The sequence below is a fragment of the Filicampus tigris genome, chromosome 3 (assembly GCF_054856515.1).
Source record: "Filicampus tigris isolate MCC_2025a chromosome 3, RoL_Ftig_1.0, whole genome shotgun sequence".
NCBI lineage: Eukaryota > Metazoa > Chordata > Actinopteri > Syngnathiformes > Syngnathidae > Filicampus > Filicampus tigris.
In genome coordinates, this window is record NC_141219.1 from 27174033 (window position 1) to 27246121 (window position 72089).

Consider the following 72089-nt stretch of genomic DNA (forward strand, 5'->3'; position numbering starts at 1 on the left):
AACTTGAACTTGTACAAACAGTTGACGGCCTATTAAAGACGGGGTTCCTACACGTCCTGGAAAATAAGAAAAAAGTCAAATGTCCGTAAAATGTCCTGGAAAAGCTTGAGTTGTCCTGGAGAAATATTTTTCCTCCTTCTGCTTCTCCTTGCCTTGTTGGTGAACGCAAACGGGTTAAACAGACATGCATGCCTGTTTTCAGCTGCCTTCAATGGGCGACATTGAGCAGCTGCAGCACTTTTCTGCTTCATCTCTGCTTCTAGCCAGCACAGTGCCCTACGTGACCAACCAATTCAATTGCCTATTCCCTTCGAACAGTTCTGCTGCCCAATGTTTCCATAGGACTTTGTTGCTAGATTTACTTTTCAGACCAAAGTAAGCATTTATTTTCTCCAAGGAAGCTCCAAAACTGTAGACTTGGAAGTTCAAGAGTGTTTTGTTGTGCTGTGTATCGGGTGTAGTGGGCATGCTCTCACTTTTGGCTGTGCGCTCTGATATAAAATATGTCTGTGGTATCAGTAGAGCCGCAGCGACAATGATGCCTGGCTTTGACGGGTACTAACAGGTGGTCTTACTGGGCTCCATTTAAAATACTGTGCATAGAACAGAGAATAGAGCTCTGACTTTTCATGCGGTTTTTAGCTACCGGGTAGTTTTACACCCCTGGGCTAGTCAACCTGGCTGTGGCGCTGCCATGCGCGCTAGCATCGCATTTGACCTCTCTCCTACCAATCAACAGTTGATTTGCAGCTGAGAGAGCCGTTCCTTTTTTGAGCCTATTTAGATGGTATTTGGCAACACTGAAGCAGTCCGGTTAAATGTACAATTGTAGAAAATAACATTTTTTCCAAAGCTATGGGGTGGAATTTATGTTGTGATAAATTATATTGTAGCAGATGAAAAAGTCCTGGGAAATAATTTCAAGAAAGAGACTGGCTCAACATCTCCCCAAAACCTATTGGTGACTATAGAACCACCCTCTTAAACCTGAGGTTCTTCCCACCTACAAATTAATTGATATCTAAGCACCTGTAGTAGATAGAAACATTATTCCAAAAGAATTTGAGAGCTGTAGACGTGGCTTTCACACATGCCAGAGTTTATTTTTTACTGTTTCAATCGAAGATGTAAAAATAAAGTATCAGTGCAAGACAAGCACCATTTTAATTAAAAAAAAAAAAAAAATCAAGTGGTAATTACCGTCCTCTATTCTGTTATAAAGACGTAGATATCGTCATTGTCTAGAAGCATATATCTTAACCGTATATCACGTTCGACTGATTCAAAGTCCACAAGCGCATTGTCGTTTTCACTGCCGTCGCTTATTTATGAGCTCCCGCGATCGTCTACGTTGACTGCCCTGAAAAAATCCGGGACGTCCTTCGCGGTCTCACAACACCGTCACGTGTTTATTCTGATGCATATCATATCAAGCTGTTTCAGCATTTATTCCAATATCCATTTAAAGGTTTTATTCCCAGCGTAATTTTATCCTCCTAATTTGATGCATTAGTAGGATAAATATTCAATATCCTACTACTGCGGTGACTTGTTTTACCAGTGAGGACAAATACATTGGTGCCTTGAGATACGAGAATAACTTGTTCCATTACTGTGGTCTTAACTCAAAGCACTCATATCTCAAATCATCTTACTCCACTGAAATGAATGGAAATGCCAAGAATCTGTTGCAGTCACGCCCTCCCCCCAAAAAGAAAATGTCTTAGATTTTGATTTAAGAAAAATAACACACTATAATGTACTTGACACATAGTGATGACATAATTAAATTGAATAAAGAAATTAAACTGGCTTTGCTGCATTTTTTTCCTTCAATTCAATAGATATTGTGCAGCTCTTTTTGTGTGCACCATGGCCATGTGGCAGCAGTATAATTCATACACATAGAAGCGATACACAGTCGTCAGTAAGCCACAGTAATATTAGCCGTGAGCGGCGCTGGTCATTTTACTAAAAACGGAACGTCCGTTATTCGTCACCCGTCTGCAGCGTGGGCCGTCCTTCATCCGCGATTTGCCTTTTTTTCCAGAGCGAAAAAAATAGTACCCGTCTATAGGCCGATCCGCCTCTAATTTTAAATAGCCGTCCGTCGGCAAGTCAGACTAAATTTCCACTAACCCTCCCATTAGGGCCGACTATCTGTATGTGTCCACCTCACTTTAGAACAAGTAGAGGGATGATCTTGTTCTTCCATTACATGCACCTTGAAGAGAACTTCCATTCTTTCGCACACCACCATTTTTAATAGATCCTCATCACAGTTTTCAGGAAGTAGTTTCTGTCAGCAATTATACAGAGATAAAATGCTCAGTCTTGATCGGTGTTAGGTATTTTTTGGTTTTTAGCAACATAGTCCAATGTGGTTATGTTGCGAGTGTACATAAACCGATTTTATGTCACGCTTTACGACTTGTAGCATTTAAAAAAAAAAGCTCTTAGTAAAGATAGCAGTATCTGCAAATCTTGCTTCTCCTTCAGGCGCTTCACTTGAAGTACTGCAGATACGTGATTTTGAATCAGGAAATTAAGTGACAATTGAGTTGAACATTGTCAGTCAACAATTTCCATTTGGAAAATGGAATATTTGATGTGATGTAATCTGCACCCTCCGAGGACATCGCATTAAATTGTGTATTCCCGTTTTATTTAGCAGTGTGGTTGTTTTACAATTGTTGCCTTGCACTCTACCAGGCGTGTTACCGCGGCGGCTAAAACCTTTCCTGCTGTTATTGCACAACAAGAGGTAGATCTCCCCCCCCCCCAAGTTGAAAATAAAGACGAACACGAAGGAAGGAACTCAAACAAATTGGATAATCACTGCTCGTGCTTAAATTTGGTTTTAAAATCATTTTGATGTCCGTGTGACTCACAGGTTCTAAGGATAAAGACAAATATATATTGAAAAAAAAAAACGGAATGCAAATATAGCAGTTATTGTGAGATTTTCTCTTGCTGTACATATGTCAATTTCATAAAAATGTCAGCACATTTTAAAACGTTGCTTGACTATGCCTTTTTTTTACATTTTATTTTAAAGAAAAGATCATGCTCCAGTGGAAATAGCGTAGAAAGAACTTTATTGTTGCTTTTCACAACTTGATGCGCTGTACAGATTACACACTGAGGGAGAGGACTCCAAAATAGGTGCAGACGCTTCTAAGGTGTCAAGACTCCAGTTGTTTGGTTAATGCAGTGAAATTACATCAATTGTCAAACTTGCAAAACGCCTAAACGCAGTCCTGAACGGAAACATTAACAAGTGTGCTTTGTGTTACCTTTATGGCGATTTTCACCACACCCAAAGTTTGACACTTAAAATCAGCAGAAATCAGATGAAGACTATTCCCTAACGTAACTAAATTCAAGAAAACTAGAACTGACCGTAAAAAAACAAAACACAAAAAAACACTACCAGCCTCACATGCATAACCCGAATCAGCTGATGTTACACGCAGCTCTCAGACAGAAAAGGTAAAGTGAATGCAGTGTCACAATCAACAAAAATGCGCCGTAGGTTAATTAAGCGTGAAGCTAAAAAGGGGAGCGGAGGGTGGCAGTCCGAATCAATGAATTCATGTCACAAACATCCTCCGTAAACTGCTCCATGACGGTGTGTTCTTGAGCACACCGTCACTCGGCGGGTGATGTAATCCCTCAATCAGACAGGAGGGAACAAAACCAAAAGTAAAGCAAAGCTAAAGCTTAACTCATAAACGTCACCTAAAATACTCCTTTGGTTTGAAACATATATTTGACTTTTAAATATAAACTTTCTGTTGTACGATATCTCATTGGATTCTAGTGTTGAAAAATGATGATTGCAAAGTTCTTGAGGCCTTTCATCAAGGGATGCCACTCATATGTTGCCACAGGTTAGCTTAGCTTATTTTAACTTCCAACCTGGCTCGCTTTTTGCAACGTCATGGCAGTCCAGCTAACGTGCGTAGCGTCCTGCTGACTTTATCTCGACGTCAGACTATATTGAGACAATATATATAAACGTATGATGAAGTTAGGTGGCCGCTCCTTCCGTATGAAGGATTTCTTCTTGAGTGAAATGCGGATGTAAACCGATAACTCGTGACAACATGTAAATCCGAGCTTCACAGTTCGGAACCAAACCGTTTCGAACTCTCTTGGCGATTCTTTCCACGTGTCGTTCTCAACAGAAATATAAAGAAGAAAAAAAAAACAACAACTCGGTGAAGAGTTTTACATGTGAATTCGGAATTGTCCAAATGTGTCGCAATGACAGCACTGATCTGTTTCGGGATTGGTCCTGGCATCTTGAGTGGAGTTGTACCATTGGCCATGAGAAGAAGTGAGGGCGGGTCATCAGGAAGCGCCCAGCTGGACATAGTTGGCGGGATAGAGACCCACTTGTCCGCTGCTCAGCTGTCCTTTACACCAGCCCTGCTCATCTTCCTCGCCCAGCTTCAGCAGCTCCTCGCCTGCAAGGACGGACACAAAACAGTCGCTTCCAAGCACGACATTTCATTCTACGTACACGCACCGACCCACCGCCATCTCATTTCAAACCTACCACTTGCCCTGATGGTCATATCCGATTTTTATTTATTTATTTTTTTTAATTGCGGGGAAATGCGTCTCCGCTGTTCACAGGGAATGTACCTTCTGGAGAAGCTCTTTTTCGCCTTGTGTCCCACCATTTAGGAAAGAATATGACAAACCTGCACAGGCTCCCTTCGAGAAGTGTTTACATGGTGAAGAACGACGTTGGCGTCTTCCAAAACTTCGCATTGTTACAATAGTTTTAAATCCTTTTTTTTTTTTTTTTTTTAAATAGCCACGTGTCCTATCCTCCAAATCCCGAAAACTGATTGAAGTTTGTTTTCTGACTAGCCTGGCACTCGCCGGAGTGTCATTATAAGCTGCAACTGCAATATTACACCAAAGGTTCGGCGGTATCGGAACCAGTTAAAAGTTGCACCTTATTGTTTATGGCGGCATTACAAGGTAGTCAGAAAGATTTCATTCATGTTACTGATCAGATGGGGTCAGATGAGGGTTCAGGATTCGACATGGAGCCTAACATTGTATTAGCCAAAACAATCCGCAGAAGCTGGACGAATCAATCACGTTATAGGAAAGTAGTAAGCTTTGACAACTAGTCATAAGTCAGCAATAGAAAAACGTATAAATGATGGGAGCACATGAAAAAAAACAAAAATGAATGGTTTTTTAAAGAAATAATCATTGTTTTTACTAAAATCCGCGTATGTCGGATTTCACCGTTAAAAGTCGAAATTTACATGAAAATGCTTGGCATAAAAAACGAAAATACATTAAAATAGATTTTTCAGAATTTCAGAATGTTTCCGAAATCAGAATTTTGACTTTAACCCGAAGATTGACAGCATATAAACGTAGTCGAGACGTCGTAGGTCGCCTGCGTCCTAATATGAGGACTGCCTGTATTATATAATTGAAGAAAAAGAAACAATAAAAGTGAGCAGATATGCAACCCCCGCTCCCTCAATTTGAGCCAGGAAAAACCCCGATGCGTACTTAAAAAAAAAAAAAATACACCATATGTAGTGAAAAATGAATACATACAGTACTTGTTAACTTTTGTCAAGTTAACTTTACCAAACCAATATGATTGAGCGGAAAGTCACATCACATGATTCTGTCAAGTAACAGAACAACGGTACATGACATGCATGTCATCAGCAAGATGGTGTTTTGCACATTTCGATGTGTCTCAATTGTGAGTTCGGGTTAGGAAGACTTGATTTTATGTTTTGTGATATGACCTCTTCAAATCCCCAATTAAAAAAAAAGTCTTGCAAGCATTAGTGAGGGTTAATACCTGCTTTGAAGCTGAGTTCGTCGGCCTCCTGGCCCGAGTAATCATAGAGCGCTCGGACTCGCACGCCCTCTTCCTGCTGCTCCATTTTGTCCCCCGCTTCTCCAACACCGTTCAAAGCCAACTTCTTTGGGTTCTCCTCGTCCGACCAGTCGGAAGAATCATCTTTTACAACCCTGAATGAGCAGATGTGAAAAAAAAAAAAAGTCATTATCAACAACAACAACGCCAGCTTCTTTTGGGACCGAGCTCATCTGAGATGGACTGATTGCAAAGTGGAATAATGTGCTGTGGTCTGACGAGTCCATATTTCTAATTGTTTTTGTAAATGATTGATGTCATATATTTTTTTCTCTTCACATTTTTCTTTTAAACAAAAGTTTAGTCTTCCATGGGTTTCTACAGTATGCTTACTCCAATTCCCTCACAGGTTAGACAGTCAGTTGTTCATACACTTTTCAGGTGTTAACTGAACAGCTCGAGAACAGAAAAAAACAAAACACACGGATCAGTCACACAGGAGCTGATGTCAGCCACTCTTCACACTCAGGCACTCACGCGCAGAATTGCCATCACGGGCAACCCCGCAAGGCCCCGCCTCTGAAAGGCACATGATGGTACACAGATGTTGCAATACATCTATACATTTATGCTCTCAATTTTGTCTTCGAATACATTTACAATGTGTTTGAAAAGTGAGTTCAGGTGTGTAACAAATTTAAAAACAAGTGAGCGTTTAATGTTTTTTTTTTTTTTTAGTTACAAAGAACTTGGATACAAGGTCATGAGAGTCCAATTTCCTAGCGATATTTACTTTGACTGCTAATAAGCTCACTCGGCATGAAATGACAAACAGCAGCAGCAGCAGACAAGTGCGCAAACGTCAAAACAGGATTTGTCTCATAGCTGAGCCTGTTGTAATGAAGGCTCAGAGGAATCCACAAGCTGCCTCTTTCCATCGCAATTGTAGCAAGCCACAAACCCTCAAAGGGCGCACAGGCCTCCGTCTGCTGCTGAAGCACTTTTCATGCGGCACTGTGCCTGTTTTAGCCGAGGGAGTGAGCAGGGATGTGCTGCGTTTGACTCGTTTCGACTCAAATATTTTTGCTCGAGGACAAACTGCAAGGGCAGGGTGAACATAGGCTAATAATGTCTCTCTTGCACACACGCACGCACATTTCAACTACAGTAACTAGACAATGTTAATTAAACTCCTTAAGGGAAGGACCAATATTAACAATTCCACTGTGGATGAGAAAACAGACTTACAAAAAGTTGCTGTTATCTGACTTGAGACATTTGTCCAAATATATAATGTAGTGGCCTCGTTTACTCAACTACAAGTGTACCAGATGTCCATTAGGGGCTAAGCTATTTTATGAGGCGGCTTATATTTGTGCAAATGCACTTGATTGATATTCGTAAAATAATTCCACATCCTTAATGAATATGAAAATATTTTTAAATATTTAAAAATAAGACTCTGAAAATCCAGGAATAATGATAAATACAGAGACAACCGTTGAAATATATGTGTTGGAATAAATATAACATACAATAATCGCAGAATGACACAGTATAATATTAGGCCTAAAATCATTCACATGCTGGCTAAATCTTTAGTTTGAGTGATTTTTAAAAAAAATTTGTTGAGTGGGGTCTCTTCCGGCTGGAAATGACCTGGAAATATTAATGAAAATATATGATAGACATATTTGAGAACAGTTAATATTCCAGATATTTATAAGACATTTTTGAGAACCCAAAATATTTTGCATCATTCAAAAGGATTCTAACCATACATTGAGAACACTGAAATACAACATTGTATTGAGTCTGAATTATTTTTATTTTTTGAAGTAATTTTTAGTCAAAATGTATGAAATAATAAAACACTCACGCTAATATATGCACATATTTTTAAATCATTACTTATGACAATTGGCTTGCGCATAACGGCGTCCGTCTGAGTAATTGTATTTATTTATTATTTTTAAATAACCTGCATGGACTAGATCCACCCTGAAAGTTTGAGTCTTTATGAACTTTCTTTCCCCTCCTCCAATGAGGCATAGTAGACATTTGGTTGCCATAATTTTTGGCTGGTCCCATCAGGGCGCCGTCACAGCAAGTCACGCCCATGATTTTCGGGGGCAGAGCTTTTAGCCCGGATGCCCTTCCTCACACGACCCAATTTTTGATTTATTTATTTTTGATAAGTGGCAGTGGCTGGATATGGGGACACTGCCTGAAAATCGAACTAGCAGCATCGTGTAGCCACTGCAATACCAACCAGCACCAAGTAATACAGTGTTATACTTCACATTTGATTTTCAAGTTCATTGCCTCAACCATCATTTGCTGTACTGAAGCTGTACCTGAGTGCATTCTGGGTGATGGGACTAGGCGGGATGTCATTTCCCCCCGAGGAGACGATGTTGGTGAGGGTAACTACGCTGTCGTCAGAGTGTATACCTCGCTCCTTCCTGCTGATGCTCCGACTTGTCTCTGGAGTCCACTCCTGTGTGCGCACACATGCAATTTAAGCCATTTCTACATACACCTTTATAATGCAGTAAAATAAATCTCATCTGTGAAACCTGGACCTCTTTGTGATTTTCTCGTTTTTTGTTTTTTTTTTCAAATCAAGTCAGTTTTGCTCAGTGTTCTCATAAATTCACTAGCTATTCGGTGAGTAAGTATGTGGTTTGATGCTGTTCAAATGTACCCTATTAAAGGATTTTTCTGAAAAAAAAATATACATAAAAGTCAGTCAAACAAAAGCTGAAAGTTACCACAGCCCTCACTTGATCAGACGGGGCTGTTATTTTTTATAATATGCTTACTGTTCTCATTGGATTGTTTTTATTTCATACCTCAAAGGTAGTTTTTTTTTTTTTTCATATAAATGTTTGTATGTTAGCAAACAATTTTTGGTGCATCACTGCCACCTTCTGGAATGGAGTGTGGGCCGGCAAAATACCGTTTCATAACCTCCTAATCTCAATCTTTCCAAAAATAAAACAGAAATGTAAAACTTAACTTAGCAAGAAGTTCTCTTCAAAACTGTCTCTGTACTGAAAGCTACTTTATTACGTCTGACTGTTCTTGGTCACCCTGAATAAGTTCTGATTCTCTCTTTGGTGCATACCGCCACCTGCTGTACATATAGTGTCAATGCAGTCTGGGTCACATTTCCATCTCTCATCAGCAAAATGGGCGTGTGTCAATGATGGACCGTTCGAACTTGACGTAGTTATTATTACACAAACAAATCCACTTCCGTCTGTGCTTGGGCAGTCTTTTTTTTTTTTTAAGCAGGTGTCTGTCTGTCACCTCTGTGCATTAGCATAGGTTAGAGATGGATTATGGCGTGTTCCAACTTCTAAATTCGGTTTGCCACCGTAGGAATGTAATTCTGTCGCAGGGGCGCAGCCATGTGCACACCCAAGCCCACCCAGATTGACAGACTGCCCACCCAGTGATTCATGAAACAAAAATATATATTTTTAAATTATTCTTACATCATTATTAAAATTTTTTTTGAATGTGCATTTTGTTGTGTTTTTTTTATTTGATTGAATATTAAGAATGTCATAATTGTGGCTGTGTGTAGACAGACAGGTAAGATAGATATGTGATAGATATTATTTACGTGAATTAGAAACGAGGAAAAGAAAAAAAAGGAGGAAATCTGGGGTTTTTTGTCCATACAAACAAAGCAAGAGATAATAGAAAAGTATGAAAGGGGGATGCGTTTGGTTGATCTCGCCAAAGAATATGACCGTAATGTATCGACAGTCGCCACGTTATTAAATCAGTTCTTGAGAAAACGCCAGGCAAAAACCACTTCTGAGAGAGAACATGAACCAAAGAGGGCAAAAAGCGATGAGGACAGCAATTAAAAGGTAAATGACCATCATTTTTATTCTTTACTCCATTCTTTATTTTTTTTACATTATGCACAACTCATTTATTGTGCAATAATCTAATTGTAAAATGTATTTGTTAGGGATGTCCAGATCAGGTTTTATGACACTGATACCGATCATGCATGAGTGAGATCGGCCGATACCGATACCTATTCCGATCACATGGAATATCTGTATATTTTTCCATTTATTTATGGTGACTGATATTATCTTTAAAAAAACAGCCATATTATTGCTGTAATTTTGACAAAAATCTATATATATTTTCAAAAGCATGAAGAAATACAAAACCGTTGCTGGCACAATACAACAATTACTCACAAAGATAACTGAAAATTAAATTTACCAGCTTTTAGTAACAGTTTTTAACAGATCAAAATAATCAGCAGTCTCAAAAGACTTAATTATGCAAAAAGTCAAATGAATAACAATGCCACCTAAACATTGCATGGTTCAGAATATAATCCAAGTAGAAAAAATAACACATGCAGGCTTCACTTCAATAAACTATTCAATGAGTTCCTTAATTGAAACGACTCAGGAACTTTATTGTCTTGTGCATAGACAAACTTTCTTGTGCATTTATTTGTCAACGAGAAAAAAAAGTCACTGCTAATCGTTTTGTGAATTATTATATCATTATTAATTATTATAGTGTTGCCCTCAAGTGTCCTACAATGCGTCTCCCTGTGGCAATACACTAATGCCACTTATACTGCGCTGTGTCCGCCTTGACTTTATTCAATGCAGTGAGCCTCGTAAACTCACCATAGTCTCCCAATTGCTTGTTCTTCTTAATGTCGGATTAAGTTGGTTGTGTTGAAACTTTTGGCCATGCGAGGTACTTGCTATTGTCAGGATCTATGGAGACTACCGGGATTCGCTGACGTGGCAACAGGAGAGACCAGAGTGGATTGGCCACAAGCTAACAGCGGCAGGTTTAAAGACGCTCCGCGGATTGACAGACGGAGGCGATGCATCTGACAGCAGCAGCCCGTTGCTCTCGCGGCCTTCAACACCGCGGTGTAACTTCGTGGTCTGTGTTTAGTAGTGCTATTAGGTTGTAGATAGCTAGTGGTTTTGTATTAGTTTTGGGTATAACCTTAGTTTGTGAGTCAGCTTGTGCGACCTTTTACTTTTGACCCATTTGTGGCTATTTTGTGTTACTGCGAGCCTTGTGCCTCTTGTTGTAATAAACCTTGCGTATTAACGCAGCATTTTTGTTCCGTGTATGACCCGTTTGAGACCGAGAGCAATCACCTTCATTTATGCTACGCATCTAACCCTAGTGCGTAACAGCTATGTTCAGACCAACTGCGGTGGGAGCATTTCATCTAGCGGCAGCCAATCAGCATCGGGCATACTACGTCAACACAGCCAAACAGCGTCCTGTTCACTCTGCGTTTTTTTTGTTTGTTTTTTTTTAACAGTTTTTAGAGTGGCTCTGTTTGGCTGTGTGTGACACACCGCAGTGTGCGGAGGGACCTTTGAGCTTTTTTTTTTTTTTTTAATAATATCTTTAATTAGTAAATGTCAAACATAACAAGAAATTGAACACAATTTACATTTTAACACAAACACACAAAAAACAAACATAACGCTAGGGGGGTAAACAAAACAACATACGAGAAGAAAAATAGTTACGACATTCTAGCATAGAGAGAAAGAGAGACAAAAAAAATAATCATTCAAAAAAATATAAATAAAAAAAAACATTAGATTCAACACAAGCAGAAATAGTTGTAATTGCTTTCTGTTTTAGAGAGTACCTAATTGTAAAGATATAATGTTTGAATTCGTTAATTAAAAACAGTAAAGCTAGGAATCCTTCCCATGACCTTACATTTATGAATATGAAATTTTGCCATTATTAAAAGTCAGTTAATGAAATGCCAAACCAAAAAGCACATTCTTCCAAAATAACCCAAAACTTTTTTCAATATAACTTGTTATAAAAATACTTCGGTTACACCAAAAAGATTGTACTAATGAACATTGCCAAAACAAGTGAATTGGAGGGACCTTTGAACTCTGGCTTTGTTTGGCTGTGTGTGACATAGTATGCGCGATGCCGATTGGCTGCCGCGAGGCGGAATGGCCAAAAAGTTGATTTGTTTTATACGCGACGAATGGACAGATTTTCGGTGCTTCACTTCGCGTCCCACAGCTGCAAACGCATCAATCGCCCCGCCCGCGCCAAATACATTGACTCCAATTGAAACGCGCCGCCAGAAATGCTCCCACCGCAGTTGGTGTGAACGTAGCAGCCGCGCCTCCGCAGCGAGCAGAGGGGGAGGGACGCAACACGGCTCTAGGCTGCGAAGCATGAGCTGCGGTGATCGGATGTTTTGATCGGCAATAAAAGGCTTTGATCGAATATTCCGATCATGTAATTTTTCACAAAGATCGACCGATCATGATCGGTGTCCGATCGATCGGAGCGTCCCTAGTATTTGTTACACGTTTTAATGCATTTTTATGCTTTGTAAAAGATTTATGACTGAATTCTGGGGTGCTTGGAACGGATTAGGGCATTTACATGGAAAACACGTCCCTACTTACACAATTTTCTAGTTAAGACATTTCTTCCAGAAACAATTAATTTCGTAAGTAGCGGTACCACTATATTCAGTTTGTAATTTTATTTGAATATACGATGTGTGGGACAGGAGGATTGTGCTCAGAGAGAGAAATATTCAGGCCCACCCATTAGCCACGTTCTGTTTTGTCTGTCGTAAGGACCCCAAGTATTGCTGTAGTTGAGTCATTTCCTTGGTGCGTGTCTGACTTGTTCCAGCTCAGGTCTATATCCAGAGGCATGTAGTCAAATATTAATTTGTCATTCAAGCAGCCAGTCGTCACGGCAGGTTTATGCCAATTTCTCCCAAATCGGCCTATGGGGGACAACTGATCCTGCTCTGCAAATTTGCTTGGCCACAAGTAGCCGGCAAAACACGTCATGACCACAAAGAAAAACATCCAAGCAATGTTAACATACTGTATATTGCTGTCAAGTCAAGTTTTATTGAATTGAATAACACCAGATTTTTGTTGTCTGTGCTTTTACAACATTGCTGGTTGGAGATAAATTGCCGTTTCTAAAAAAGCACTTCAGACAGTAAGAGAATGCTCAAGTTTTCCTGGGCTGCAGACTACAGTACAAAGCAACCCCACTACAGTAATTATTTTTCCATACAAACATATCACTGGATGTGACAGCGAAATAATCAGAAAAACAATAGTTGCCACATTATATGCTGTATACTTAATGTGCAATAAAATCCAAAAAGACTGCAAAATAAAGAGGTCCTGAGTAGGGGGGTTGCCAGAAATGTTCCAGTGGGGTGGCCAGGGTGATGCAACACCTCAATGAAGGGTGCATGTTCGCGTCATTCTTTGTCATAACGTCCACAGTCAAGAATTTCATGAAGGAAAATTCACCCATATCCGAAACTATGCCCACCACACTCATAATCAAGCAGGAATACGTCTAAAATCAGGAATAAATCAATAAAAAAGCAACACTTTGCTGATCTTAATTTACTAGATAATGCAGTTTTCTTTGTTGCTTTGCCCTACCTCATAATCTCTTCATCGACTTCTATCTCACTGATTTGCTCGCTAACAGCCAGCCTGAGTCATCAATTGTTACTGACGGACAGTAACAGCCGTTTTACAAACTGCGATCAATGGCTTATTCGTTCAAATCATATATATGTGGCAGTTGGAGTGTTTGTCAAATTTATTATGCAATGGGTGAAGTTAGGAACGATCAAAACATATACCCGACAACGCCACCTTGGGAATTTACCCAAGTAAAGTCAAGCTACTCCGTAAGGCACTCAGGTTCGTTTTACTGAGAGAGCGAGAGCATGAGGCGTACTTCAAAATAAATATACAACTGGTTTTATTTAAATAGAATCAACAACTTAGAAATGAAATAGTAAACAAAACATGCACACAGCAGGGCACGAAAAGTAGAATTCCCCCGAGTCAGAAACACCCCCACGTAGTCTACACAATGATCTAATAACACACACACCAGTCCACACAACACAGCAAAACGAGCATCCCGAATCCGGCCGCCACCGCAAGCCTCCAGTCCTGCAACCAACAAAGAAAAACAAAAAACCCACACAAGAGCTGCACAACGGCCAGGTGAGACACTTAGTCTGTATTGGCACTGCAGAGGGACACACGCAAAAGAGGCACCCCAAAAGTGGGCGGACCTTAGAACCAGAGATCAAGCGGAGGGCACAACAGTCCTGCTCCACTTTATAGGGAAACCTCAATTGCTGATTGGCTAATTGATTAGGGCAGGGCTGTGCACCTACCACCAGAGGGCAAATGCATCTCGTCCTGCCCCATATAAAAAGCACAATGACAAGAATCTCTTCATTCGTCACAATTCTAAACGGCAAAATTGGAAACACGACAAAAAGTTCCGTTTGTTTTATAGCTTTTGAAGTGACGAAAACGGAAAATTCCACTGACCTGAACTCTAATGCGGTTCAAACAGAACTACAGTGCATCCAGAAAGTATTCAGAGTTTCACTTTTTCCACTTTTTATGTTACAGCCTCATTCCAAAATGGAATAATCACCCCATAATGGCAACGTGAAAAATGCTTTTTATTTTTGCAAATTATCACCCACCCCAAAAAGTCAGCACTTGTACAGAGGTATCCACAGCCTTTGTGCAATACTTTGTTGATGCACCTTTAGCAGTAATCCCAGCCTCAATTCTTTTTGAATATGGTGCCACAAGCTTGGCACTTTGGGTAGTTTTGCACATTCCTCTTTGCAGCTCGTCCCTCTCAAGTTCCATCAGGTTGGGAATGGTGTGGTGTCCCATTTGTAGACTAAACAGGGGTGGAAATAAAGGCCTGAGTGTAGAAATGTAATGTTTGCGCATGGAGCATGCCAACGCCACCGTGTGCCGAGAGGTTGAGAGCAGTGCGCAATTGCTCACGCAGCTTAGAGGGAATGTTGGTTACAACTGTCTAGGATCGATAAGGCAAAGTGGTTCTTAAGATGAAAGGTATCATAAGGACAGGCTTTATATGCAAGCACAATCACTTCAGTTTACATTACCGCATCTGACAACTGCTTATCGTCTGTTATGATTTGTTACGTTCTTCTCCCATCATAGTATAAAAATAGGACAAGAGGTTTTCCAATAATTTCCTCACTTGTGAATCAGTATCCATCCATAGTTGAACTGTGTATGGGTGGACAGTTGCGAGGAAAACACCAAACTGCTGAACAGGTGAGTGACTGCATGTGACCTCTTAGGATAGTCATAAATCAATAGTCAACTGTAGATTTGTTATTTCGGGCCTTTCCAAACTCTGAAGACAATGGCTTTATCTTCACAGAGTAAATGCAGCGAATTGAATCTTTAACTGGATGAGCCTGCAATTTTCTTTTTTCCTTTAATCTTAATAAATGCTTTTTTTTTAAGGGGTGGGGGGCGCAGTGTGTAAATATTTGCGACATTACAAGACTAGTAGCAGTTCCTGCAGGAGCTTTCCACTGAAAGTCTGAGAAAAACTGTCTGCGTTTGCGTGTGGCAACATTCCACTCACCCACTCAGGACTTAGTAACACAACAGGGCTTTCACAAAAACCCTATTTAGTATTCAGTTTTTCTGACGTGGACACACACAAAATAATACTGACGGGCAAGTGCAAATGGAAAGTTTAAAGACGAATGAGTGTTTTGGTCAATGCATGATCTTATCTAATTCCTAATTTTCAAAGTTTCATTGACTGTATGTTAAACTTATATTCATGTTTTCTTCACGTCTATTCGAGTGGTGCATTTTGTGCGTCCCCACCTCATACTGTGGCCAGTTCATGCTCATGCCAGGTCCGTGGGTGTTTCTCCACCATCGCAGATCTTCCGTCTCGTTAGCTGCTCGGATGGTCTGACCCAGGTCCCGGAACAGCTCTCGGAAACTGTCAGAGAGGGTGAAATGTCAACACTCACATTCACACAATCTCTGCCCTTAATGCATTTTATTATCAGTGCATTTTAGGCGGTCTGACCATTTTCCATTGAACAAAAAGATACTTTTGGACAAAACCACTAAAATCATGACAACATGTTTGATGAGTTCCTGAGCTGGTGGCACAGCCCGTTTGTTTGCATTTATTGCAAAAAAAAAAAAAAAAAGAGTTTGGTGTGGGGTCTCGACAAAAACAGGAACAGCACAGGTGGAATTTAGTTGCAAATCTGAATCTTTGAAATGACTTCCTCATGGTCACATGGGGGCAACGGGCAGCAAGGTCAACCCTCTTAGTGAACATGCTGCTGCGGCTGCTTAAGTTCAAAAGGCTGAAGATATTTTGGAATTGTAAAGACATTTTCTAAGAATACTGCTGACTTGCAAAGCCTAACATGCAGCGTTGCTTATTCATGCCAGCACAGTGGCCAATTTTTCCACGACAGGTAAATGCGACAGCACCCAATGTACAAAGCAGATGTTGCTCGGCTGAAAATAGCCTGTTATTTCTCATACTTCTTAGAATGTGTTGACGCTTGCAGTTTGGTACTCTTGTCCAGATTCCAGCACTTGGAGTCTGATTTACTAAGATTCCAAATAGCAAGTTCACTCTCAGATTGGGCACGCTGTTGGCAACAGTGGTAAACTTGGTGGAGACCGCTGAAGAGGGTAGTGTGTTTTTTGTCGCTGATGGTTTTCAGCATTGGAACATTTGGAACAGCGTCGGCAGCACAAAACGAAGGTTTATGTGATGCAAGTGTTGGTGGAAAAGAAACTAACAAGTTACAGAAAAGAAATCTATCGCTCCAATAATTTTGGTGAACCAGCATTTGCATAAAAGCCATATTTTGTTTGATTTAACTAATCCTGAGTGCTCATCCTGCATAAACACTGCATTTCAAACTTGAGACAGCCCACCAAAAACTGCTATATGGCTGGCGTTTTGGCATAACTTTGAACAACAAAATACTCACGGTACCATGAAATTTATTTATATATATATATATATATATATATATATATATACATACATATATACATATATATATATATATATATATATATATATATATATATATATATATATATATACATATATATATATATATACATACATATATACATATATACATATATATATATATATATATACATATATACATACATATATACATATATACATATATATATATATACATACATATATACATATATATATATATATATATATATATATATATATACATATATACATATATATATATATATATATATATATACATATATACATACATATATATATATATATATATATATATATATATATATATATATATATATATATATATGTATATATATATATATATATATATGTATATATATATATATATATATATATATATATATGTATGTATATATATATATATATATATATATATATATATATATATATATATATATATATGTATATATATATATATATATATATATATATATATATATATATATATATATATATATATATATATATATATATATATATGTATGTATATATATATATATATATATATATATATATATATATATATATATATATATATATATATATATATATATATATATATATATATATATATATATATATATATATATATATATATATATATACATATACATACAGATATTTCATCGTTGCATCACATTTGAAAATGTAATATGGCTTTTGGAGGCCTTCATAAAAAAACGTAGAGCCCAGATTGGAAAACCCTTTTTAAATATGAGCATCCACATTTGGAAGATTGCTTGTTTTGATATGCATTATGAGATCATATCATTATTGATATTATAATATTATTGAGCCAACCAATCTATTAGGTTGAGCTTTAAACATGCGTGAAACCATTTATTTTAATGACAGCCTTGGCAACAACGGTTTGTGACAGCAGAAGCCAAAGTGCTCCAACAGGAACCGGGGGTCACAGAAAGAGGACAAGGGTCTTTCGTTGGTCTGCTTGCCACACAGTGATGTCGACTCGCACAATCAAAGCTCTCCGCTGCCATCAAATCAACTAAGACTTGACCCAAACATGAAATGCAAACAAGGCAAGTCCTTGTTTGACTCCACCCCCTGTAGCATCTCCATCATAAGGATTCAATCAAAAGAATGCATTTGGTGTTAAGAGCTTGCTGGCTTTTCCTAACCATGGTTGTTATGGTAAAGGTGGACTGTTTAAACAGATTGTGAGACCAATAGTTAATGGACAACGGCAGGAGTTTTCCATTAACTTCTGTGTACACAAACTTAGCACATACACACACAAAGCTTCCAATAACTGCATTCCTTTAATTTGAGTCATGAATCATATATAAATGCATTTTAAATTCAGCGCAAGAGAAAAATCTGTAAAGTTTAGATGAAGAATATGAAGGGGGAAAAAAAGCGTGGCAGTAGACACACCTACATATACTGTGGCTGTCTCCAAAATAATTAAAAAGAAAAATAGTAATGAAAACACAGGAAACAAGTCCGGTCGGGTTTCAATGTCACAAAAAAAAGTGTTTTTGGTCCAACACTGACATTAAAGGATGTGATGTTCTTGAAAAAAAAAAAAAAGAGATGAAGTCCAGAAGAATACTGGTCAACAAGGACAAGATACAATAACATTTTTATAAAGGAGTTTAAGGAATTGAAAGCAACACAAAAGCATCACTCTCTCAAATTCACATTAAATTTCGAATTGCCAGTGTTACAGATTGACAAGACCAACCATGAACTTTCTGGACCTAATTCGAAGAGGTATTTTATAGTGAATAAAATAAAAACTGCATGTGGCCGCAGTACAACAAACCCTGTGAAGCCATGAGACGGTAACAAACCTTCAAGTGTTTTGTACTAAACTAAAATGAAGATTTTTATCTTTCAACATTCCAGCGACCCAAAGCATCCATTTCGAATCATCACAAAATGGTTTCAGGTAAAGATATACATCTTGGAACAGCCCAGACAGAGCTCAGACCTAAATCCAGGAGAAAGTGGGGTTGCTAAAGCGGGATTGGAGACATTTTCCGCCATATTTTTCACAATTCAAAACAGTTCCCAGGTCTTTATTAGATTAACGTAGCATGCTTTTATGGAAATAACACAAGGATGAAGAATTACATCAACGGTATATTGTATATTTCATGTGTCTGAGTCCTACCCTTCTTTGCTGGACAAGTCGAGGTGTGTGTGGATATCCAGCAGGACCTCTTTAAAGAAGCACAGCCTTTTGCGCTCAGCTTCCTGGGTGATGTCAAACACCTGCTCCATGTCCTCCATGTAGCGAGGGTTACAGCGGTTCAGCTCTTCCAAGGCCTTCTCGTAACGCTCTTTAGCCTGCAAAACACGCAACCTTTATCAAGTGGCATTGAGCGTCATTGCCGCACATACTAATCGGTGGAAAAACACTCACACATTTTTTTTAAAACAAAAGGTGCTCATCAACACACACCCAAAATAAAAAACATTCAGCATCATAAAGACTCTTTCAATTGCAGTGTGCTCTCAACCACCACTCCAAATACGAATGTGGAATTTCAAAATGAAATTATCTATTTATTGTCAAAGTGCTGAGCATGCTCACTGCTTTCTCAGTCAGAAGTTTAGAACTTTCAAACACAAATCGACTTTTGGGTGGGGCGTTCTAGAAAGCAAGTAAATAACTAGTACCGGTATGTTGGCATCTTAGCCCATTAAGGACTGGCGTGCATAATTGCGTTTCTACCACTAAAGCCAGGAGCACTGTTACGTCTTTCTACCTTTAAAGCTGGGAGAGCGGATATGTCTTTTTGTTTTTTTAATACAATTCTCAGTCTCTTATCCAATTTAAGGCATCAGAATGTACACGTGACGGTGTCGCGAGACCCCGGAGGATGTCCCGGAATTTTTTTCGAGCCGTAATGGCTGATCACAGGAGCGCTGAAATAAGTAACGGCAGTGATAGAGACGAGGCGCTTGTGGACTTTGAACTAGTGCAGCCAGTGGAACCAGTCGAACGTGATATAAGGTTAATATATGTTTGTAAACAATGATGATATCGTATTTGTAACAGAATAGAGGATGGTAATTCCTACCACTCGATGTATTTGTATTTTTATTAAAAATAGTGCTTCTCTTGCACTGGCATTTTATTTTTACATCTTCGATTGAAACCATAGATAATAATAAAATCTGGCCTGTGTGAAAGCCATATGTCTAAGCTCTCAAATTCTTTTGGAGTTTTGCTTCTATCTGCTACAAGGGGCTGAGATATAAATGATTTTGTAGGTGCTGAATTTCTGGGAGAACTTCAGGTTTAAGAGGGCGATTCTACAGTTGCCATTATGTTGTTGAGAGATTTTTCGCCAGGCGTTTTAGGCCTTAATGGGTTAATCAGGCAAAAAGAATGTGTGTTATATTATTTAGTAAGACAGTAAATTTACAGTAAGATATTTTTACTTTATTTGTATTATTGTATTAGCTGTTATGAAATGCGGTATATGAATAAAACTGTACAGTATTATAAATGTAATTTCAGTTAATGTGGAAGTCAACCCCCCAAACATTATTTGCAATAATATCAATGCACCTTCATTAGTCTAAACATGGCATTCGGATTAATGTTGTGTTTGTGGAATATGAATTAAGAAGCAAACTCCACCCCTTTTCATCCATTTTAGGGGTCGGCCATTTTGTCACTTCTGTTGACAGAAAATTACATCACAGTTGCTCTGGGCTCAGGTAATGACCAATCATGGCTCAGCTTCAGAAAACAGGTGCGTCGTGATTGGTCGTTACCTGAGCCCTGAGCAACTGCCATGTCATTTTCAGTCGACCGCAAGTGGCAAAATGGCCACCGCCTGAGATGGACAAAAACGGGTGGATTTTACTGCTTAACTCATATTCCATAAATGCAATATTAATCAGAATGCCATGTTTAGACTAGTGGGGATGCATAGAACATATTATAGGAAAGAAAAAGCTTAAAGACCTTACATACTGGTGACTTAACCATTACAAAAACTGTAAAAGAATTTGGCACTTACTAATGCTGTTAATTAAGAGCAACTTTTGTTCAGTACTATTTAAATAATAGATCCACATAGAGCTGTTGCAGGAAGCATAAAGTACATCACCACTTTAATGATGTCATACCAGACACGGATTGTTATCCTGCACTCTGACAAAGTAGAGTATTAAATATAGACTATTTTCCACCATTTTTGATGTTATCTCACTCTTCGTGGAATCATCATGCAGGTTTCTTGTTAAAGACCTCTTGGCTGCCTCACACTCTGCGTACTGACTGATCTAGAATTTGTCAAAGGATTTCCCTCTGTTTGGTTGATCATTTCCCTCTTCATGAACTGGAGCTTTCTGCCATTGCAGAATAGAAAACACAGGAAACAAGTCTGGTCAGGTTTCAAAGTCACAAAACACACATGGAGGCTTTTTCGGACTCCCTGACACACCCATATTGAAGCAAGGGCTCCACATGTACGCGTGTGCATGTGCACGTGTGTGTGTCGGCTATTCAAATGTCCAACAGTGCCACCAAAGACACGCAGTAGTTGAAGGTGAAGATGGATATCCAGATAATCACTGCAAGTGTGTGTGTGTGGGGGTCATACTTTTTCAGCCTCTTGGTTGCAGCGCTCCACACGGGCCGAATATTTGCGGACTTCCTCTTGCGACTTGGACGGGTCGGCCTTAGCGTGCGTTTCCCTGTTCACGGCTGACCACTCCTCCTTCCTGGCCTGATGGTAGCTCTTCTTACTTGAATCCAACTAGACATAAAAACAAAGGCACATAAGTGCCTTCCTCGTCAATCATACACCCTTGAAGTCACCCTGTGAAGGGTATAAAAGACTGATGCATCGAACCTCTTTTAATTTGCGGACCCAGGGTTTCTGAGCTTTGCGGAAGCCATCGTCAGCCTCCTTTGTCTCCCTGAAGCCTCCAATCATCTGCTTGTGGAAAGCTTCTTTCTGCCAATTTCGGACCTTGTCGCTGTCTTCTGCTACAAGCCGGTCACGAAGCTCCTGATGGAGCTCGCTGAGCCGATCGGCTGCCTGCATGAACGCGTGCCACGCCTTCTCCAGTGTACCGTATTGAGGCCCTGAGTAATAAGCACAAGCAAAGAGAGAAAGGAGTCCCATCGCTCAATTTGATTAGAGAGAAATTATGACCTGGCAAAATATTTGATTACAGGGCTTACAACGGAGTTCTCAATGTCTTAACAAGTTTGGATGCAAAAATGACGTTGGAGTAGTAAAGTCATCATTACGATACATTTGTATGGAAACCACTTCTAGGCCAGGAATGTAAAAGAAACAGTAAAAAAACAGTAAGTACGGTGGTCACTTCGGATGCCTCTTGTGCCTCCTGACCATGCTGCTAAGTCTTGTTCATTGCATGCCATTTTTAACCTCTAAATGTTAAATATTTTTATGTAAAAACCTTGTCAGCCATAATCATGATGATGACGATTCTAGTTTCAATCAGGGATGCTCCGATCGATCGGGCGCCGATCACGATCGGCCGATTTTCGTGAAAGACTACGTGATGGGAATATTCAATCAAAGCCTTTTATTGCCGATCAAAACATCCGATCACCCGCATGCTCATGCTTGGCTGCCGCGAGACGAAATGGCCAAAAAGTTGATTCGTTTAATACGCGACGACGTCCCTCCGTCCAAAAGCATCACTCGCGCCGCCCTGCACGCAACCGCGCGAGCAACATTGACTCCAATTGAAACGCGCCGCCAGAAAGGCTCCCTAACGCAGCCGCGCCTCCGCTGCGAGCAGAGGGGAGGGAGGCAACACAAGGCTGCGAGGCACGAGCTGCGGGTGATCGGATGTTTTCATCGGCAATAAAAGGCTTTGATCGAATATTCCGACCACCGCAGTTGCCGTGAACGTAGCATTGTCTGCTGTGTGTGTGGAGTTTGCGTCTTGTAATACTGTATATGCCATGAAAAGGTACCTCGCATGGCCAAAAGTTTCAACACAACCAACTTAATCCGACATTTGAAGAACAAGCACTTGGGAGACTATGGTTAGTCACTGCATTGAATACAGTCAAGGCGGACACAGCGCAGTATAAGTGGCATTATTGCCACAGGGAGATTAAAAGATTAACTGACTTTTTTTCTCGTTGACAAATAAATGCACAAGATAGTTTGTCTATGCACAAGACAATAAAGTTCCTGAGTCGTTTCAATTTAGGAACTCATTGAATAGTTTATTCAAGTGAAGCCTGCATGTGACTATTTTTTCTACTTCTATATATTATATTCTATATATATTCTGAACCATGCAATGTTTAGATGGCATTGTTATTCATTTGACCTTTTGCATAATTAAGTCTTTTGAGACTGCTGATTATTTTGATCTATTAAAAATTGTGTTACTAAAAGCTGGTAAATTTAATTTTCAGATAAATTTCAGTTATCTTTGTGAGTAATTGTTGTAGTGCGCCAGCAACAGTTTTGTATTTCTTCATGCTTTTGAAAATATATATAGATTTTTGTCAAGATTACGGCAATAATATGGCTGGGGGTTTTTTCACCATAAATAAATGGAAAAATATACAGATATTCCATGTGATCGGAATCGGTATCGGCCGATGTCACTCATGCATGATCGGTATCGGTGTCATAAAACCTGATCGGAACATCCCTAGTTTCAATTTATATACATAGTGCCTTTCAAAGGACCCCAGGACACAGGGGCGAACTGTTCAACGTAAGGTACAGTAAGTGCCGAACTAAAGGTAGAGTTGTTTGCTAATAATGTATTAATAAAAATAACAGTATATGTATAACTAAGTTAAAAACATAACCGAATGGCTAATAGAAAAGTAGTTAATTGGTATTTTTACAGGTTGGAAAACAGCTAGAGTGCATACATGCCAGTACTTGCATGCATTTTTCAAAAGAACGTGATCAGGATTTTTGGGGTCGATCAGCGAGTTACAATTGACCCCCATCATAGCAAAAACGTATTGGGAAAGAAAGAATAATTTAAACCCCCCCAAACGTTTTTAAAAAATGCTGCTAAACATTAAACATAACATGCAATGTTTACATGTTTACAACATCTCCTTCTCTGACATTGACAAAAAGAAATGCATGAACATCACCAGGCATTCAGGTGGCCGAGGCTTTTCCTCAAACTATTGCTATCTTGGTTCAACAGCTGGAAACAAGCCCATACACTTACTTCGCCGCTACGCCAAGTGGCAAAGTACAAATGACAAAAGTTCATAGCATGCCGTTGGGCACCTTGAAACGTCACCATCTGTGTAAAAAGAGGACCTCCTGCACTAATAATGCACCAGAAGGGAAACGCTGAAAAGTACAATCAGCGCTTGTCAGCAAATCATTTTCCAGGGATGATTTTGTTTCACCACATGACAAATGAAAGTGGTACAGACCACTTGTTTTGAAGCCCTTAAATTTGGATGGTTCTTGTGGCCTTTTTTTCTTCTTAAGGTCTATACACTCACTCTATGGTATATATGGATGCACCTGGTCTGATCCAACTAACCTTTCTCAACAACACCTCTCCACCTCTTGGCCCAGTCACTGAGCTGAAGGGCATAGCTCTTCTCGATCTTAGCCCGCTCCTGGAAACAGCTGACCAACTCATTACACAGTCGGTGGCCATCGTCGACCCGCCTCACCGTCCTCTTGTAGTTTCCCGGCTTCATGGGACGAAAAAGCAAATCATTAAGCACACAATAAAAATGACACTTCAAATGTATTTTCTATTGGTTCAGCATTTTCACAGCGTTATTGTTGACTGACCTAGCCAGGTCATGTCCATGTCTCATGCTACGCAGAGACAGACATGAAAGATGCGATGGCGTTTTGGTGGTTGGCCACATTTACGGAATGTACATCAACAGATATTTTCAGGAGACTGCTGAGAAATCCAGACTTTAAAGCAGCGGAGCAATGCTGTCATTTGCAGGCATGGGATGCCTTTCAAAACTGCTCCAAATGAAAGTTCTACAATGTAAGGTCTAAAAACACAATGTGTTTTGGCCTTTGCTATCACCACATCTATTTAAACATCCACAGTGGTGAACCGTGCTGGGACCACAATGAGCCGAGGCCTCGGCTCGGGTGGAACTGGCACGGGGGATTTGTTGTAAAAACAACGCTTTTGAACAGTTGGTGTCTTGTAGCTACCGTACCTCCCAGAAGCTATCGCAGCTCCCGAGGTCACTGAGGTCTCCATTGGAAGACATTTTACTGTCAGCCTTACAGCACAGAATGATGGCGGCTCCAGACGAAACTGGGAGAAACAGATTAAGAAGATATCATTTATATGAACACACAATACAAAAAGATAAAAAAGAATAAAGTATTTTAATAAATGACATACACCAGCAGATGTGTATATTTAAACTTCATTTCTCTAATCAAGACTAAACTATACGGATTGATAAGATTTTCCAAAATACATTTATGTTGACGAGTTGAGTGCAATTGCATTGCAGAAACAGAAATTAAATACACTTGCATACATCTATAGTCACTCTATAACAAAACAACACTAAGCTTGAATTACACTGGTCAACACAGTTTTACTAAATGCTTTTAATCATGCAAAATCCTTTGATTTTCTTTTAGTGCTTATTCCAAATCTGGCCTTTGTTTTTTCTCTATCACAGTGTTTCATGATAATAAATTATTACAAATAACAATACTAATAAAATAACGAGCGATTATCGGCCGGGCCGATTATCAGAGCCGATATTCTGCGTTTTGACAATATTGGCATCGGCCTTTTTAAAACATCAGATGGCCGATAAGAAATCAATTTAAAACTGTGTTGGAATCAGGACAAAGATATGTGAAAGTTTAATTTTCTGTCATTTTGAAATTTTGGAGAACTTAATTTACTGTCATAAACTATATGGAGTTATTTTTCTTAAGTGTTTTCATTTCACTTTATAAGACATGCTGACGACCCTGGGTGCTCCCTGAACTTTTTGTTAGAATTTGGTAACAAAGATGTATATTGTCACATTTTTTTAGTAATAATAATACCCCCCCAAAAAATGTACATTTTACAAATCTCAAAAATTGTTTAAATTGTCTTTTTTACGAAAAATTAATATTGGCTCCAAATATCGGTTATCGATTGCCTTGACTACTTATAATCGGTATCGGCCCTGAGAAAAGACACATTGGTCTATCTCTATATGTAATATAGTAATATATTTAGAAATATTTATGAATTAAGGGTTAGGTTTAGCAAGGGCTGGATGATATCACGATTTGGTCGATATCGCTATATATTGAAATTATTTTTCTTTTTTTATCTATTGAAAATAGTGACCCAGAGAAAAATGAACTTATATTATTATATTTTAACTAACTATGAAAGAGTGAAAAAAATGGTGAATATAAAGATTAAATAAACTCTGTTTTAAACATAATATGCTTAGTAGGGCTGGGCGATATGTCTGAAAAACTGTTACAATCTAAGTATTTCCTATCAGTCAATAGTGATCATTGTTGATTTGGTTTTAAACCTATTTTAAAAAACTGTTACCTGTTTTTGTGTACATCGTTATGTAGCGTAATGTGCAGTTTCTCCTTCACCAGTGCATTGTAAATACTTATTTGCATTCGGTGCTACCCTAAAGCAGTATTGTTGATTCACATACATTAGCCTTCATTCACTGTTCATACAATGTAAGTGAACTAATACTCTCTTGCAGTGCATGCATTATCGTTGAACAACTGTCTTAGGACTACTTGATCTTTTTAGCAGACTCACTATTGCCATAGTTCATTCGTATTTTACTTGCTTGATTTTAACTTGAGTGCATGCCAAGGGTCAGATTTGGCTAACCGGCGCGAGCATGTCAAAGACAGGGAACTCCTTTACTTGTACACCACATCTTCATCCGGAGGTGTTTAATCGAGTTATCATGCATAATATCATTTGATTGTAAGAGTTGTACTGAGTCGATTGGTCATTTATTCGAACGAAGTTACGCTGCTCACTCGCCGCGAGTATGGCGCATGGCCACCAGGCCGCACACATTCCCCATTGGGCTTCTTCGGTGGTTTAACTACTTCTTCGTATTTGGAGGCGGATGCACGTTGCCTACACCACGCACCATGCCGCAATCAGGTTCGTTTTCTATTGAACGTTATATCAAAGGCATTTTCTATTCATATCAATCACGTGTCAATCGCGATACATATTTATATCGAATTCGGTCCAGCAAGAAAATATTTCAAAAACTGAATGTGCTCGAAAAATTAAAGACATTTTTTTTTTTTAAATCAGCGTCAACATTTCATTTAGGGTCACATAAAGCCATCTTTAATTACATTTTAATGTTGACCTGTGTAATCGGAGAGATGAACCCCACATAATATATTTGCACAGGTATCAACAAAAGTAATCTCAAACTGAGTCTTGGAACAATAGCAACACAGAAACCTCTTTGTGAGAATCGGGATTCCAGAATAAACAATGACGACATTATTGCAAACCAGGTTGTAAGTTTACTATTCCGAAATATTTTTCAGATGTGAAACACTGGCGGAAATCTGATGACAAACTCTGCCCATAGTTCATTGTGACCTGACTTCTCTATACATCCACTTCCTGCTGTTTGGTCATTGGACAGAACCGTCTTTCAAGGCTGGACAACTTCCTGCAGCAGACACAACAACCTGAGATGAAAACAACCGTTGCTCAAGGCCTCAAATCTCGACTCTATTATCTTTCTTGGGCTTCATGGATGAATGACATTACAATTCATGTGCAGTATTTATTGTACAGTATAATGTAACTGTATGGGCTGTATACAGTAATCCGTTTGCATAACTCATGCATGTAGTCCTATAGATGTTAAGGCTAGGTTGGCATAATGAGACATACCCTTAAGTCAGAGAAAAATACACTAAATATATTTTTAGACCTACAAGCATTTTTCTGCTGGTTCTTCTTTTTTGTCACGATTCAATCCAAAACAATACAACATAGACCAGAAACAAATGTTGAAATACTAAACACATTTCATTAAGTTTGGTTTGGTTTTAACTAAGCGCCGATTATTGGCACAGATATTCTGCCTTTAAAAAAAAAAAAAAAAATCAGACAGCTGATAAAAGATCAATTTAAAACTAACTTAATAGGGAACAATTGATTAAAATTTTCAGTTAACAGTTAACAGATGCTGCTGACCCTGGAAACACTCTGTAGCTTTTGTTTTTGTTTGAAATTAAAACAAATATGTTATTTTAAAATGTTGGAAAGCTTTATTTACTACAGAAAAATTAAAAGAGCTATTTACATGTTTAAGTTTCCATTTAACTATTCAAGACATGCTGAGCTGAGCTCCCTGAACCCTTTGTTATAATTTTAAAACAGTGTCGCTCGTCTAAGATTTAAAAAAAATAAATCTATAAAACATTGTTCAAATCTGAAAAGTAAGGCTGAATGACTAATTGCATTTGCGATATAAACACGAAGGCTACGGTTTAAATTGTCATTACGGTACTTTATTGACAGCGGACGGTAGAGAGGGATTCATCGAACGCTAAGCTAACGCTGCCGCGCTAGCTTACAGCTTGATCTTTTTTACCTCGCATGGTTTAAAACTTCCCACGTGTGGAAAAAAACCCTCACCGTTTACGTCTGTTGTCCATTTTACAATGTTTTGGCTGCCGTCGTATGTCCGAGTGCGTGTGTGAGGAAGTGTCTTTATGTCTTCATGACTGTCGGGTATGTGCCGCCGTTGTAAGAGTTGACTTTGATATATGTGTCTTCGAAGTTTGACCACACATACACAGACGTTAGTGTGCAGCTTAAGCCAAGACAAATAAAAAAGCGTCCGTGCAAAGTTGTCAAGCGGTCAATCATTAAGAGGATGAATTCGGCCGTATGTTTTAAACCAAAAACTCCAAGTTAAAAGTTGAAGTTTTTGTTCTTTAAAATTTGGATGCCAATATTTTCCTTTTTACAAAAATTTACTATCCGCTCCAAATATTGGTTATTGGCCTCCTTGACTACTCATCGGTAATGTGTCGGCCCTGAAAAACATTGGATTATCTGTACTTTTAACCAAGTTACACACACAAAAAAAAAAATGCACCAGATACTGCTGTATATTAAATATATTTTTCCCCATCCAAATTGACAGGTAAATGCAGTTACTTCTTTCCGTTAGATATTACAAGATGTTTATAATAGAGTACACACACAAAGAACCTACAAAGCCTACAGAGCCTCCAAAATGTGAAATTCAGATCACCAAGTTCAGCTCACAGTTTCAGGAGGCCCTGTAGGCTTTGTCGGACCTAAATCACCTTGATTGCTAGTGAGCTTTATACATATGTGTGGATGAGTAACATTCCAAAGATTTGAAGAGACACGTTGCACGTCTCAGACATAAGCTAGTCCCGTTTAGACATTTACACAGGAACTGAAAGATGACGTGGGGCATGTGTGTGTGTGTGTGTGTGTGTGTGTGTGTGTGTGTCTCAGAGGCGAATGGAAGGCATGTGAACAGCAGAGGAATCTGCCAGAAGCATGTTAGCACATGTGGGTGCATGAGAAACCTGACTTTACTGAGGGCTGCTAATTGCTGCCCGTGCCTCCTACAGGACAACACAACGTGTGTCCACACAACTTTTAGGGTTGTGTGGATTTCGTTGCCATTGTTAATTAAGGAAGGTTCAACAGAAGTGACTGGGCTTCCCATACTACAGCATATAAGAATGCCAGGGTGTGGTTTTTTGACAAGAGGTTCAAATGCTCCTGCTGAAAGTGCAAGTTACACGACAGAATGTGTTCATAAGTAAATGACTGCACGGATGTATGTTAAATGTACTGTGATGCCCACATCAAAAGCAAACGGACAAAGGACGAAGCCAGTCAATAGATGAGTAGTGATACTAGGTTCTCATTTACTTTCTTACTTTTTTTTTTTTTTTAATGTTGCGTAAATTAAAAAGAATATGTGCATGCGTACTTGAACGCTGATCCCCAATTGTTGACTTGAGGTTAGCCCCTGAATTTAAACAATTTGGAGAAAGACAGTTTCAGGATTTACCCTGAAGCACAGAAGAGTTTAATGCACGCTCCATAGCAGACGTGCATGTGCATGAGTTGAGCGTGACCACACCAGAGGACGACGCCCACTTGTCTCTGGCGGTTCGGCTTGACTGTGCCTCTGTACTTTCCTACTTGCCTCTAATTGGAAACGGGAGAACTATGAAAAGATGTTCCAGCTCCTGTCACACCCATGAATGTGCACGTTAAGAAAGTCAACTTTCCTGACATAAAAACCTGTACAATTAATTTGAAAAAGAGAAATCTATAAAAGGTCCTATTCTTTTTGTGATGGCCAGTGTTATTTCTGTGTCCAATCTGCCTTTTGATATTGTGGTCAAAAGTGCCAACCTTTATTTTATGAGCGCATCGCACGGTTACAGAAAGTCAAATTTTGGCCTTAAACCATCAGGTTAACTGCAAGCTAGGAAGCTGAAACTGAAGAGACAATGCTGCCTAGCATACAGTAAAATATAGCCAAATAAACTAAAGACAAGCTTCACCATGAGAATATTAAAGTTTTGGAATGGTGCAGTCATAACCCATCCTAAATATTTGGTGCACTTTTGCATAGAATGTTGCTCAAACACATGCCACTATAATGACTGACACTAGGGCTGAACGATTTGTCGTTTTGGGACCGAAATCGCGATCTCTGACAACGCGATTTCAAGATCGTCAGACTTGCGTTTTTTTTCCAAAGGGCTGTTACCCCCCGCGCTCATCAATCAGTGGCATGCTAGTGTGGACCAGTCACAATTTTTCCCCAAAATCATTCAGCCCTAACTGACACTGAACTGAAGTGGAAAATATACATAAAAAGGTTGGCATCCTAACAGACTAATCTATGCCAGTTTTTGTCTATTTCTAAACTCTGTCAAGTTTCTATCACTTATTGTTTTTATAATATCAACATTGTGGCTCAGAACTGACAAATATATAAATTATATCATTGAAAACACAATCCCAACAGATTTGCTGCTGCTAGTAGACTATGACTGTTGGTTTATACCAAAGTGGGTCAATGGGACGGAGGGAGGGACGGCTAGAGAGGCCAGTCCAGACCTCATAAGCCCCCAGTGGAAACCTCGCTGTCATTAATCTGATTATTGTACTCCTTTACTATATACTTCAACACTTAGTACAAGCACGGCTCCACCAGCATACTTTTAAGGTTTCTTTCTACATTCCAGCAACATTTGGGATGGTTTCTAAGGTGCCTATTATGGACTGGAGGCTTCCAAAATTCTATAAACAGAAGCACTTTTGACCTTTTTTTTTTGTGCTTCAGCTGCTAGAACTCTGCCCACATCTAGCTACAGTATGTATCAGCGCTCAAGAACAAGTTTTCCTCACCACTTGTTTCAATCAGGCTATCCTGAATTCTTACAAAGACAGAAAAGTATTTAAAAATGTCAATGGGAAACCTGGGAGAATGTAGCTTTCATGATGATCTTAGAAGAATATACATTCATGTTTTATGTTGTTTAAGTCCCTTATATTACACTTTTCATATATGTATCTTAAACTGCAAATATTACATGAGGACACTACATTACAGTAGTTTTGACTGGTTTACAAGCCCCAAAAAATACTTTCAAACTAGGGCTGCATGATATTGGAAAAACATGCAATATAGATGTTGACTGTAGCGATAGCAACATTAGTGCGATATTTAACATGTACCAAAAGAAATTAAATTTTTATTATCCAATGAAAGAATTACTGTATTTTCCAGACTATAAGCCGCATCTTTATATAAGCCGCGCCAATCTATTTTGAAAAATTTGACATTAACTGCATTTACAGAACGATTTTGAACTGTAAATGTATGAAACTGAACAGATTCTTTCCTAACAGTGCTTTTCAACACGGCAGCCACTTTGCTGATTAAAAAGGAACAGAACCAAGAGAAAATAAAGTCCTTGATTTCACTGTCCGCTGCCACTCCAGCTAATGTCCACCTTCTATTGCTCTACCTCCGCTTGCCACCTAATTCATAACCTAGTGCATAGCGCCCTCACCCATTGAACTCCTCCACTTGCAGTCACTTCCCATTAATGGCAATTGTATTGTATTGTAATTCAGGTTAGACCGCCCCTAGCAGCGCAAGAAAAATTCACAGAATAGCCGCACGTTTATATAAGCCGCATGGTTCAAAACCTAGGAAAAAAGTATAGTTCGGAAAATATGGTAGATTCTTTTTCATGCAGCAAAATAAGCAATCTCAATGTGTTCTTAGCTAATTAATTGTAATTCCCTTAGACAATGTCTCACTATTGGGTGGCAATGCCAATTTAAGTTAGCATCTGACTGGTCGAATTCAGATAAAAGCACATAATTCGAAAATTATTGTATGTCTTTGCGATATGCATATTGCACACAGCCATTATCGTGATATCAATATTTGTTTTTATATATTGTGGAGCACTATTTTATACTGTATTTTGCTACATGAGAGATTTTCTGGCCAAGTATTTAATTCAACTGTCTATGATTGAACTGACTGCAAGCCAAGGTTAGCTTTGCACAGCAAGCAGAGGTTGCAAGTATGGTTTGGTTCCAAAATTTCCACAGTAACTACGAAGGATCAGGTGACCGTTGAAAATTTGTTACAGAATGAAAATGAATTGAAAAAACCCTAGGTGCTGCAGGGTGAAAAATTGTTTGAAGAACCTCCACCAGTTTGTACTGTTAAATGACCTAAGGAGTCCAGTGCTAAGTTAAAATAACCAGCTGAGAACCATGTGGCTCACAGCAATCTGGTAAAACATAAGAGGTATCTTCTTGATCCAAGATCAATTGAATGAAGAAAGTAAGCACAGTACGGTACCGGTTACACGCACACACTCATCAAGAACTACCTTTCATTTGAACTGACTGGACAAAATTCGATTGCAAGTCTTCACAATGATTTCATTTAAAAAACAAAGGTTTTATAATTATTGATGAATCAGCCACAGTGTCTGCCAACACTCACTAACCACAATAATTCACAAAATCTCAAAATTGAAAAGATGCTGCTAGCAAAGCAGGCAACAAAGCAGAGAGTCCATGATTTTACAGGACGAAAGGAACAAAATTAAGAATGCCTTGAGGTCAGTGAGCCGACAGCACTTACCTTACCAGAGATGAAAACAGAGGTGGACAGATGTCCCAAAGGATGTCTCCTCAGGCCTGGGAGACAGAGGAGAAAATAAAGCCTGCAGAGGCAAAAGATGAGACAGCAGAAAGGAAGATGAAAAATGGTTGAACAGAGTAGCAGCATGTAGTTAGAGAGATGCCCCTGCAGAATGACACTCGTTACACCCAAGGCTTCTGCCCATTATAAAGCTCGGAAGAGGTTAGAAGGTGGCACATTTTGGGAGTCACAGTGAAATGCCACACATAGAGCCTGTCGGCCAAGTTTAATGAAAGGGCAAGGGACGCCCCAAGCCCTTGTAGGAAGGAGGTCAAAGCTGTTGACTCACGCCGCGAAAATAACCTGCTTTGGCAAGGCGTTGTAAAAGGACCGCAGCAGGCATTCTGTATTTGTAATTGACCACATTGCAGGTCAATCATGTCAAAAGACCAATTGTTTCACGTTATTCAGTTGTTGTCTCACAAGCGAATGTGTGTGGACAGTGTCTCATGTCTTTTAACTTTATTTTAAAATGTATTGAAATAATTAGGGATGGGCAAGTACCAATACTCAATATCAGTATCGGGCTGATAACGGCCTTATCTCAAGGTATCGGGTGCTCACCTTGATACCGGCCACCGATACCTCAGGAAAAATAAATAAATAGATAAATAAAATTGACATTGAATAAGTCTTCCTTGACAGTAGTTGGTGCTACACTACGGCCATTTGACACGAGTGAATCATCATGTGCGCCAGTAAGACAGAAAGGTCTTAGTGCACATTGACAGTATCTTTCATTGTGTTAGTTGAAACTGTATGTATCAAAAACCATAGTGGTATTGGTACTTGGTATCGATATTGGTGTGCACTCAAAAAGAATACTCGTATTGGTATCGGTGTGAAAAAAAAGTGACATTGAACATTTACCCTTAGAACAGTGTTTTTCAAACTGCGTGCACACTGGTGTGCCGTGAGATATTGTCAGATATTGCCTAAGTTGTGTGCCTATGCGGTCTAGCGCCTGGCAGCGTAATCATGTCTTTACTACATTGTAGTACTCTTTTAAACCAGCAGGTAGCAGCAGCAGCAGCAGGTAGCTAATTGTCTTTGTTTAGAGACAAGCGAATTAGTGACGCATGTTTATCCAAAGAGGCCCATGTTTCGCACTAAGTATCAATATGGAACATTATAAAATACTTTTTTCTTTGTGTTTATTTAATTCCTGTTCAAAACATTATAATATAATGTCATTCTTCATGAAAAAATGCTTAAATAAACAATATAAGACTTATATTGTTAAAATAAGCTTGGAAATTGCAACACCTCATTATTGAATAAAATAAACTGTAAAATTACTATTTTTGATAAACCTAACTAATGCGTCGAAAGTGACATTCAATATGCTGTCCAAGGTTCAAACCCACACATCTGCGGTCCGCCTGGTTGAAAGTTATGGGCTCATTGTCAACCCTGCTGATAATGCAGCCACAGCCTTTTTCGTAAGGATTCCCAGGAGTTTAATGTGCGTACATTTGCACAGCGCCAGGTGAGGCTCTCTCCCTTCACTGTCCAAACCACCTATGTCAAAGTCAAGAAGGTTTTCTAAGGCCCCTGTCACTGGGATAATATTGCTTTATTATTAGATCCTGCCCGCAGCCCGCCGGTGTGGGTAGCAGATGTGATCGGGTTCATCGCGCCTGCCGATGACGTCACGCTTTAAAATATATTGTAGCGTCTTACAAGAACACAGACGTAGTTTAATTATCATGTTTTTATTAGTCCAACCGGTTAATAAGGGCCGCAGCCCATGCCAATACAGTACGACAACCGTTCAGTTAAATAAGAGCAACGGCTCTCCTCTTCGTCCTCCGCTACTCTGGCTCGCATGCCCTCCCATCCAGCAAGCCGCACGATGCATTCATTAACCTCGAAAACAAAACAACTTGGCAAGACACAAATTCGACCACAACACAAATAACCCAATTCGTCACACTATTTCTGTAATATATTTCTTTGCGTCAATGTTTGCCACCCCATGGTTGTTCTACGTGTTGACTGAAGACTTCACGTCACCTTTCGTGGCTTTCAGAATCGGATTGTGGTTCGACCACAACACAGATAACCCAATTCGTTACACTATTTCTGTAATATATTTCTTTCTATGTTTGCCACCCCCAGGCTGCTGTTATAACGAACATTACCTGCTACTTTTGCGAGGATCGTCCTTTGGTCGTCTACGTGCCGAATGAGGACTTCTTGTCACTGTTTCGTGGCTTTCAGAATCGGATTGTGGTGAAAAGTTATTCGGAGTAAAACACGCTTTATTAAGAAATACTTCATGTAAGAAATCTCACGTTTTATTATGAGTAATTGTTGGCATTTGATAAATTCATTGAGTTTCGACGAAGTGCTGAGATGTCCCCACACTGTGAGCAGGCAATGAGTGTTGATAGCGAGAGACGTGGTTTCTTTTCTTTTTCCTCCTTCGACACAGCTAGCTAGTAGTTTGTTTCTGCCAGCAAACTCAGATTTCCCGTGTTTCACCACGTTTGTTGTTGTGTGTAAATGTTAAAAGGTGAGTTTAATAATTTAGGTTTGTGTCATGTAACTGCTGTACATAATAGCGTGATGTCACGTTGATGAACACTTGTTAAAAACATAAAAACACAACAGCCGGGGGGGGTGACAAACATAGAGGCAAAGAAATATATTACAGAAATATAAAGCGTGACATCATCAGCAAGCGCGAAGGACCCGATCCAATCTGGACATTTAAAAAAATTTCAATGAATATTCTATCAGTCCGGCCCTCGGCTTATCGCAATTTTTTTTATTTGGCCCTCCGTCCATTTGACTTTGACACGTCTAGTCTAAAGTATCTCAAAATAAATTAAGCGCTACTACATCACTTCCCAAACTGTAGTTTACAAATTACAATATCTACCAAATGATGAGCTGGTCGTGACAATCAAAAAAAATTTTAACAACATGCACATTTTGAATGGAGTCACTGCCTGAGGGCTTTATATTTCTGTCAAACCTCATGGAACAACCTGAAGCATTTCCCAAAGTTGTCATTTGGTACAACAGTTTGCAAAAGGCGCGCAATTACGCCGCAACATTATTCTAGGGTTTTGTGCCCAATTGTGTTTTATACATGGCTTTAATCCATTTGAACCCTCGAGAAAACATCAATATTACAGTACTGAATAATGGAGTTGTTAGCATTGACAGCCTGAGGCTCTGTGCCTCTCTGACACACAAAAAAAAGCTTGTAACAGTTCGGTGTTAGATCTGAGGTTGGAAATAAACAAGCGGCAGTAGAGAGTGGCAAATGCAGCAGGAGAGTCAGAGAAAGGGATAGCTCAGCCTTGTTCCCACATATCCAGCTGTTCTCCCAGCACATTTCATTCCATCAGCACTACATTGAGTGGCCCAGGGCTGCCTCTGCGCCATCCACACTCAGAAAGACTCTGGCTGAGGGTGGCTTGGCATAATCCGCTACATGTCGCATGCAACACTAGCAAAGATTAACCCAGAATCTGATTGTCCTGCTGTTCACCCAAGAAAACACTTTGCACTTCTGTGTACAACATTGGCAAACGATTCTTGCTTTTTTTTTTTTCTTTTTCTTTTATGTGCTGCGAAAGTGAGACACTTTGCGAAGAAACTGGGAGACAAGACATGGCTGACATGTGGACTAACTGAGCCAACCAGAGGCTTGATAGACTGGGTGGGAATAAACTCAAGCATTGACATGTTTCCACAAAATTCTACTGGCTTGAAGCTGGAGGAGGATTTTACCTAACCCCCTTGTACAGATCCAGCTTTTATACCAGGGATTGTCAGGGCTTCCCAATCTCTCCCACATGGATTCCAATCAGACTACAGACCACTGGCTCAAAAAAGGCCAAGCTGACGAAATCTGTTGGTAGCAGATATTTAACGGAAGCTTGTGTCCTTGCATTTGCACACTGACATGTCTGGCAATGATTGCACTCTCTTCCTGATATCAGACTATCTAGTACATGTTTTGAGGACACCAAAACCTATGACATTGACTAAATGCCTTTCTGAGCAGAGTTTTAGAGGTCATGTACTTAATAAACATAATTGTACTGTACACACACACAGTTAAGGTTTTTTTTGTGCCACACCCACTTCACCTGCAGTTATTTTGACTACCACTGAATGCCATTGACATCTCGTCGCTACGTTCTTTGTAATCTCTTGTTGTAAGCATTGCACGTAAGTTTTAAACCTGATATCAATCAAGTAGTACAACTCTCTAATCCTGCATCAAAACTAATAGCCATATGAAAACATGATTTGCCGGAAATGGCAAAAAAATGTAGCTGGCTCAATTTGTACAAGACTTTCTGCAACAATTGCTGGCAATGAGGTGATGCTGCCACTCGCCACGGTGATACACTTTACAATAACGTTCTTAAAATGAAGTTATTTTCTTGTGAGACCAAAGAAACCAAAGAAACCAAAAGCCGTTACCTAGAGTGGAGTTCCACTTGTACTTTTCCAACTGGTTGATAGGGAAAAGACAAAATTTGAAAATTAAATGAAAACGTCACACTGCCCGCGGCATCTTAATATGTTAATAAGCCAGGGCAGCTCGTGGTCGATTAAATATGCTACCTGCATGATCATCATGCATGTTGTCATTTATAATTATAGTTTAGTTACCCCCCAAAAAACACTAAAGCACACATTACATGTATCGTACGTCGGCTTTATCTGTTATAATGGTGATCACTGCATGGTTATAAGACAAATTTAAGAGAACCAGTGCCTAAAGGACTACATCACAGGAGTCTTCGTAGAACACGCGTCATCAAGCGCCATATGTCAGCATTTGATTCAGAGGATCTGATTCTATGGCTTCACAAACACGTTTTATTTGTTGTTGTTATTTTCCAAGACGATAGTACAAGAGTTGCGCTGTCACCGTTGCGCTCAGGCAACAGGTGAAGTTGCTTACCTGTTTGCCTCCGAGCTGGAGAAACAAACCAGAAGGAAATTCCACCTGGGGACGAGCAGTTGCTTCCCTCCCAATTAAGCGAACGCTTCAACAGTCAGATGTTACAAAGTCGGTCGTTGTCTATCCTTGTGTTGTCTTCAATTGTAAACCTTAATCAAGTGCGACATCATCTCAAGTTTTACTCCACTGTTACCCGACGGCGTCCACCTTCGGCCATGTTTACCACGTCTATGTCCGACTTTAAGATGTTAGTAGGCTCAGTGTCTTCTCCTCTTCGGTTGAAATACTCAATGCTGTTCCGCTGTGCTTACAGCTAAAACTTTATGGAATCCGTTTTGAACGACAAGCTAGTGAGATGTCCTCCTTCCACGATCCTGACTGGCGTCTGTAATCAGATGCTGCACGCCACAATATCCATTCATCCTATTACACGTTAACCCTTCACTGTCTCTGCCGCGCCGCGGTGCTACCTTCGAAGACCGTAGGGAAAACAACAACTTCACTCCGAATGCACTTCAAACCAGCACTATACTTAATGTTTAGTTTACATTCATAAAATGAATGATAGATAGATAGATAGATAGATAGATAGATAGATAGATAGATAGATAGATAGATAGATAGATAGATAGATAGATAGATAGATGGATAGATAGATAGATAGATGGATGGATGGATGGATGGATGGATGGATGGATGGATGGATGGATGGATGGATAGATGGATTGGATAGATGGATAGATAATTCGTCCAAATACTTTCAGTTGGGAGTTGATTTACATGTACATCCATTTTACGTAGCTTTACAGCCACCTATTGGTTTTCAGATGCCACTGCAGAAAATTTTACACAGCATACATGCAGGTCATTGAAGTAGTGCCATTTTGGTTGGCATTTAACCTCCTAAGGCCCAAGCTGTTTTTTTACCTGCATTTTTTTTTCTTTTTGCCATTTGGACTTATTGGAACCTAATTAGAAGAAAAACTAAGCATCATACTGTGGCCATTAATGTATAACATTGACGGCCTACATTTAGGATCAAACCTATGTAAATATACGCAGTAACATGTGTGTATACACATGTATATACACACCAACCTACATCTACATAAAAAGTATGAGGAACACTCATTTTGGCCTGTACATAGTAATAGATTCAGTCTCTCATGTAGGTAAATATTGAGGCACACACAATACTGACAGGCTTTTGTGGGGTGAGTACAAAAATGTCCATTTGTAAAAAAAAAAAAAACCTGGAATTTCCTGAATTCCTGCAGAGATTGTAAAATGCTATCTGATCTTTGTTTAAAATAACATCAATAGACCAAGACAGTTTTCCTAAACAAATATGACACAAACTATTATGTGTTCCCATGAACATATCGTGTATGGAAAAGTCACAGTGCAGGTGGTATGTGAACCTTTCTAGTAATTGCAGAGCAGACCTATACAACTGTCATGACGAATTTGGGACTATTCCTTTCTACAAAGTGTTTCAGTCAAGCAGTATTTTTGAATGTCTGGTGTGAATCACTCTTTTGAGGTGAAACTACATCTCCATTGGGTAGAGTGACCATATGTCCCGATTTGGGAGGGACTGACCCGCATTTTAATGATTTTTAATGAAAAAAATTGACTCGGCTGGCCCCTATGTCTGGCAGGCACCAATTTTCATATGTGCGTCTAAAATCTTGTTTTTTATTAAACGTCTGTGTGAGGAGAGCAGACAACACACAGTGGAGGTTGTTACAGGGGCGGGTCTCGGGCTGTGTGTGTGTGCGGGTGGGGGGGTTCGGGCGAGTGTGACTGTGTGCGGGACTGTGAGAGGCAGGGGTATGCGGTCAATCAAACAGCCAGGCGCACAGGCAGGCAATAGTTGTTTTTAAAGGTACGTCTACCAAAAACAAACAAAAACAAGCATTTTAGCGACTCGTTCCAGAAATTTGTGATGAATTAATGAAGATGGATGACTCTAAGGAAAGTAAGAAGACTGCAAAGAAAATGAAATGCAGTTACAACAACGTCTGGGAACTCATTGTCCGTGGATGAAGCCAGTGAAAAATCCATCCATCCATCATCCATACTGCTTATCCTCACAAGGGTCGCGGGCGTGCTGGAGCCTACCCCAGCTGTCTTCGGGCAGCAGGTGGGGTACACCCTGAACTGGTTGCCAACCAATCACAGGGCACACAGAGACAAACAAACATCCGCTGTGTTATTAAAACAGCAGGGAACGCTGCACCTCCACATTGATTGGACTTAAGGTACTTCTGACTGATTTGCGCTCAGAAAAGTCACTAGCCTTGGGGTTCACACATACAACACTTTTTCCACTGCATTATGAATATTTACATGTTGTAACAGCCCCCCCCCCCAAAAAAAAGTTGTGTGGTATTAGTTTAAGCACACTGTGTTTGTCTATTGTAGCCTACTGTAGATGGAGATTAGATCCATTTTTACAGTTTAACCAATTTATGCAGAAATCCTTGAAATTCCAAAGGGTTCATACTTTTTCTTGCAAATACATGCCTATATTTTTCATCCGATGAATGAAGGTAAATGATCAAATTCACCTTGAGTTTCTTTACTTTTCTTCTAGTTGAACATACCGGTACACAACAAAATTAACACAGAAATTTAACAACCACAAGATACATGATAGATATGAACTACAGGCTGCCTCTGAACACTGTAGTGGTATTTTGCTGCTAAAATTTGAGACTGTGCACCTAAAATGTGCGACCAGTAAATTTGTAAATAAATAAATATTTAAATACTTTAATTTAAATCAACTTCTGCTCCACACTTCAGTCCATTTATCAATAATATATTGAAAATGAGCGGAGTGAATATTTTGCAAGTGAACTTGTGTGGACAGTGTGCATCCCTAAATTTTTCTAATGCGCCCCCAAAATTTCAGATGAGGGACCACTGTGACGGATTACACATGCGAAGACAGGCTGGCCGTGTTGAGGTGGGCATTTTTGTCATTTTTGCTGGTCTGTCATTCGTTATCCGTCAGTGGCCAGGGTACTGTCCGTCATTCGTTAGTCCGTCATTTGTTGTGATGAACTGAATTACAATGGTCAGCCTGTCCATCCATCAGTCAGTCCGTCATTTAACTCCACCGTTTAGTCCATCAGAAGTCCGTTGGTCCGTCAGTCAGTCCCCCAAAAATATGTCAGAAAAACGAGTGTGCGCCAGTAACTGACTAACGGTCCGTTAGTGATGGGTTGACGGACAACCACTGACGTACACGGTTAGTGATGATTACATTGACGGATGAAAACCCACTCCCGTCATTCATCAGTCCGTCTATTTTTAAAGGTCCGTCAATCTGACGGAATGTCCACCTGTGTGTTTCTGTCATCAATGACACGGGCGTCCGTCGGTACTTGACCCAGCTAGGGACAATTACAGGAATGGACGAAAACCCACTTCTGTCCTTGCTTAGTCTTTTAAAAACGTATCGTCCTCTGTCCCCAAAATGGGCGTCTGTTCCTGGGAGGGCATGCCCATCTCTGGAGACAACAAATAACAAAGGATAACCAAAGCAACCACAATGCAAAAATAACGAATACACATTAAAATGATAGCAGCATAGGTTGTTTTCTATCCATCCATCCATCCATCCATCCATCCATCCATCCATCCATCAATCCATCCAACCATTTTTTTCCGCTTATGCGGCATCGGGTCATATTGGCAGCAGCTTAAGCCGAAAAGCCCAGACTTCCCTCTCCCCAGTCACTTCATCCTGCTCTTAACGACCAATCATGGCTCACCTGTTTTCTGAAGTTGAGCTATGATTGGTCGTTATCTAAGCCCTGAGCAACTTCGATATCATCTTTAGTCACAGAAGTGATAAAATGGCCGCCCCCAGAGATGGATAAAAAAAGGTGGATTTTGTTGCTTAACTCGTATTCCAGAAACACAATATTAATCAGAATGCTGTGTTTCAACTAGTAGGCCTGCATAGAACATATTCTTTAAAAATATGTTTGGGTTGACTTCCGCTATAACATTTTCTAGCTGTACACTATATATGTGTATTGTCAATTCCGGTTTACTTTTATAGTTACCAAATGTCAAAACTTTTTTTTTACATTTAGAATTAATTTATTATGATCCATCCACATTTACATTTTATTGAGTTTTGTATTTACTGTACTCACAAGTTCATTATGATTATCACTGCTATAGAATATATTTGTGTCATCTGAAAACATTATTAATTTTAATTAATAGATTGTTTATGTATACGTTAAACAGCTGGGCATGCAGCACTGACCCCTGGGGGACACCCCAGGCAACACCAAGTTTATCAAATAAATGTTCGCCTATTTTTACGTATTGGGTTCATTCTCTTAAATAACTTTTTAACCAGTTCCCAGCTAACCTTCTGATCCCATATTTCTCCAGTTTATTGAGTAAAATTGAATGATCTATGCTATCAAATGCTTTTTTGAGGTCGATAAATATTCCTATTGCATGTTTCTTTTTATCCAGTGCGTTTGTTACTTCTTCAATTGCTTCAATCAGTGCCATTAATGTAGTACTGTTAGCTCTGAAGCCATACTGGACTTCATTTAATATATAATGTTTCACTAGGAATTTCTCTAAACAAGAATTGAAGTGCTTTTCAAACATCTTTGAAAACTGTGGAAGCAATGAAACTGGCCTATAATTTGTAAAACTGTGCTCATTATCATTGGAACACGGCCTGTTTTGAATGACAGATTACAGATGTAGGTGACATATTATTTACAACAGTTTTATTTAAAGGGGGAAGTCAAACCAAACATTTTTTTCAAGAATATGTTCTATGCAGGCCCACTAGTTGAAAAAAGGCATCATGATTAATATGAAATATGAGTTAAGCAGCAAAATCCACCCGTTTTAACGACCAATCACGGCTCACCTGTTTTCTGAAGCCGAGCTATGATTGGTTGTTATCTGAGCTGTGAGGGTGTGCGATGTCATTTTCAGTCGGCAGAAGTGACAAAATGGCTGCCCCCGGAGATGGCTAAAAATGGGTGGATTTTGTTGCTTAATGTGACCATTTGAAAAACATCAACAGAATTAAAAGTTTTCTCTCCCCGAAAAACCAGGAGAAACTCATCCATGCGTTCATCTCTAGTAGACTGGATTACTGTAATGGCCTTTTAACAGAACTTTCCAAAAAGAGCATTAAACAGCTGCAGCTCATCCAGAACGCTGCAGGTAAAGTTTTAACCAGACTAAGAGATCTGAACACATTACACTAGTTTTAAAGTCACTACACTGGCTTTCTGTCACTTACAGATGAGTTTTTAAAACTCTACTGATTGGTTACAAATCCCAGGGAGGTTTAGGCCCAGAATACATCTATGATATATTCAAAGAATATAAACCCAGCAGGGCCCTCAGATGCAAGGACTCAGGTCATCTTGTCCAGACCAGAGTAAAGTTTTCATGCGCCTATGCATGAAATCTGCATGGTATGGTTTATTTCATTTTTTACTTATCTCGCTTTTAATCATTTAATCGAATTATTCTTCGTGATTTTGATTTTTGTAATTCTTAATGTTTTATTTCTCTTTCTGTAATGCTATTGCTGTTTTACGTAAGCACTTTGAATTGACTTGTGCATGAAATGCGCTATACAAATAAACTTGCTTGACTTAAATCATATTCCAAAAACACAATATTAAACAGAATCCTGTGTTTCAACTAATGGGCCTGTATTGAACATATTCTTAAAAAATATGTTTGGCTTGACTTCCGCTTTAATGACATATCTATATCGTAACAGTCCGTAAATTGTTTGCTTTTACTTTTATGCAATATGGACTGCGGATTGCTATTTACATAATCTCCATATTGAACGGTACTACAATCTGAAATTTTAGCAGCCAAATCTGGGCCAACATTCAAAAATTATTGAAGTTATTGACAGTCAGTCATATTGTGATTAGGACCATGCTCATCCTCACAGTACTCTGGATACAGCAAATTTGGATGAACCACGTTTTATTATAGTCCATCCATCCATCCATTATCTATACCGCTTATCTTCACAAGGGCGTGCTGGAGCCTATCCCAGCTGTCTTCGGGCAGCAGGTGGGGTACACCCTGAACTGGTTGCCAACCAATCACAGGGCACACAGAGACAAACATAAATACACACTCACAATCACACTTAAGGGCAATTTGGAATGTCCAATCAACCTACCATACATGTTTTTGGAATTTGGGAGGAATCCGGAGTACCCGGAGAAAAGCCATGCAGGCATGGGGAGTAAATGCAAGCTCCATGTGATGATTTTACATCGGCATGTAGCAAAGTGTATCTTGTCAGTGGGATGTGGCAAAATAAGATGTTCTTCACCCATCCATATTGGAAGTACAGGAAAGCTTCCAGACTCTTCTTGTTTTTCATGCTTTCCCTGGTGAACACTGCTGAAAAAGAAAAAAAAATACAATGTAGATAACTCATTCAGTACCTGACTTTTTTAGACTCTGCGAAATGACATAAATATGTCATTGGGATAGAATGAGATAATTACAAGTTAACGTTACCACCTACAGTATGGTTAAAAATGTTGCATTTTTGTTTTAGTTTTTTATTTTTACAGTGTTGAAATCATTATTAAATAAATTAATCCCTAATTTAGAAAAAAAGTAATTTAAAATTAACTTAAACTTGAGTAACTCATTACTCTACAAAGACAGTGATATTGTAAAGAAACATATTACTTTCACATAGTAATATGTAATATGTTCCATTTTGGAAGTAACTTGCCCAACACTGCTTTGGTTACATCAGCCAGTACTGCTGATTCTGAAGACCCTGAGCAGATTAGATTGCCATGGCAATAAATTTAGATTGAAATCTGATTGGACAAAAAAAACACAAAAAAAACAACTAAGGCTCACATACATGGCGTACACCTAAGAGAAATACAACGAAGTGAAGACAATAGTGTTGGGACTAAATGAATATAACTCCCTGCAACAAGTGTTAAAATTGAGGTTTTTAAAATGAATATAACTCGACGCAACAAGTGCAAAAATTGAGGTTTTAAATGAAAGTCACTCCTGATGTTTAGTGAAGAAGTCTTTGCTGTCCCTGACCTCTCACCACTGTATATCACCATGCATGTCACGTCAGATATTGACCGTAAAATGGTGTTGGAATGGATTATACACCTGCACAATGACTCAATCTCTGCTGGTACGACGTGCCCCTCGTTTTCTGTGGAAACTCTTTTGCATTTTCTTGTGGTGTCGTGTGGTATTTGGCCGCCTCTCTGTCGCAGGGTCTCTGTTTCTCACTCACTCTCACTCTCAACTCTCTATTTTGGTGCTGCCTCGCGCTGCCAAGCCCCTGACGTCATGCTCCACTGTTAATGATTAGCATGTGGAAACTGGCTGCGCTAGGTTGTCAGCATCAAGCCACCCAAATATAGACGGAAGAAGACTACCCATGGCTTCAAAATTAAAGCCGCAAGCTCTAGACAAAGTCAAAACTGAGCATCATGAGGAAAAACCTACTAAATTCTGTTCTTGCTGATCGGATGTTTTCCTTCATACCTGTTCACATATTATTGATTCTCATGCTGCGGATATCATTATGATTAAACCAGTGTTTCTCAACATTTACTGATAAGGCACATATTTCACATCAGAAAAAAATCTCACGGCACACCACTAAGCAAAGCCATTCACAAAAACTGGATATACATGGTCATTATGAGTCTTCTGTCATCTGGTGGAAGAAAAATGTATTGTTTTGTCTACTGTTACTGTATGTCTTTTCCATAAATAAATTAACAAAACCTTTTTTTTTGCATTAGGATATATACATTTTATGTCTAAATAATTGACATCGGATCATTTCTCGCGGCACACCTGATGATCTCTCGTGGCACACTGGTTGAGAATCACTGGATTAAAGTATAATTAAAGTGTGTACACCAAGTTTATTATAGTTAATAAAAACTAACGAAATAAGTACATCTAAAACTGAAAAAAAAATTGCAAACAAAATAAAATAAAAATGAAAATGCTTTAAAAAGAAAAAAAACTACATCTTACGTTTATAAAACGAACTAAAATTAGCGAAAATGTCCTTCATTTTCATTTTTGTCTTGTGCTTTCAGGGTTAATTTTAAATGTTTTTATTTCAGCATTGCTGTATGTCAGTACAGAAGAAGGAAGGTCAAACAGTCATTTGAGAATTGTAGTTACTAGTTTACTTGATTACACACTATGTAGTGGGGGGGGGGAAAACAAAATAAATTAGAGCTTACATACCTGTCCTGAAAACTATTTAAAACTAATTAAATTTTGAAAAATCAAAATGAAATAAAAATCTAACTACCAGTAAATGAAAAAGTAAAAACAATTATAACCCTGTTATTTTTTTAGTTTTTCCTGATTATATGGTGCGTACATGATAATATCTCATGCGTGTATAGCACAATAATGTGCCTTTGGTGTCTTTGTCATAATCACTCAGTCATCATGAAAAGTTGGCAGAATAATGAAGCATTCAAGTCATATTATAAGCAGCCAAACATTGTATTTACTAATACCAGTAGGCCCACAATGTAAGTCTCTTGTTTCCTTCATTTTGCTTTTTTTTTCCAATGGATGTACAGGATTTTCACATGTCCCACATACTACTCTGCTAACTACAGCGCAAAATAAGTAGTTAAATGTCTTAAAGTTTTTAAGATAAGATAAGATAAGATAAGATAAGATAAGACAAGATAAATTGTATTGTCCCAAATGGGAAATTTGACTTGGACTCACTGCCCACAGCTGCCATTACAATACAACACGCAATCACACAAGCACAAATCAATGACCTAAAAAAAATGGCACATTCCTCAACCAAATAAAATAGTATGGCCATAATACATATCAATACCATAAAATCGCCAGTAAAAAAAAGTGCCAAGAAAGGACTGCATTTAATTAATTGCACCGTATCAAATAAAATACATCATAAACACAAGTAAGACACGAATACAATATTAAAATGGCCTAGTGCACCTGATGAGTGTCACATCGATTTGTTTAAGATAGCCACAGAAGATGGGACAAAAAAAAGCTTGCACCTGTTGCTTTTACATTTGTACTTGATGGCTTCTACTCGAAGGGAGCAACTACACAGTTTCTAATTAAGAATTCAGATAGTCCATAGGTCCAGTAGCTTTTTTGTTATAGACTTTATTGAAAATTGACTGTTCCCCCTGCAGATCAATTTTAAAACTAGCAGAGGAACTATGATCATTTAAATCAAGCAATGCATTGCTATCATTCTGTGTATTGAACATGAGAAAAAAAATCATTGAATTTAGCCAAAAAAATCATTGAATTTATTCCACGTCATTAGCTGCTGTCAAGTGTCTTTTCCCTATTTTCATGTGTGTCATCTGTTTCATAGTGTCGCACACTTGTTTGTTATCCCGTGAACTACAACTCCTCGGTGTCTCAGTGCCTCTCTCTAGCCTGCCCTAGCATTCTGTTAAGATCTTTTTGGGCCGCAGCTGCACCCGCTGTGTGTCCTTGTTTTTGAAGGCCAATCGCTTTTGGTTTAAGCAGATTTTTACATCTTTGGTGATATATGGCTTATTATTTGGAAAATGCAAGACCTGTATGTATATAATCTATGATAGTCTTCATTCAATTACAAATTTTACAAGCCACAACAAGTTTATGACTAAATGAGCCATTTTGATTAAATATTTTATGTGTGCAGATGCATGTTGTCAAGCACAACATATCCACTCTGACAAATATCAATTGATTTACAAACATTTTAGAAATTCCATTTTTTTATTTTTTAAACAGTATGCAATCAGCCAGCTAACCGAATTATGTTTAGTGAAGGACCTCCATGTCCACCCTGCCAGCAAACTCACATATTATGCTGTTTGCATGGACATGTTCTGCTTGCAGTTAGGGTTGCCAACCATCCCTTGAAAAACACCCGTATTTAGGTACGGCAGTACGCGTCCCGTATTGAGGTGTAAAGGATACACTAATTGTCCCGTAATATCGTCAGAGTAAAAAATAATCTGTAAAATGTCGATGGAATTAATGAACAACAGTTCCCTTTATATGACAATTTACGGTAACGGTCCTAGGCCTTCCCCTGCTCTGTGACCAATGAGGTCACAGCTCAGGATACAGAATTTGCTTATCTTTTTGGTCGAGGTAATTTTGCTTGCCAAAGTAGATAGCGGAAGTCAACAAAGCAGCATGACAAATTTGTTGTCCACCAGGCAACGCCAGAGATAGATATGGTATGTAAAGAATGATTTGTTTTTTTTAACCCTCCAATCAAGGTTAATATGGGAATGTGCAATGAATGTCAGCATTGTATGGGCAAACATTCATTCATTCATTCATTATCCATACCGCTTATCCTCACAAGGGTCGCGGGCATGCTGGAGCCTATCCCAGCTGTCTTTGGGCAGTAGGCGGGGGACACCCTGAACTGGTTGCCAGCCAATCGCAGGGCACACAGAGACAAACATCCGCACTCACAATCACACTTAGGGGCAATTTAGAGAGTCCAATCAACTTACCATGCATATTTTTGGAATGTGGGCGGAAACCGGAGTACCCGGAGAAAACCCACGCAGGCACGGGGAGAACATGCAAACTCCACGCAGGGAGGCCGGAGTCGGGATCGAACCTCTGAACTGTGAGGCGGACGTGCTAACCAAACAGATATGCATCATTTTTATTCTACAGGCAGTCGATATACTACACTAGTAAAAAAAAATGTAAAAAATTATTAACATTATTTTTTCTCTTTTATGAAGATTAAGTGGACAAATATGTGAAAATGTTCTGCTGAACTGATTAAAGGTGCGATCATTTTGAGCCTCAACTATGAAATGTCTTGCTCAGTGTTTTACTCTGCAGTTGTCAAAGATGTTTCTGCCATGGCAGAAAGCTCTTTACCCTTGGCAACACAGAGGGAAAATTCTGATTGGATGACAATAAAACCTTCTGAATTATAGATTATTAAATATATCATATATATGAATTAATTGCAAGTATCACCACTTTATCTTGAACTTTATCTTTACCACTACTTAAAATTGAGCATTTTGGATCGGAATATCGATATTTTGGTATCGATGCGCCCATCCCGAGTTGAAGGCAGTCAGATCGGCCGTGCCTGCCGATGAGGTGTCCCTTATTTATTTTTCAGGGAGTTGGCAACCTTACTTGCATTTAGTGTGTTTATAAAGAAAATTGTGGAAACTAGACCAATGACTAACGTGCATTTCTAACAGCATAACACCTGCTTTATACAATGAATATGGAATTCTAAGTAAAATCTTCATATTTTTGGGAGTGAAATCATGAATTCTCAAAGTCACCTTATGGTGGCCTTGACTCTTATTCCAAGTATCGCAATATTGACGTGCTAGAGTATTTGTGCCACAGTAGATGATGAAATAAACGCCGTTTAAAAAGAGTTAACTGCGGCTTATCTCAAAACGGTTCTTTAGTAGCAACAACTGATCGTCTTATTTTGAAATCGGGTAGCAGAAGTTGCACGGCGTGTTGCATTCAAACGACTGCGGCACTTTTTTAGAGCAGGCGCAGGCCGACCTGGAGGGAGAGACGGAGGAAAAGTTAGTCAAGATGGCAAAACCCACAGACCCGGAGTGAAGGGGCACCGCTCCCCCCCAAAAGATTGCGTCTGTCGCCCGTCCTGCGACAAAGTCAACGATGCAAGCTGCGCAACAAGGTACATATATTCAACTTTATCCCGTCTTTATGGACCACAGTCGTCTCCTATTTTCCGACTGGATTGCCAATCCAATGTCTGTTTTTTTCGTAATTTTTGTTTTAAATGAAACTCCCTCACAGGGTGATTTAACCCCCCCTCAAACCCGATGTATAGGTTTATCAAACCTGAAGTCGCGGTTAAGTTAGAACATGTTTGCTACCTGTTGACGCAGCAGACATTTGTGAATTAGATACTGAGGACAAGCATTCGCGACTATGCCATGTAGGATACAGTTGAGTATGATCGGTAACCCACAAATACTTTAAGACAAAGTCATTGAGGTAACGGGGAGATTTCATGTTGACGTTGCCCGTTAGTTAAGGGGAGACTTGTATTTATTTATCGGCTACACACTCAAACGCACACCCACACACACACTCCCTCAGTGGTCACTCCTTGTGTGCTGATGAAGCAAAGTGACAGGTTTAGAAAGCGGCTAACACTAGCCTGTGGGCAGCGTCAGCTCCTCGCTCGAGCTCCTTAAAACGCGGCCACATTTCAGCCACCACACAAGCCCAAGTACATGTTTATAAGACAAGCCCGTCATTTAAAATAAGGCAACGGAAGTTAGTCCAGCTCCTACCAGCGCGCACGCTCGCACACACACGCACACGCACACGCACCCCCACACACTCCAGCCTGCGTTTCGTCGCTAAACCGACCGGCGTCCTTCCTGTGGGTCATTCCGGGATGCAGCGCCGGGAGAAGCCGACGGACCGCGGTATTTTTAGGAATGGGTGGATACCAGGAGCGAAAATAATTTATTTTTGTCCCGGCAATGAATACCACGAGCTTAAACGCACGGGCGACGGCGAGGAGACGACCTATAAATGCCCCTTTACAGCAGCTCTGTTCCAAAGTGTGCATGACTGAAGCAACAGGGACACTGGCGCCTTTTTTTTATGGAAAGGGCAGGGCTTATATGATCAGACTGGGACTTAACTATTCTCCTCCTTTAACACCTTCTTACAGGCCCAAAAGTTCCTCAAAGAATATGCCGGTGATGCAGATGCTGAGGTGATATATTGCGAGGTGTAAAGCTGACTCATCAAATCTCAATTCCTTTGCGGGTGAGTAATTAGCTGAGGGCAAGTTATATCAGTCATCAGCAAGAGGAGCACCTGTATTCTCTCACTGGAGGCCAAATCTCCTCCTGAAGGAATACGTGAGCACCAACCAGACCACCGTCTCGCTGTTGCCAAAGCTAAGAATGGCCTCACGCAGCTTCAGCTGAATCCATCCGACACTCAAAGATCCCAAGAACCTTCCTCAGTTTAACCCAGAACGCCGTTGGAAAGTTTAGGGAAGATCTCTCTGTGAGTCCCTCCTCCCCCGACAGCCCCTCCCAAACAAAAAAAAGCTGGTTTTGGAACTCGGGCAGCAGCGCTGTCACCCCACCCCGCCTGCCGCCCCGCTCCCAGACCATGATGTTTCGCGATCAGGTGGGCATACTAGCCAGCTGGTTCAAAGGGTGGAATGAGTGTGAGCAGACAGTGGCTCTGCTGTCTTTGCTGAAGAGGGTGAGTCGGACCCAGGCTCGTTTCCTGCAGCTCTGTCTGGAGCACTCCCTTGCGGACTGCACGGAATTGCAGGTTCTGGAGGCGGATGCCAACAATCCAGGTAGGTCAGCCAGCTTCTTAAAAAAAAAAAAAAAAAAACCTAGCTAGTTTCAGAGTATTTTTTCCCTCACATGATATGCTTTATAACAGTGTAAATGTCAATGACAACAATACTGTTGCACTTTGTTTTGTCAGATAAAAACAGGGAATTGTTTCACACTAGCTTGGTACAGTGCTGAGTGTGGACTGTTTTTCAGTTCCTAGTTTTGGCATTCATACAATTACTGGTGTGTTTTTCCCAATGTTCAATTGGCTAATGGGGCAGGTATAATTCAGCCTTTTGAAATCTGCGTGGCATCAAGTGGCCACCGGCAGGTAAAATAAATGAGCAATATACATATTTAAGCTTTAATGCATACTGTGCTGCTGTCCATGTTTTTTTTTGTTTTTTTTTGTTATTGAAACTATAAAACATCTCTCGACTGAACAGTGTGCAGTTTACTTGACTATTTTTGTTTTTATCTGATACAAACTCAAAATAGTGACTTCCAGCTTGACAACGCAAATCTCTGACTCTTTCCTCCATTGCTGTTTATGGACACATGAATTTGTCAATGTGCTGAAAATGATGATGTCACCCCCTCAGAGGGTAATGTGAATTTGAATACTCCCACAATGCTTTTCTCTTTTTCACATGTTCTATAATGTATAGTTATTAACTTATTTGTTTAGTGACTTTGGTGAGTATAGTGTTAGGAATCAGGTGTTTTTCTGTATTTTAATATTCTTTCATTAGTTTTACATGACAATAAATATACGTGCTTGAGATAGGCACCGTATTTGAGAAGAGTGCTATTTAACTCTTGTCAATTCCATCTCACTGCTGCCACTCGCAGCGGTTAGCTGCGGCTACCTGTGGTGGTAAAAGGTGCTCTTTTTTTCAAATATCGCTATTTCCTGCATGTAGAAATAAATTCATTCTGCGATGTAACCTTTAAAGATATGAGAAAAATAACTGCATTCAACGTCCTCAGCAATAACCTGGTTGAGTTACCTTTTCAAATGTCACAAATAATCAAAGTTTAGGCACAGGGTTCATCCGATAGCGTGATATTAATGTAAAATAACTTGCAATTATGTGTTTACACTTTTTTCATGTAGCTGTCTTCCACATACTGTAGATCTGTCAGTGTGCCATGTCCTCACTGTGTCCGTAAAAGAATTGCCCCAAAGGCCTCATGGGAAGATCTGGCTAAGTTTTGTTTCAGCAGACTGCAGCGTGGCCATGGAAACAAACCCTGGCAACTTACAAGTCTCATGAAAAATTGAAGGAAGCGTTACTGCTGCTGTAGCAATGTGGAGCTCATGTCGTACCTATGGCAACATCTGCATCACACATCTGCTGGCTCACGCAGTGTTTTTAGAAAAAGCAGGCATGGCTTGGGTGGCATAACATGATAATGTCCCTGATCTGTGAGCTACACACAAACGTGTGCAACAAGGAGCGATGCAAATAAAAAAAAAAGAACAATATGGAGGGAAACATGGACAAGAGCCACTCTTAATTTGCCATCAATCTGAACGGCCCCGCTTGCAAACCTTTCATTTTTATGCTGTCGGTGGACAGATTGCATGAATAAAAATGAGCTTTGCACGATAGAGGCCTGGTTGATGTTTGGAATAGCTCGACATCGCTGGTTTGTTGGAAATAACGCATCAAAAAGCTTGTTTTCTCACTAGCTGTGCTATTTGTAAATTGACCGTTTGTATCCATATATCATTCTTATGTCCGTGGTCGCAGAGGAACTTGTTACTCAGTTAGCTTTATGACGAACAGAGGTTAAATGGGTTCCAAGTGACATGCATGACAGGAGGTCCATCAATTCACCACAACATTTTGTCACAATTGCTAGAAAATTGTTTCATATATATTCTTATACTCTTTTTGCCAATCCCAGAAAGGTAAACCCTGGATTGACTGAGTGATTTGTCTGTGTCGTTTTGCATGTCGGTTCTGCTAAATGTGCTTTAATTATGGAATACATTTCTCCATTTCCCTGCAACGGGGAAAAAAAAAGTTTGTGTTTGATTCACACACGAATCTTTAGGAGTAACTGGCACTTTAGTATTTTGCCCAAGGATGCGTTGTCAGGGCTGGATGTTGTGGATGGGCGACATGGCATCAGGGTAGATGAGTAGTTGAGTATCTTGCTCAAGAATCATCGGGACTGAGGGGAATCGGTGAGTCGAATCAACAAACCAACAATTGCTGAAAGGCCGCGTTCCCATTTGTGCAATACCAACACTTGATTTAAATATTTTTTTTTACAACAGTAAGCCACACTGAAGAACATTGGTCTCGGAGAACTTTGCTGCTTGTGGTGTCTTTGCTTCAGTTGAATCAGAAAAGAAGTGGTAGATCTAAATCAATGAGAGAGAGAGTGCAGCGTTTGATATCAGAATTAAGGCTTATTTGGTTGTTCGCTTTCAAGAGCCCTCTGGTATGTTGTAGTTACTAGTTTGACTGTTGTGAACTGATGTATTATTTTTGGGGTTTCTTGGTACAGGACTTGAAGTCAGTGTGCTTTCGTCACTAAGGCTAGGGCTGCTCGATTATGAAAGAAATATGAATCATTATTTTGGTAATAATTGAAATCACGATTATTCAAACAATTTATTTTTTGGTACAAAATGAAAAAGTGTTTAAATGGAAAAAATATAAAGACAAATGTAAGTAAATTCCTTTTGGACCAAAGAACATTTATAAAATTAGTTACCAGTATTATAAATTTTAAAAAGGTGCAAATGTATAAACTCAAGTATGATAAACAAACATATAGCGTAGAAATTAATATTAGTAATTGTTTTTTTACGATTATGCCAATTTTGTAATCGTTGTGTTGTAATTTTAATTGAATTTCGATGAATTGCACAGCCCTAACTAAGGCCTTAAATGGAAGTCAATGTAAACATTTTTTTTTCAAGAATACTTTCCATGCATGCCCACTAGTTGAAAAGGGTATTCTGATAAATATTGCGTTTGTGGAATAAGTGTTAATCCACTAGTTTTTAGCCATCTCTGCAGGGCGGCCATTTTGTCTTCTGTCGACTGAAAATGGCATTACAACTGATCACAACAACCAATCACGGATCACATTCATCAAACAGGTCAGCCGTGACTGGTCGTTGTGAGTAGTTGTGATTTCATTTTCAGTTGACAGAAGACAAAATGGCCGCCCCCAGAGATGGCTAAAAACGAGTGCATTTTGCTGATTAACTTAAATCCCACAAACGCAAAATTAATTAGAATGCCGTGTTTCAATTAGTGGGCCTGCTGGGAACATATTCTTGAAAAAAATATGTTTGGGTTGACTTCTGCTTTAAGATTGTGTGTGTCTCTTTGTGTGTGTTTTTCTAATATGTTCTTAATACTGATGGGACATTATCTATTTTTGGTATTTTTTAATGTAAACTAACCTGTAGTGTAAACCCTTTTGACCGACTATCCAAATTGGAAAATTAAATATACAGATTCATTAAATCAATTATTCTGAAAGTGGGGTTTAGTAACTTCCAGGGGTCAGCGAACCGTAGCTTGAAGGTCCACACAATTATTAGCAATATATTTTGTTATATCATACTAAAAATTGCATACGTACATGGGGACCGACTCAGCAATAAAACAAACATTTTCAACTAACTGAACAAGCTACTCTAGCTTTGGACTTTTTAAAAGCTCTGATATGATTGTGACGTCATATAAATCTTGCATCCGTGTATGAATAATCATTTTGGGTTTTAGATTGAAAGGCATTTTACAGGAAAAAAGTCCCAATTATTTTTTTTCCAAGAACCAAAGGTGTCTTTTGTCTTCTTTTTTTTAAGACAGTTAAGGCTTTTTTTAGTAGAATAAAAGGGATAATATAACAGGAAAAGTTGTATTTTTTTTAAATTAACTTAAAATATGACTTTCTTCCCTCGTTAATTTTTTACTTCAATCTGGTATTATAACTTTATATTAGAGAAACAAGATTACAACTTTAATGCGTTACATTCTTTGCTATCTTGCATGTACCGTTAACACTCATAAGTAAGTAGCCAAATTAGCAAATACTTCCAGCATAAACTGGGACTACAGTTATATCCATCCATCCATTATCGATACGGCTTATCCTCACAAGGGTCGCGGGCGTGCTGGAGCCTATCCCAGCTGTCATCGGGCAGTAGGCGGGGTACACCCTGAACTGGTTGCAAGCCAATCGCAGCTACAGTTCATATGTTTAATGTAATTCAAGCCACTGTGATACTGAGTCAGTGCGAGCCCTTCGTGACAGTCATATCTTGGGCTGGTGGTAGACAAATGTGACACACCCAACGCTGGATGTCACAATAAAAAGATTTGAACTGAAATGTGTATCCCCTGATATGATGAAGGCTCTGAGTATTTTATTCACAAAAATGAATGGGTAAAAGTTACAGATCGTATTTTTTAAAGAAGCGCTCTAGCGATGTTTATCTGCGGTCATTTGAACTGTGTGTTAAGCCTAGTTGTCTTAGTAAGGCTATTATTTCTCCTTTGTCCGTAGCCCAGTAGTCCAAATAATCACCCAGTGGTTCCACACCTTTGCATTAAGTCACTAAAAAGAGCCCATAGCCCAAACCGCCAACTTTCCCACAACCTCTGCTATATTTTACAAGCATTAAAAGCTCATCATTCATTTTCATCATTGCAGTATTGGAGTCAAAGTGTTTGATCAAACGCACTGCGCTGCTGAATGAGATAATCCTGGTATCGGAATTCTTGCTGACTGGGTAAGGGTTAAACTGCAGCTGGAAGTCTTGGACTGAGTGGAAAAGCGCAACTATTTGCAAAGCAGCGTACAAATGAATGGAATCCTCAGTGGCCTACTTCTGAGCAACTGAGAAGCTTCCTTGTTGTGTGACGCAGAGATTGCCACGACTGGTGGATATTATCCGTTTGTCTTTATAGAACGTGTTGGAGATTTTGTATTTCAATTAGATTCTTCCTCATATACAATTTAATGAGTACATTAGTTTTTCCCAACTTTCTTTCATTTCATTACAGTGTGACTTATTGTAATATTCACTTCATGGCTTAAGTTTAGTGGTTTACACACAAGGACAAAGTGGTGGGTATCCTTCCATTAACAAAGGCCCGAGAAATAACTTGAATGAAAACTGTAGTTTTCTGGCGCAGTCACATTGGCATATATGTTGATAGGCGCAACATTGAAGCATGCAAAGAAATGAAGACTTTGAAACATGGAGGAGGCACATTGATATTCTGGAGCTGCTTTGCAACATCTGGCACAGTCTTGAATTTGTGCAGCTTACAAGGAAACTCTCCTGACTATCAAGGCTTCTGGAGAGAAATCTGTAGCCTGTTCTTAGCTGCAGGTCATGGATCACCCCCCCAAAAGGAAAATGACGCAACACATGCAGATACTGTAAGAACACTCGAGAGAGAGAAAAGAAACGAAAAAAAACATCAGAGCTGTCTGAAGTGACTCTCTTTGAGCCCTGGTCTGTGAGAGGAGCTAACGCACGCAGTCTGGAGAAGACGCCCTTCAAACCTGAGATAGAGGCAGCAATGCCTGATTTTCATTAATCAATCGATTTTCAGTAAATCTAGCTATTAATTTTGTCAGTCTCAAGTTGTTTCTTTGGCCTTTGAGGGTTTTTTTTGGTGTAATTAGATGGCACCAACATTAACATAACATTCTAATTCATACTGTGATAATACAATGGAAACCATATAAATGGTTTAGCAAAATTTGAACAATGGCAAATTGGAGCTTACAGTACATCGTGTATGTTTTAAATGACATATGCTTACCGGTATGTGTAAAACGTGCGGGTATTTTAATTGAAGTAGCTGTTGACATCTTGAAAGGTGGAGTCAAGTCAAAATATTCTTTGCCATGTGTTCTATGCGCCCCCACTAGTCTAAACATGGTACTCTGATTAATATTGCATCTGTGGAATATGAATTTTTAAAAATAAAATCCAGGTTTTTTAATCCATCTCAGGGGGCTGCAATTTTTCCTTGTACTGCAACTTGTTGTTGACTCAAAATGACACCACAGTGCCGAAGGGCTCAACTTGCAAACGTCACATAACCAAACCCAGGAAACAGATGAGCCGTGGCGGTCGTTTACCTGAGCCCTCGGGCATTTGTGATGTCATTTTCAGTCGACAGCAAGTGGCAAAATGGCCACCCACTCAGATAGATTTTTAAACATGGGTGGATTTTTCTGCTTAATTTATATTCCACAAACACAATAGTAATCAGAATACAGTGTTTGGACTAGTGGGGACGCATAGAACATATTATTGTTAAGAATGTTTTTGACTTTAAATTAAATGACCTTGTTCATTTAAAAGGGTTCGTGCTAATTTGAGCATTTGTCTGAAAAAATCACAAAATGGATACTGTACAATGTTGGGGAAATTGTCTAGGAATGTGGGCAGGTCCCAGCACTCTCGACTCGAGGGCTCAGCAAGAGTGTGGCGGGAGCTTGCCAGAGTTGAGGTGGGAAAAGACAGAGTGGAAAAGAAAAGCTGATTCCCACTTCAGTTGAGTGATAGTATGCTGCAGTGTCAAAGGCAGAGTAGGTGGGGCAAAGAAGGGAATAGATGATGTGACTACTGATGTCAAGTTCAGATAGAATTTTCACTGAAGTCAAGATTTTCTATAGTTGCATACAGTATATGGTCATTTTTAAAATGTTCGAATAATATACAATGCAGTGCAGGGCTCTAGACTGCATCTAAATGGCGGCATTTTCCCCCTAAAATTTGACACAGTAACTACAATTTTATCTACTTGCGCCAGTGCAACCAGTAAATTACTATTCTTGAATATTTTTTGTTGCTGATAAACATTTGCTCCACACTTTTCAGTCCGTTTATCAGTAATATAGTGAAAATCAGTGGGATGAAAGTTTACCTTGCGAGTCAATTTATAGTTGTGTGCCTTTAAATTCAGTTTTATTGCCTTACTATTATAAAACTTTATCTTGCGGGCCGGTTGCAATGGTACACTTGTGGAGGCTGGTTCTCTACACACTGTTTGTTGATTGGTCCACAGAATTATTGCGTTGTAAGCTTTACTTCCTTAAGGTACTATTGGAGAGAAAACCTTTCTCTCTATTGGACACCAAAGTATTTCACAGCACCCACGCATGAGCAAACAGTTTATTTCTGGAAATTGACAGCTAGTTCTGTGAACTCATACTGAACCTCAGGAATGGGGACAGACAGCCTGCCAAAACGACCAGAGGGGAAAATGAAATAAGGCCTGTCTCTTTCTTGCTCTTTCTACACTAAAGGCCCTTTTTGTCAGTTGTGTGTGTATGGAGGGAAAATCAGCTTGGCTACTGTTTGTACGCTGCACTGATGGAAATAACTTGATGCGTCAGAGATGCACATGTAAGAGAGTGAATGAGGCAAAGTGAGGGAAAGGTGTAATTAATTGCAGGAATTTGGGATGTGATCCATCGTGGCCATTATTAGGCCATTGGTAGTTTGGAGCCTGTCTCAGTGGAGATTGGGCAGGAGGCAGGTTAATATGGAGGACCAAAAACTAACCAAATCAAAAATGAATAAAAGTGAAAAGAAAAACAAATATAAAAAATGAATATTTGGATGTTTGTTTGTCTCTGTGTGCCCTGCGATTGGCTGGCAACAAATTTGGTGTCTCCCCCGCCTACTGCCCGAAGACTGCTGGGATAGGCTCGAGCAGTCATTGCGACCCTTGTGAGGATAAGCGGTATGGATAATGGATGGATGGATAAAGCGGCGGTTCGATCGGGGAAGGTAACAGGAGGCAAGGGGTTTGTGGTTCCGGTTGCCACCTGCGCAAGCTGGCGAGGCAGTTCGAAATACGGATGTCGATCAACCAAGAGGTGAATAGTTTAACACACTTTGCACCGGCCCCTAATTAGAATAACATTTCTTCATGTCAGCATGAAATGCAGAAGGAAATGAGGGGGCAGTCCTGAGTGTGTCTTGGGTTGAACTATTTTATTTGCCTATTGGGTAGGTGATGCTGCTTGCTGCATTGACATATCAATCAACCAATAGGCGAATAGCTCAACCCAAGACACACTTAGGACTGCCCCCTCATTTGAATAACTTTTGCTTCTGCATTTCTGGACCATCCATCCATTATCCGAACCGCTTGTCCGCACAAGTGTCGCGGTGAGCTGAAGCCTATCGCAGCTGTCATCGGCCAGTAGGCGGGGTACACCCTGAACTGGTTGCAAGCCAATCGCAGCTACAGTTCATATGTTTAATGTAATTCAAGCCACTGTGATACTGAGTCAGTGCGAGCCCTTCGTGACAGTCATATCTTGGGCACACAGAGACAAACAAACATACACAATCACACCTAGGGGCAATTTAGAGTGATCAATCAAGCTACCATGCATGTTTTTGGAATGTGGGAAGAAACCGGAGTACCCGTAGAAAACCCACGCAGGCACGGGGAGAGCATGCGAACTCCACACAGGAAGGCCGGGGCCAGAATCAAACCCACGACCTTTGAACTGTGAGGCGGACATGCTAAGCAGTCGACCACCGTCTCGCTCATTCATGGACCAAAACTGCAAAACTCAAAATAAATAAATAAAAGTGAAAAAAATATATATAATTGGAAAAAAAAAAAAAAATGGAAATAAGAACAACACAACATATATAACACAAAATAAAAGTAAAATTAAATAAAAAAATAAAAAAATATTTAAAAAATTAGAAATAAATAGTAAAACAAATGTGGAAATAAATAAAAAAAATAATATATACATACAGTTAAATATCAATTTATTTATGTTTCATTAAAAAATTTTTTCAATTATATCCATCCATCCATTATCTGCCACTTACCCGAGGTCGGGTCGCGGAGGCAGCAGCTTCAGCGGGGAAGCCCAGACTTCCCTCTCCCCAGACACATCTTCCAGCTCTTCCGGAGGGATCCCAAGGCATTCCCAGGCAATCTCTCCAGCGTGTCCTGGATCGTCCTCGGGGCCTCCTGCCGGTGGGACATGCCCGGAACACCTAACCAGGGAGGCATCCAGGAGGCATCCTAATCAGATGCCTTTTTCAATTATATATTTTTTATTTTATTTTATTTTATTTGTTTTTATTTTCACTTTTATTTATTTTTGATTTTGGCAGTTTTGGTCCTGAATGACATACATTTATAAAGGAAATATCTTGTGCATTTTTCCACTAATTTAAAACAGTTCTTAAGTGTCCTAATAAAAGGTATAGACATTTTTTGGTCAAGTACACAAAGAAAAAAGAATTACAGACTCTGAACTTCCATCTACAACATTCTGGTTGAAGTCATTCGGTTTTGTCTCATGCAATTGAGCCACTGCTTACCTCACCCACCAGAATAATGCCAAGTATAGGTTTCCATCCATCCATCCATTATCTGTACCGCTTCTCCTCACAAGGGTCGCGGGGCGTGCTGGAGCCTATCCCAGCTGTCTTTGGGCAGTAGGCGGGGGACACCCTGAACTGGTTGCCAGCCAATCGCAGGGCACACAGAGACAAACATCCGCACTCACAATCACACCTAGGGGCAATTTAGAGTATCCAATCAACTTAACATGCATGTTTTTGGAATGTGGGAGGAAACCGGAGTGCCCGGAGAAAACCCGCGCAGGCACGGGGAGAACATGCAAACTCCACACAGGGAGGCCGGAGCCGGGATCGAACCCACGACCTCTGAACTGTGAGGCGGACGTGCTAACCAGTCGACCACCGTGCCGCCAAGTATAGGTTTTGTTTACATAATCATCGGGGGCTTTTCTCAAACAACCCAGCATTTGAAGATAAAAGCCATCCTCCAGGTGAAGTAAAACCATAATTTTCACTTGTGGAGTCAGCTTCTTTTTTTTTTTCCAGTCACTGATGTGTTTTACTCGCCTGACATCAAGTGATAGTGTGATTACAGTGGCGTAGCTGGACTGTATTCCACATGGGTTTTGAGGTCAAAGGGGCCCAACATTACATACTCAAATAGAGGACAGAAAATTGCTCAGTGGGGGGGTGGAGCCTAGTGGAAGTTGGTCAAAGTTGGTACACTGAAAAACTAACGGAAGCATGTTTAAAATGATAGGCGGACCGGTCGTGACAGGTGGGCCCGTGGGTTTACAAACGCCACCAACCCCACATCATCTAATGTGTGAGCGAAGTTTGTTTTTTTTTTTTTTAAATGACTGACTAAGCAAGGACGGAAGTGGGTTTTCGTCCGTCCCTGTAATCGTCCTTAACCGGGTCAAGTACCGACCAATGTGTTGTGGTGGGTTCTTTTAGAAAGAAAGACCATTGTTCTCTATTGCGATACCACGGAGCCACCTTTATTAACTGTCTGCACTGTAGAGTCCTTTTTTTTCTTTTTCATGTGCATTTTCTGCAGTAACATTGTACTCGCAGGTATAGTCTGCCCTCTGGTGGTTCGACACATGTAATACCATGGATTACGACCCAGGACGTCCATTTCACTGCTGTCATGTTTGTTCAAATGTGTCAGTCATGCAATAATGTACCTAGATGTACTAGATCTTTTGATATCGTTCACATTAAGTCTTCCATTGCCGTTGAGTCTCTTGCATTTATTTTGTGTGTTTCATTCATATCACTTAGATCACAGTTTTATTTGGACCATGTTAACATTGTGTGAGTCCAAAGCAATTACTGAAAACTCATCATGGCCAGAAATGGTATTTACCTTCTCCAAGTGCTAGGTAGCACAAGTTCGAAACCGGTGGCTCATTGCCCTGCTTGGAGCGTGCCTGGTTTGATGCATTGCATTTGTCTATATCCCTTTCGTTTTCCCCAACCACTGAGAGTGTTTGGCAAATGGGCTATACTTAGTTGTTCAATTTGGCAGGTTACAGTAGACATTTCAAGCAGGAGACTGTAGGTTGAAAATGGTAAATGAAATGTCTTGTGAATTAATGGCTGCACTACTGTGTGTTTTTCCTTCCCCTCAGCAGTTACGGAAAATATATATATATATATATATTTTTTTTTTAGAGAATACTTTTTGAATACTTGCGATTGAGAATTGGTGAGGAAGAGAGACATCAATAGTTCCTTGAGTACCATTTATTTTAAGAGTTGGAGGCTACTCTAGCCTAACCTGACAAGTGAGACGTGAATCGCTCAAAGGAGTTATCCACAGTATCAATCTGGGACTGCTCCAATGTGATCTGCTCAGGGAAGGATACTTCACTTTGATTGGGCAATGCGGCAGCTTGAGCACGCCTACCAAACATTTGAGAAAAGTTTTCGTCACAGCCGCATATCCTGCCCCCAAGCCCCAAACACACGGTTGCTTTGTGATTGGGCTCAGAGGAAATCAGCGGGCTCAGGACATGATGGATTCTTTGGGTTTTGTGAAATCACAAATACCGCGAGAATTCATCTTACACTCAAGGTTAACTCTCGCCCAGCCCTGGCAGAAATGAGGGTCATTCACATTCCCAGCATAGCTGTGACTGCCAATTTCAGAGCCCCCACAGGTAACTGCAAAGCAATGTTCTTCCGTCATCCCCCACTGTGCTCGATCAAGTCTTCCAGCACCAGTTATTCCGGCAGCAGGGGAGCACAGGGGATGTTGACGATACATTTAAGAGGAAATGGGAAGTGTGGGGAGGAGTGAGGCATAGAAAAGAATTGTTCTCCACTCCAACAGTCGTGTCCTACAAGGAAACCTCCCCGACTGCTACGGAAAAATCAGAAACAACAGATACAGTATAATGGTAACTTATCTTCGCCAAAATGCCCAGATGTGGTTACAAATTCATTCGTATTAGGGATATACCGATGGCCGATAATGAACCAATTTAAAACTGTGCTAACTTCAAGGAAGTATTCATTTAAAGTTAACTTCATAAGAGATTCTACTGGGCCAAGAAACACTGCACTTTTTGTTGATGTTTGAAATCAAAACAAAGAAGTGACATTTTAACATTTCTGACATTTTTAAATTTTGGAGGACTTTATTTATTGTAGAAAACTATAAAGGGCTGTTGTTTAAGTTTTCATTTAACTTTTGAAGACGTGCTGATGACCCTGGGAGCTTCCTTTTTGTTCGAATTTTACAACAAAGACGTACTGTATATCAGCAAACATCATGTGTCATCTTCCAAACCGCTTATCCTATATAGGGTCGCGGGGAGTTGCTGGAGCCTATCCCAGCCATCAATGGGCGAAGGCAGACTACACCCTGAACTGGTCGCCAGCCAGTCGCAGGGCACACATAGACACTGTCACTGAGCGGGAATCGATCCCACGCTGCCCGCACACAACTCAGGCGTGTGTACCACTACACTATCAGTGGACCTATCGGCAAACATTTGTAATAATAATTAGAATATCAACAATATGCAAATGTGAAAAATTGTTCAATAAACATTTGCTTAAAAAGGTTTTAACAAAGTCAAGAGTTTTATTTGTTTATTTATTTAGTTTTGATTCTGACACTAATATTTTCATTTTTGCTGAAAATGAATATCGACCCCAAATATCGGTTATCGGCTTCCTTGACTACTAATAATCGGTATCGGTATCTGCCCTGAAAAAAAAAAAACATATCGATCTATCTGTAATCAGTACACATTTGGAAAATGTCAGATATTATTTCTAGTGCAGTATTAGTATTATGACATGGCATGAAAAATAACTACATGAGTTGAAATGTGTTTTTAGTGGGGATGGAAAGCTTTAGAGAAAGGCTAATCCAGCAGAGACCTGCACGGTTTTGTTGTGTTTTCGTGCTGGTTTTGCAAGTGTCACCAGCAAGAGAAAAACAGCAGCAAAACAAAACAGCCAAAATCCAAACATTCGGTCCGTGGGTCACTGGGCAACCCGCTCTACTAATTGAGCCAAAGCCATCCAGCAACACTAACTTTCTGTTTTTGCCCTGCTGGTCGCTGGTAGGGGTGTAACAGTGCACGTGGGTGTATTACTATGTTTCAGTATGGGTATGTTCGGTTCGGTCCACTTATTAGCGCGAGCTTACGCACGGCGCTATTGACTGTTGCATGCGGGAGAGGAGAGTGGCGGCACAAAAGAGAGAGTCAGAAAAGAGCCAGAGCTCAAAGGTCCCCCTGTACACTGCGGTCTTCTGTTTGGGAATATTATGGCTGTCCTGTTAAAATCGCCGATGGGGAAAGGTACGTGGTTAAGTCTGAAAGTTGTGTGCCGACATTGCTACATGAGATGGGCGGCAAGTAGCACGTCTAACATGCACGGCATCATCCGACTGTGAATGTTTCTTAGACGAGGGAGCAAAAACTTGAACAATTTTTTTCATTATAAAAATAGTTTTAATATAGTTAGCAATAATTTTAACTGTTATTGTATGTATTTTTTCATCACGAAAAGTGTATATATGTACTGTAATGACAACTTGGCTTTAACTTGAATACTTAGATGTGTCATAGGCTGTTGCTGCTGAGTGTTTAAAAATTTCGGTGTCTTAATAATTGTTCGTGTATTTTTTATTCTGGTGTCATTTCTTAGAATAAAGTGTCCGTGATTGACCCCGCCGCGGGAGAGATGCTAACGGCAGAGGCTTTTTAATTTACTATTCGAACCCGCTGTGGACACACTTCAAAATGTGCCACTAGTACTTTACTACTTACCCAATTGCGTGTGCTTCCTTCCATTGCGAGCCCCGGGGTTGGTTTTGTCGTATTGTATATTTATTTGGGTCCAACAGACGGCCAGAAGTCGCATTCAACAAGTTACTTATTTATTTTCCACACTTCCCTTCGTTCACGGCCTTCAAAATAAAAGCAAACCACTATCGACAGCAGGTTTGCTACGGCGTATTTCCGGAAGCAGGAAAGACGCCAGAAGAAGTGCATGAACTCCACCTTGATGTGCCAGCGTCATACTTGAGTGCTGCGTGCAGCTTGATATACTCCCGGACACAAGTTGTTTTGAAACAGTTGAGTTCCAAGTCGGGGGGCGTCGCTTCAAAAAGACAGCGACAACAACGGATATCGTGCCTGCTACAACCATAAAGGGACCGAGATGACTACGATTCATTTAATTTTATTGCCAAACTAGTTTGCTTTGCAGCAGCAACGAGCTGCGTGCTGCATCCTCTCTCTCCTCTCCGTGTGGGAAACTGTATGTCATCGCAACGCGTGACATAATGGACCGATCAGAGCAGCAACAATTCCTGATGGGTGCGTGGCATGTGTTGCAGACCTGTCGCCAACAGCACAATGCGTCGGTCACGTGAATCAATGCGGCAGTTGTCGTTCGCGCCGACGAGGGAGTAGAAAGAAGCCTAAAAAGAAGCCTTTCACTGAGTAGTCTGAGATGAAATTTGCCCGCCTCGCGACCACGTCAAACACATGAGGGCCGATTAGTGGGCCGGACGAAAATCCAATTCCGGCCATGCTTAGTCCAGCCATTTTTTAAAATTTGTCAGCTCCCAGCCACCGCCCCAAAAATGGGCATTCGGCCGGCCCAGAGGGTCCAACCGGTCCGGCCCAGGGACTGCCCAGCTCTGCTTATCTGTGTGTTCAACAGAACACACTGAAGCTCTGCTTACTTTATAGTACCTGCCTATAGGCCAGTCCACCTCTGATTTTAAATGGGCTTCCGTTAGCGATTCCGACTGCAAACTTCTATTTTCGCGGTGAGGCTTCAATGGCTGCGGTGAGGTGTCAGTTTCCTATTGGCCGCAACTGTGGCATTTTGACACCTTCTGAGTCCTAAAAGGAGACCTTCATAGCAGAGCTGGGCTTTTTTTATCTAAAATTTTGCGGTCTGATTATCGCCTGCAGCCGGGGTACCCTTATGCCGTCCGTCTATCTACCTTTTTGTCCGGCTGAACCAAATATTACCGTATTTTCAGGACTATAAACCGCATCTTTATAAAAGTTGTATCCAGTCTATTACTAAAAACATAATTAATAAATGATATATAAACCGTACCAAGTTAGAAGCCGCACCTATTTATGTTGAAAAATTAAATACTGACTGCATTTACAGAACAATTTGGAACTGTAAATGTATATATGTGTACCTGAACAGATTCTTTCCTAACATTGCCTTTTAATGTGGCAGTAACTTTGCTGTTTAAAATGGAACAGAACCAAGAGAAAATAACCAGTATTTATCTTCATTTCTCCTGTGTTTGAAATCACAAGCCACTTTAATCATCTTTGCTGAAACCCATGAAGTTGTCTTCTATGTTGAAAAATGTGATATTGACTGCATTTACAGAACGATTTTGAACAGTAAATGTACATGTACTGTAAATGTAAACATTGTTTTAATGTGAAGCCAGGGGTATTTGTCTTTTTGAAACTGAAAGTCGTATGCTGGTGCATCCTACACTTCTTTGGCCATTTTTCATGGAAATCAGTAACTTTGACGGGCTTGCGAAGACTGCGTGCGGTCATGTGGCTGTCTGCCTCTGTTTGATTGGTGAAATGGAGTCAAACGTCACTAGTGACTACGCTCGATAGGTGAACAGCACCAGAGCAGGATGTCTTGCTGGCATCCCGTCTTACACACGTACGCACTTATCTGGACCATGGACAATCAGAGGGTGGCCGACCTTGCCATTCTCTTATTGGTTCAGACCATGTTTTGCCTACTTTGTACTGTAGTTGAACCAAATGGAGGTTTTCAGAGTGGTGGACCCTCCTGCCCTACCCCTTGAAAGAATCTTATTTTTATAGGCGTACTGTTGAGAAATTTGTGCGCCCAAATTGGTCGCAGTCTACAGCCCTGGCCCCTCATACACGTGCCTTAAGTGAGTGGCCATAGAGATTCTGTTGCACTGGCATTCACCGATGCTGCATTTCATCAGCAAGCCACGAAATTACACATCTCTGGCGAAGCCATTGTAACTGGCTGCTGCTGTGAACAGTAGCTGTGATGATGCCTTTCCTTTTCCTGTAGAAGAGAAACACAAATATTTTGTCACCGGCAGGTGCATCCCACTTTGGGGTAAGGAAAAGAAGAAACCTTTACTTGGCCATTAAGGCATATTGTTGGCGTCGAGCCAAAACCTCATAAGTAACATTTTGTTGAATTTCATATTTTTTGCAAAAATGTATACTATTGGTCAGTCCACATGCGTGGGTGTTATTTTTACACATTACTGACCAATCTAAAATATTGAAAATGGCTTGCTGTCTTTCACGATGCAATTCAAATGGTGGAACAACCTTGACATTTTTGGGGTCTCCTGAAAAGTGACTAATTTGGAGATACAAGGTTTTGGCCCAATGCCGGCAATATTCACATATGGTCACACATAGTCCAGATTACATGCTGTTGATGTAAAAAGTCTACACATACACTGTACACTGTATAGATGTCAGGTTTTTGTGAAGAAAAAGAAACCGGGGTGAGGGGATATTACACTGCACACAGGCTGGTCTCTAGTGGCTGCGGGTGATTTTTTTTTTTGCGATTGGCAATGGAAAGCTTTGATCGATATACTGTATGCCGATCACACACTTTTCCACAGAAAATCAGCCGATCGTGATCGGTGGCCGATCGATTGGAGCGCCATTAGTAAAAAGCGATACACTGTGACTCGACGGACATTAACACCAGTGTGTAATGTAACATTTGGATAATCAAGAGTACAGGTCATATGCTCAGGGGTAGAGTGGTCCTCTTGTGACCATGATGAAGTGTCCTTGAGCACGGTGCTGAACCCCCAGTTACTCCTGATGCTGCGTCATCAGTAGGTGAATAAGGAACCAGTGTATCTAAGGTAGGAAAGTGCTTGACAAGTGGAAGCCCATTTACCCATTGTATGTATCTTATCACAACAGCTGCCACCACCGTTAAGGTGAATCTGCGTGTGGACAAATGACTGCTTTTGCAGTGAATAATAAGGTACCATGTCTTTGACAATGTTTGTCGCACTCGACTCCATGGTTGCTTTCCACCGGCCTTCTTTTTTGTCATACGAAAAACAATGTGAAATAATTCAAATAAATCTTCTCACTATGGTTTCAACAGTTTTAGTGGACTGTTTGTTGCTCATTGTCTGTTGCTGTGAACTGAAACCAATTCCATGTGACTGACAAAACCATGCCTCTTTAGTAATAGCTGCTCCCTGCTTTGTTTGCGCAAAACATATCTTTTGGATATCGTCGCTGTCCTGTGAAAAACACTTGTGTCCATTTTTTTCATTTTTTTATTTTATGTGATTGGGGATTCCACGTTACAGACATCCCATTAATGTGAACATTTAAAACACATTGCAAAATTGGACACATATATTTTTCACAGGACTGCGACGATATGCACCTTTGTACTAGGGATGTAACAATAACAGTGATGTCCCAATATTGAAATGACCCCGATATCGTTGTCGTCATGTTACGTTCTTAAAAGCAAAACATCTCTGTCAAAAAACATTCTTTTTCACCCTAGTCGGATGAACACAACATTGTGAACTACATATGTAGCCCATGATACTGCCACTATGCCAATAGGAACGCAGGACAATAAAATGACTGGCCAAGCCTATTTCTTTGTCACTGCTGTTGTTATGCACAAAAACACAACATGAGCTTTTTTTTTTTTTTTTATAACATGTGAAGTTTTTATTCAGTATCGGGAGGTTTTTCTTCTCACCTCCCCACAATGTCATAATTATTGTATTGTGAGGTTCATATCGGCATGATGTTTGGATATCGTTCCAACACTACTAGGGCATCGAGGTATGAACATTCAAGATATTAACATGGAAATGAGGACGATAACTGTCACGTGACCTTGCCACGTTTGTGTTACATCTAAAACTCAGTAGCACCCAACCACATTGCTCCTTTCAAGTTTGGCGTTGATCGACACTTAAAAGCAGCCAATGACAATCGTCTTGCGGAGGGCAAGAGGGAGGTGGGACACACCTGCTGCCCAGACAGCACACTCGCAAGAAATCCACTTCTGTGTTTGCTGTCAAGTAGATACGGATGGTACAACATATATTGTGTTTTAGAACATTACGTGACCATATTTATAGTTTCAAAATTACCAGTGGATGAAATATCAGAGCTTATTGTAAAAATGTACGAGCAGCCCGCGCCTCGCTGCTCCAATGTGAGTGGGCCTCGCCTTTCAATATATCCCCACTTTCCTCATGGTTATCGTCCGTGTCCTATTTTTGTAGCAATGCGCGTCTACCTTGACTGCCACCATCTTTTTGTGGATTAATAAAAAGTCATTCTATGCGACATATTGTGTGGTAGCCTCAAAACACAATCCAGGCTGGCATAGTTCTTATCGCTAGGAGTCCACACATTACATCGCCATCAATGCATACACAACCATCTTCATGTGCGGCATTGAGTGGTTAAATATTTTGGGTTTTTTTCAAGCCACACAACATATTCATCCTTTTCCTGAACCACTTATCCTCATTACGGTCGTGCATGGACAAATAGGCACAAAATGCAGTTAACACTCACGCATACAAACACTTATGTTGCAGCATAAAATTATTTATCATTGAAGTACAGTTTTAGTACAATGTGAATTTATTTAATTTATTGCTGACTTTGTTCTTGTCGATGGCTGTCACTAAGTTCTAATAAAAAAAATAACACTTTCCACATCCTTTTTGATACTTTTTTTCTTTAAAAAAATGCTGAGTTTTCGCTGAACCCATAGTAATATCATTATCGTATCTGGCAAATATATCCAGCCATCCATTATCCGAGCTTCTTATCCTCTCGCGAGATACATTATTACATTTTGGCACAGCTCCAATCCCAATTTTATGCCAGAACGTGGCTAATGGGTGGGCCTGGAAAAATCAGGGTGGCCCTGAATATTTCTCTCACTGGGCGCAATCCTCCTATCTCGACACAACGTATATTCAAATAAAATGATCAACTGAATAATATGAAGTTCAGATCTTCCTGAGACAACCACAATTGTGCCATTCTTAATATTCAATAAAATAAAAAGCACAAATTCAAAAAATAATGTAACAATTTACCAAAAATGTAAAAGTATACATTTTTTTCATGAATCTCATTGGGTGGGCAGTCTGTCAATCTGGGTGGGCCTGTGCTCACCCAGGCCCACCCATGGCTCCGCCCCTGCTTTAAATTTTTGGAGCATACACAGCCTTAGAATGTCCTTGTTTGAGAGTTTGGACTTCCCCACATTTTTTACATAAACACATCTCACTTTTTTTTACCGTCATTAAAGACTAAAAACAATGTTAAATAGATTGCTGTCATTACTTTGTTTCTTTTAAGTGTCTGCCCACCTTACAATTAGCATGGTGTGGCATTCTTCAGACAGCTCAGAAGGATTCTATTTCCTGTTGTCTTGCACAGGACATCCATCCATCCATCCATTATCTGTACCGCTTCTCCTCACAAGGGTCGCGGGGCGTGCTGGAGCCTATCCCAGCTGTCTTTGGGCAGTAGGCGGGGGACACCCTGAACTGGTTGCCAGCCAATCGCAGGGCACACAGAGACAAACATCCGCACTCACAATCACACCTAGGGGCAATTTAGAGTATCCAATCAACTTACCATGCATGTTTTTGGAATGTGGGAGGAAACCGGAGTGCCCGGAGAAAACCCACACAGGCACGGGGAGAACATGCAAACTCCACACAGGGAGGCCGGAGCCGGGATCGAACCCGCGACCTCTGAACTGTGAGGCGGACGTGCTAACCAGTCGACCACCGTGCCGCCCTTCTTGCACAGGACAAGCATTATAATTAACTGATGTATGCATCCTTCTGACATAATTCAGTAATTATTAGTCATAACTCAATGCATAAGGAAAAATAGATGAGTCATAGAGGGCTCATGTCGTTGTCATTGTTTTCTTAATTGCCATCATATCAGGACAATACTTGCATACAAAAATGCTCGCACCATTGTGTCTTGTCATTTCCTTGCTTTATGCATCTTGATAGCAGTAAAAGTAGGATTACAGTGCACGTCAAGGGTTCCTGAAGTACATTCAGCAAAACGCCAGATTAATTTTGTTTTGCAATCACTATCAAACATTTCCCCCTTACATTACATTACATTTTGTTTGAATTATTAAAGCCAATAATTGTTTTTTTAAATTGTACTTGGGCGGGGATTCAATATAAGTATGATTCATTTGTGGGGGCTACGATTTACTTATGTTGACGATATTCGATACATATTTAACTGATTCACTTTGAGTCCATCTGAAAAGCATCACCGCTACCTAAAGCTCAAAACAGCGGTTGTCAACATGGCGTGCAGTCTGTTGAGTAAGTGAACACGCAATTTACAAAACACGCCCGCTATTGGGAACTTATTCAACCAGACTCATATGATATCATGGTTCCTTTAGTACATTCGCACCTTGTGCTGTTCAGACCCACCTTATCCGTTGTTTAATTACTAGTGCTCAAATCATTGTGTACGAGCGTGTTAGTAAGTTCAGCCGTGGGTCCGTTAGGAATCACTGCATTCTTCAGCAACAGGCTCTGTGGTATGCCAGCACATTCCCCACTGCTGAGCTGGAGAATCCACTCGGAAAGCAGCAGCAGTAACTTTTCCTTTCTATCTCCTCCCACTCTTCTACAGCTCTTTTCTACTTCGTTCTAAGTCACCCTCACCACAAACCTATCACTGTTTCTGCTTACCCAACATCCCCTAATTTGTGTTTTTGGA

The 72089-nt window shown here is 39.9% G+C and overlaps 2 protein-coding genes across 5 annotated transcripts in view; one reads left to right on the forward strand and one right to left on the reverse strand.

The window, feature by feature from the left end:
- Window positions 1-3081: 3081 nt before the first annotated feature.
- pacsin3 (protein kinase C and casein kinase substrate in neurons 3) lies at window positions 3082-38460 on the reverse strand. Of its 3 annotated transcripts, XM_086026200.1 has the most exons (11): window positions 38017-38460; window positions 33021-33102; window positions 25011-25111; window positions 24359-24515; window positions 21691-21926; window positions 21439-21594; window positions 18990-19165; window positions 15622-15742; window positions 8230-8372; window positions 5855-6027; window positions 3082-4472 (listed from the first exon to the last, which is right to left on the reverse strand). In XM_086026200.1, the coding sequence occupies exons 3-11, from the start codon at window positions 25062-25064 to the stop codon at window positions 4357-4359; spliced, it is 1332 nt and encodes a 443-aa protein (XP_085882326.1). In that variant the 5' UTR covers window positions 25065-25111; window positions 33021-33102; window positions 38017-38460; the 3' UTR covers window positions 3082-4356. The 3 variants fall into 3 exon arrangements, with proteins under 3 accessions (XP_085882326.1, XP_085882327.1, XP_085882328.1); XM_086026201.1 differs by lacking the exon at window positions 33021-33102; XM_086026202.1 differs by lacking the exons at window positions 33021-33102; window positions 38017-38460 and adding an exon at window positions 28475-28569.
- An 11162-nt stretch (window positions 38461-49622) lies between these two features.
- The window catches only part of samd4a (sterile alpha motif domain containing 4A), an 80551-nt gene continuing 58084 nt past the window's right edge, over window positions 49623-72089 (forward strand). For both annotated transcript variants that reach the window (XM_086026251.1, XM_086026252.1), the window contains exons 1-2: window positions 49623-49780; window positions 50795-51442. In XM_086026251.1, coding sequence (XP_085882377.1) covers window positions 51247-51442 — 196 coding nt within the window. In that variant the 5' untranslated portion in view covers window positions 49623-49780; window positions 50795-51246. The remainder of the gene's footprint in view (window positions 49781-50794; window positions 51443-72089) is intronic.

What these genes read in the sequence shown, in the direction of transcription:
- pacsin3 (XM_086026201.1), bottom strand. Translation starts at nt 25,064, where the DNA reads ATGTCTTCCAATGGAGACCTCAGTGACCTCGGGAGCTGCGATAGCTTC. An exon ending in GCTGCGATAGCTTCTGGGAG is followed by an intron (nt 24,516 to 25,010) that starts GTACGGTAGCTA and finishes CGTCCCATGAAG; the next exon opens with CCGGGAAACTACAAGAGGAC. An exon ending in TGAACTGGCCACAGTATGAG is followed by an intron (nt 8,373 to 15,621) that starts GTGGGGACGCAC and finishes GTGCGCACACAG; the next exon opens with GAGTGGACTCCAGAGACAAG.